This window comes from Lepeophtheirus salmonis, chromosome 11 (assembly GCF_016086655.4).
Source record: "Lepeophtheirus salmonis chromosome 11, UVic_Lsal_1.4, whole genome shotgun sequence".
Taxonomy (NCBI): Eukaryota; Metazoa; Arthropoda; class Copepoda; order Siphonostomatoida; family Caligidae; genus Lepeophtheirus; species Lepeophtheirus salmonis.
Window position 1 is genome coordinate 14,574,628 of NC_052141.2, and position 72,089 is coordinate 14,646,716.

The window sequence follows — 72,089 nt, forward strand, 5'->3', positions numbered from 1 at the left end:
TTTCTTCGTCTTAAAATCCATGATTTAATAACACTATTGGTCACTCTAATGACCAACTACTAATTGGGACTTTCATTTCATTTTGATCTATTCAAGTTACATGGTTATTATGTATTTATGAGTAGTATATTAACTCATAGCGTCATAGCGTTTGGACTTTATATTGTACTACAGAATTAATATATTTGAGTAATTTTTATTAAAAAGTCAAAAAAATAGACCATTAATAAATCGATCATCCTTGGAATATTCAATAATTTCATTATCCTGATTCCAACTCGGGGTTTCAATTGTTCTTAAGCTTAACATATTCATATTAAACATAAATAATTAAGGCTTTATTTACAAAAGAGTACTTGGTCCTCAAATGTCTAGTTTAGCTACAAAAATTGAGGTTATATCATTTTTATTATAATATAAAACATCAGTGTTTTGCTATTTATATTGGAATTAATATAAAATCCCCTTTTTAAATAAAGTAAATATAATTGTGTCGGAACATTAAAAGCTCCTGCACTAAACCTCGATAAATGTATGCTTTAAAAAAATATATAATAAATCAAATCTGGAATGAAACATTTTTTGTTGTTGTTGTTGGCTGACTTATTTATACAAGTCCTCCATCAGCTTCACTCCGAATATATGGATATTGTCTCTTTGCTATCAATACTATTCTATTTATTTAATATGAATGTTATTTAGTTTTGGATCCACTTAAAAAAATTAAGAAGACTGTAGTCCTCTCTGTGCGGAACAAATAAAATTTGCCTTATCGGGCTTTTATAGTTACAAATAACAGATGAAATGACGTAATTACTAATTAAGTCGTTTCAGTTGTTGAGGACGTCGTTACTTTTGATGTATCAGGCAACTTTTCTTCCGAAAAGAAACGGGGGAAAAGGTCTGAAATAAGTGAGTCATCCCTACTGTTTTGATCTCTTTAGTACTAATAGACTATCATTGTCATATTTTTTTAGAATGAATTGCATATATTCATAATATTAAAATCCTACATATACACCGAGAACCTACCACGTAAGATTTTACCCCATAAGGGATAGACGGTTTGAAACCCTGAATTTATTTATGTCACTTAGAACATTATTTTTTTCCATATACTTTGTCGGATAAAAAAATGTAAATTTTAAAGATTTTTGGGGTACTTTCTGAGGAATATGACCTCAAGTTTCTGACCAATTCTCATTTTTAGGGTTCTGTGATCGTTCATCGTTCTGTTCACAAGCCTGAACAAATGTATTTTGTTGAAATCTTTCATTAAAGTTTTTTAAGCATCAAAAAATAGTTATCGTAACAATTTCATTGGTCTTATAGTATTTTTCTAAAATCATTTTTTTTTAATAACAAACAACTATTTTTATATAAAACAAAAAATAAAGGGGCATGCTGATGTGTATCATTGCACACTTTTTTTACAAGGAGATTATAAGGTTTCGAAAAGAAAAAAGAAGAAGAGAAAAAAACAAAAAAAACAGCAACAAAGGATTACTGACCACATTATAAAAGATGGGCAAACAACAATTCAACTTGAATATTTTTTTCCTTCTCTAAACCTTATGATCTCCTTTTAAAAAAAGTGTGCAAAGATATCTAAGTACATGCAGCAAGAGGAATTCTTTATTTTTTCTTTTATATGAAGCTGAAGAACTCAGAATTCAATCGGTCCTTAAGACTCTTGAATGGTAAAAAAGATCGGACTAATCAAAAAATGTATGATTAGGAGATCCATCCTATGACCAACACTTATACCATATAATTATCCTGCTAAGAACTCTTCCTCCTTAATCTTGACTTCTTCTGTATTCACATGAATCAAACCATAGCTTTTGCACTCAAATGTCTCAAAGAAAAAGATGTCTCTGGAGTCAAGATCATCATTGCTAAGGAGTGCTCTGATCCAGTACATGGAGAGATCCCTCTCTGTTTTCTGAAAAGGAATGTAAGCCATGGAACTTATGTTGAGAGTGGATGTTTAAACAGTGACTCCATTCATAGAGGATTTTGCTATTTCCACTATTTAAGTAAGAAATTGAAAATTGAATTCATTCTACTAAAATATTATTTTTACTACTTAGATCGACAATCAATAAATTTGAGAGAATGTTTACCCTTGGTACAAGAGGATCAGGAAATCTGTATATGCAACAAGGATTTATGTAACGCTCGTGAAGAATGGGTAAGTAGGGATTGGTCCTCAATTTCTTTATTAGAGTACTCTTAACATACAAATTCTTTTTGTTCTTGTTTTCAATTTTAGGGATATGAGGGATTTTTAAATGGGACGAAAACATTTTCTAAGGCTTCCAAACTTCATCCCATGTCCTCATTCCGTACCTTTTTGCTGACCTCATTTTTTCTTCTTTACAATCCATAATACCTTATTATTGTTTTATCTTTAGAGTGTTTATCTTTTTGCCATTTTAAAAATGAGGAAATGGAATGTTAAATTGTAAAAATTGATGTTATAATTTTGACCATAATAAATAGAGATCCAATACTCATAAATCAATCCAATATCTTCTACTTTTTGTGTTTGTTTTAAAGAATTATTTTAGGGCATGGAGTATACTGATTCTAGGGGGTAAGACTCGGATTTTGAGACAAATAAAGATCCTATATTTTCTCTTCACCTGTTTTTGTTAGTTGACTCTTGTTTCCTGCAGAAGAAAGATGATTAAACTCGTTTTGAGATAAACAATTTTGGAGAAGGGATCGAAACCAGACCTTTGCGTACCACATCTTCATAACAATGATCTATTTAGCCAAAAGAAACATAACCACCGTATATCGATCCCTTTTTTATGATTGTATAATCCTACCTGTACACTCATTCCAACAATTATGATGGATAAAATCATTTCAAAATCAAATGATAATTAATATCATATAACATTAAGACTTATTATTAGGTAACAAATAATTAAGCTTGAATAAGGACCATAATTATTACTTAATAAATAATTCAATGATGCATTGAATTAACTTCTATTCGAGTTCATCGATGTCCAAGAAGAAAAACGCGAGTACGAATTTGCACAGTACGACTTCCGTGCAAAGTATTCCTGAAATTAATTATACTGTAATGATCATGGTAGATATAAGAAAAAGTCGTAATGCCATACTGTTATGTATTTCATATTTTCTTGTATGTATTATAAGTACTGTATTTTACGTAGTATAAATAGTCATGTATTTTGTAAATAAATTAGAGGTGGTTTTTGTATTAATAAATAATACAGATGTTCTTGTAAAAGTGTTTTACTCCTCCACGAATTCCTTCATCTCATCTCTCCTGGATTAATTGGTTTAAACAATTGGAACCTCGTCACTTTCGTCAAGTCGCAACATTGGCGACGAGGATGGGATCAGGATCACGTGACCTCCTTGCTGTGGGATTGTCGGCGAAGCTAGCCCTGTTGGAGTTGGGTAGCCCTTTTTCGTCGATGGGGCGAACACTCGTTCGTCTGCGGAAGGCGGAGCAATATGGACTGTGCCTCAGTTTGGGCCTCGTGGAGGAAGGAAGAGAACCTTGGTCACTTTCAAGAAGTGAAGTGTGTGTCCGGGTCAGGGACCACATAATTAAAAGTGGATTTAGTCCTACGCAATTTTGGTTCTCTGTTGTTCCTACTCTCCCGTTCACATCATTGGTTAATGAATGTGCAACGGTCTCTCCTATGGATCATCCCGAGTTGGATGAGGGTACATCGAGCAAGATGTCTCCCAGGGACGAGCAGGGTGCTCGGGTCCTTAAAACCTCGATAAGAGTGAACGGAATGTCTCCCAGGGACGAGCAGGTGCTCGGGTCCTTAAAACCTCTATGAGGAGTATTGTCCTCTTTTCTCCTGTGCGCGTGCTGAGAGCACGGCACGAGATAAAATTTTTATGTGCAAGAACAAACGGTTTGTCCGCGCCTGGACATGGATGGAGCGGATGTATAGGCTGCTGTTCATGGAGCAGAACCTCTGTAAGCACCGTCATGGATTTGGTGCTTGGGGGTGATGTTATGTATTTCATATTTCCTTTCATGTTTTTACCTTCTTGTATTTTCTTGTATGTATTATAAGTACTGTATTTTACGTAGTATAAATAGTCATGTATTTTGTAAATAAATTAGAGTATGGTTTTGTATCATAAAGAATACATATGATCTTATAAACAGTGTAGTCTTATTCCTCCACGCCCTTTCTTCTTCTCATTTGTCTCTCAGTCATCCTGGATCTCTCCTACTATAAATAAGTTTGTGTCTCTCCCTCGTCAAGACACAACACATACCTATTTAAATATGATATCCTCCGGCCTCCTCTCTCAGTCAACGGATGGACTCTGAGAGAACTCACCCCCTTCCCTCCTCCATAAGAGCCAAATTCACAACTTATTCCACACAATAAGACCTTCCATTTACTTTTGTGACACTTCAAAGTGCTAATTAACCGCTTAACCCGGAAAAGTTGAGATCCCTTTCGTCCGTCAATGTATTCTTCGCTTTACTTCGCGTCTTCCCCTTCCTCAGCCAATTATATTCTTCCTTTCACTTCGCGTCCCTACGCTTGAAGTACCAAATGCATTTCCTTATTATTGAAAGGTTGCGAGCGTTGAATTTCAACCATCCTCTTACTCTGTCTCCAATTTGGGGATAGAAGGAGAAAGTATGACGAGTGAGCCAACGTATACAGTATACCCTTAAAGTGTATACTTTCTTCTGCATTTCCGTTCCTCCAGCCCTCTTTTATTCGGCAGACTCGTTGCTCTTCTAGTTATTTAATTAGCTGAAAGACATATTTCACGTCAGGGCTTGAATAGATCATGTAACCTCCTGAAAGTACGTGTTGTTTCTTTGGTTACATTCATTTTCAATACATAGGGGTGAGTTGTAGAAAATACGGTCATCAATTATTTATAATTACTAATCAATAATCAGAATTGAACTCTCAGACACGGGTAATAATGAACTTTTATTAAATTGGGTCTCCCCTTGCGATTATTTTATAGCAACATAAATGAAATTTTGGAGAAAAATTTAATAATTTGATTGTAATAGGGAATATTTCAAGATGTTATGTGAAGAAATTTTTGAAGTAACTTAATATTTGGTTAAGTTATTTAATGAAATAATTTATAATATTAATATTGGTTAAAAAACACAAGAGATAAAGTTGGAAGGACCTAGAACAATACTAGAATTTGAAGGGGAAATATTTAAACTTCACTAAACTAAGACCACTGCAAGTACTACTAACGATTTTTTTTATTCATTCATGTAGAAATGTGTATAACAGGGAAGAACAGAGAAAAGAAGAATTCTTTTTTTTCCAAGTTATTAATGTAGACAATCACGCTGGAAAGAGAAAGAAAGGTTTTTTACCTGGATTTTTGTAACACCTATAAAATTTTTGGTTTTCAAGTTATTTGTAATTGTTAAAAACTTTAGAACAAGGCACAATTTTTCCTTTTTTTTTGCAGATATACAAATTATTAGTCATTATCCGGAGGAACCCGGATTTCAACCCAAATGGTCACCATTTTTTGACCTTCAAAAGAAAAAAAATGAGCAAAATCGCAAAATTTTGCAAACTTTATTTTATGCATAAATTGAGATTTTTTTTTTCTAAATTGAGATTTTTTTCCAATTGATTACAATGAAGTTAGATTTATTTCGTTTTTCCCGTCCCTTTTTTTAAAACGGGTTTCTCCAGACCTTGTCATAAGGTTTCTAAAAAAAAAACCAAATCAAGTCCGCTTGATACAACTTTTTATGGTCTACAATTTTTTATTTTATGGGCTATGTATGTACATCTGCTAGTTTTGTCGTCTATCGATGCTCAACATTGGATTCTGTTTTCCATCAGACTAACAGATTTTACATTTATTATATATAAACCATCATATTTATACTTATTTAATTAATGAGTTGCTATTTAACTGATACTACAAGTATCATATCTGGTCCCTTATTCATAAAAAACATCCTCAGAAAGTTTGTAAACATAATACTACTTGATTGATTCTAAGCGAATTGTATTAACATATTAAAAAAATATTTAGGATTAAGTAATTTATTTTAGATATAAATTAAAGTAGTTGAATTATTAAAAAAAATGAATAGCACGTAGTTCCTGTAAAATACACGCTCATTTTTAGCGTTCCAATCATGTTATAAAAGATGTCCTTGTTTTGTAAATATGTTTCGGACAATGTAAAAAATCGGCCATTTTGAAAAATGCCATGGCAATCTTCAAGATGATCAATAGAGTGGGCAATGTGCAAATTGCCCGGAAAATCTTTAAAATTTGAAATGATTGGTAATTTTACGTCCATTCACATTGTCACGTAAAATAATTGGAGACAATTTGAATATTAAACAATTCATTGCAAGTAATTTGATCATTAAGGATTTGATTTAGATTTCTTTATATTTGATCTAACATTGAAATATATTTGTAATTAATAGTTTTGTTTGATGTAGCCATTTTCATGAAATGTAACTAAATATGTTCTGCGTCCCATTAAAATATTTTATGCAGCACATAATATTAAAAGATTGGACATCCCTGATCTAGTGAATTTTGATTGAAATTTATATTGTATTCAGACAATCAAACTATTGTATTATAAGAAATCGTTCCGGGCGACTCCATTTTATTTTGTAACATATACCTCGGCCAAAAGGTTTTGCAGGTGGACAGATGGCCCCTAAGGGGAATTAGAACCTATCACCGCCACTATCATGATTATCAAGGACCCCTTCTAATATTATATAATACAATCCACCCACGTCAAAATAACTACAGGTTCAAGAAGTGGATTATCTAAAGAGTGTGATATAATCATGGAGTAGCATCAATTAGAGATGTGTGGAAATATAGACACGGATAGGCTTGGAGTGGAGGGCATAGAGGAAACACCGGTTGATGACAAGAAATGGTTTTTCTGTCAATAATCTACATATATTCTGAGAACAAAATTGTTCCATCTGTGGCCTTAAATGCCACGCATCAGAACTTTCCAGCGTTGCTAGGGGGGAAAATGAAGATGATTGGACATATCTAAAGTGCTCACAGTGACAATATGCACAGAATCGCCGAGAGTAACAGAGAAGAGTTACTAATAAGAAAGAAGAACAAGCAACCAGGATAATACAACTCTCCTCACGGCAGTTTAAGAAGACCTGGGTAGACCGTGTGTTAAAGTCCTAGTTCTAAGTATCGACCGTGAAAAAAGAAATCCCTACTACGTCTTGACTGTTGTGATCCATATAGCAGAGAACGGATATTATAGATGAGTGACAAAAAGAAAAGTATAAAAAAGGTCAATGAGGTTTGAGCCTTACAAAGAGTCATTCCTCAGTGTTGATGAAGTTCCCAGGGGGAGAGATATGTTACACTGCGACTGACTGCACCAATTCTGTCATATTGAAATGGACCTGGAAATGGACCAAGCTCTAAGTTTGTGTAATTGCATAAACTCAAAACAGATAAGTTTATCTGTAAAAAAAAGGTACACCTTTGTCAAATGCAAAACTAGTTTATTGTTTAAGTATTTAGGTAAATAATTAGGGATTATTAGGTATGTTAAATAAGAAGGTTTTTTGAATTATTTCAAGACAAAGAACATGCAACTAGTACACGACATATATATATATACATTGAGAATAATTTATGGCACTTTTATTTAACAAAAGTAATAAAATATGAAATAACAGCCCCTGTTATTTCATATTTTATAACTTTTCCCCAGGATTCTTTATATATTTTAATTTTAAAAATGAAGAACTGTTCACCGAAAAAAAAATGAATTTTTCGTTTTAAAAATTCATAGCTATTCACAAACAATTAAATTTTCTGGAAAGAAAATTCAAAAAACCAGAATTGTTCACAAAAAATGGCTAAATTAAATTTATATTATAATTTTTTTTTCGAAAATAATGTCAATTATTAAATTTTTTGGAGAAAAATTTCAAAAATCCATAGCTATTGACAGACAAAGAAATTATTTGAATAAAAAAATTATAAATGGAAAATTAATTTCAAATATTAATTTTTTGGAAAAAGAAATTCGAAAATCGACAGCTGTGCACAAAAAAGGAAATTTTTTGGAAAAATTTCTAAAATTAAATTTTGAAATATAATTTTTTTTCTTAATTTTAATGAAATGTAAATTATGAAATTTTTTTGTAAGATTTTTTTAAAATTTGGGAGGCTACTTCTCTTCCATCCCTCTTTCTCTGGAGGCCCCTGTTTATTTATCAAAAAGAATAGACTATGAAATAGCCATGATGTATATATCGTGAGAGAAAGACGTCTGAGACAGCTCACTGCAAAATCCACAGTGTATTTTTGTATTAGCAAAGTAACGCCACATTGTACATAGATAATATTCTTTATCGTTTTCTTAGAATAATTCTTGAGTATCGATTAAATATCTATTTGTTTATTCTCTCTTCTTTTATTTTTGATTGGATCCATAAATTTAGAAGTAAAGGAGGTCCTCAAAATACAATATACTATATTAATGAGAGGAATTTAATGATTCATCTAAGTACATTAGAGATAGGGGCGTATGCAGGGTGTGGACTAGTGGTGAGGTTTTTAATTTAATACTAATTTCTTTCTTCATTCGGGCAAAGTAATCAATATAGGAAAAATTCAAAAAAATTTCCCATAAATTAAATTTTCTTTGAATGGCTATGGATTTTTGAAATTTTTCACCAAAAAATTTAAACTTTGACATTTAATTTTTGACTAATTTTTTAATAAATTGAAATTTCTGTGATAAGCTATATATTTTTGATTTTTTTCTTTCAAAATATTCAATATTTGAAATATTATTTTTGAATATTTTTATAAAAAATTTAATTTTCTCTGAATAAATATGAATTTTTTTGTCCAAAAAATGTAATTTTCTGTGAATAAATATGAATTTTTTGTCCAAAAAATGTAATTTTCTACTAATAGCAATAGATTTTTAAAACTTTTTTCAAAATATTGAATATTTCATTTTTGAATTTTTTGTTTTCAATAAATGTAAAGCCAAAAAAAAGAAAGAATATATATATAATCCTGCGGACGCCCCTGTGTGAGAATTTAATATCTTACCTGATCCTATTGAAAGTGAAGCTGGAATGTACATGTGAGTCGTATCTACTGTCACACCATAATAAATGGAATAAAATACTAATGCAATAAAAACTCCATTAGTATAATGCAATTCCCGATGTATCCATTGATTTCCCTTCCAAATAGCCATAGTCTTTAGTAATGTGGAGATTATAAGTCCCAAAACTGATGATATTATACATAAAATCATAGACAAGAGAGGAAAAAATAAGGTATATGAAATTATAACTCCAATATAAAAGGATACGTGAAGAATTAAGTCGATTCCAGTCCATATTTTGTATATTAGAGGGTAATTCATTTATATGCCTTGATTTCAAAAACTATCTACCACTATCTGCAATCAACTAAAGTAACACTTACGTATTACCTAAAAATCAAAATAGAAGAGATGACCTATTCAGTCAAATGGGATTTCCCATACATTTTTCATCATTCCTTAATAAATAACCTGTACTTATGATGAGGCCCTTTATTCTTTACTATTCAATTACTCATATTGCATAACCAAAAGAAGGGATCTGTGAAAAGAAACACTAAAGTATAGCGATTAAATAAGCAAAATCGGTAGATGGTGTGCTCTTGCTTTTTTTTTTTTGTTGTTTTGTTCATATCACACGGAGTTACCTGGCTAAAACAAAACTACCCTATTGTCAGTTGTCGATTCTCTTATTTCACTTGATACGTCATGCGCCATGACGTATCGAGCAGATGTAAGAAGAGGCGCGAAGCTTCCTGATAAATCATCAAACTCAGGACGGCGTTAAAACCAAAATCACGTCTATATTATTTTATTCTTTGAATTTTCCTTTTTTGAATATCCTGCCAAAGAGGTGAATTATGAACTATCAATTTATGATTTAGTAATTGTTATTATAATAAGATATAATGGCCAATTATTGGCAGAGGTGGTAACTCGGACTCCAGAATTGCGACTCAATTTGGACTTGAGTCCATATTTTGAAGACGATCACACAATCAAAGACTCGAAACTTGAATTGGACCCCATAGCTAAGTCTTGCAACTCCAGTCTTATTGGGGACTCAGGGCAAACTTTAACACTTTGGGCCCTATTTTATAGTAATGCACTTGAAATGAGGTTGAATGACATTTGATAGGTATGTTACAAAGTCTGAAAAAAGTCAAAATATGAATTTGAAAATGGGCTCTTAGATTGTGTATGGAGTGTTTTCTTCCCATAAATACCTCAATTATATAAATCCATTGACTATTCACGGAGAAATTCGGAGATTCGTGGTTGAAGAATAAATCCGTATTATCTTTGAATTGCATGTACTACGAACTGGTTTATTAAGACAAAAATATTAAAATATGACACACTGAGTTTGATTATTATCATCGCACTCAAATTATGTCTCTCTTTATTTAAGACTGTCGTAGTTTCAATCACGGAATCTAGACTTTCCTAGATGTCAATTGTGCGACGTTGAGTGCCCGAAAAATAATGAGGATAACACAAATATATACTCATAATTTATAACGGTCTACAAACTTCTTCATCTCATGAAAACTGGTTCCGTCCATTAATTTATATATTCTTTTGATTAATGAATAGAAAAATGTTCCAGCTTCCTTTTGTTTAATTTTTTTTCTCTATTCATTATAGGGCTCATGTTTAGCCCAAAAAGTTGAAGACAATTTGAAGATGAAAAAAAAGTCCTTTTATTTATTAACGACTATGAACTTCTTAATCTCTTAAAAACTGATTCTGTCTATCAATTTTATGTTTTTTTTCCTAACGAACCGAAAAATGAAGCCAATTTGGAGGTCATTTTAATTTATTAAACTAATCTGTATATTGCAACTTTTTCTTGAAATTTACAATAACAATATAGTTTAAACCCTCTAGAACACAATGAAGGTAAATTTTTGTAATGTCTTTAAGAAAAAGAGATCAAATTTAAGATTTAAAAAATATATATATTTAGGGTATTTAATACGTCAGAAAACCTCATATCGATCAGCTGTTCGAGCAACTGAATACGTGGGGGAGAAAAAAGATAACGACACTCCCTCTTTTTTTAACATATCTATATGTAAGAACTCGATGAAAATATTCAAGGACGTGGACTTGCAGTATAAGGACTTTTTTCCTTCTCTGATTATTGCTGTGTCGTAAGCTGCAGGAGTGGAACAGACACTCCGAAATATTTGGAGGCTATGGATCAAAGATATCCGTAGAAAAAATAATATACCTACTAGAATTAAAGTATGGGCTCATTACATTTTTGAATAAGAACTTTCAAGACGACCTATCGGAAAACAAATCCTGACGTTCTGCATGTCACATTTTGATGGCCATGGATATCAAATTGAAGGAAGCTAAAAAAAGATATTGCTCCATCAATTTTGTACCCAAAGCCACACTCATTAATCTTGTGAAAGATCAAATACGAGCTGGACATCTTCTGAAACAAAACTCAGTATATAATTTGAATAATTAAATGAACAAATAGATGGGTTTCAATACTCCCATCAACTCAACAACTTGTCAGATATCCCATTAAAGTTGTTTTTAGAGAAAGAGCTTCCTTTTGTCCTTATTAAAATCATAAGCAGCTTCCATTGTGGAAGTTTGTGTATATTGTGATGTAAAATGGAGTTAAGGATTTATTTAAAAAGTAGAAAGACTATAATGTGGAAGGAAAAGAGATAATTACTATTATTGATAAATTAATTTCTTTTAATGGCTCGTATACCAATAAGTTAAAATTTGCATATTTTGCTCTCATCTCCATCAATACGGATAGAAGAAGACTAATATATACAATGGAACTTGTTTTTAAATGCTATGTGGGTAGTAAAATCATATGATGATTTTTAAATTGATTGAATTAATACCTTAGAAAACGTTTAATTTCAAAACTAAAAGCTATGATTTCTCTTTTAATGTGCAAGAAAATAGGAAACGCAATTGCACATAATAATACCCCCCATACCCCCCCTCAACAGTTTGCATCACATATAGTCAGAAGAATAATGGAATAACTTCCCTTACAAATAAAATAAGTGGACCCCTATTTAGAATGTACTTGGATCAAAGTATGATTATCGTCTAATGCACCTATTCAAATCAAATCATTTATTTACAACAAAAACAGGTGAACTTAGTTATTATCAATACATAACTCCATATCAATAATCAATATATATACGTATACACATTGAAATTAAATAATATTGACGGGATTTTTACAAATTCATTCATATTTTCACTGGGAAGCTTCTAAATATGTATATAAATTAAGAAAATTTAATTCATTAAAATTGGTTGTTTCAATCATCGTTTTCTTCTACTTTTTGCTTCCCTTTTCTGGCAGCTATACCCCCCAATTAATTAATGAAATAATGATACCTACTTTATTTTCACAAGCAGTCCTAAATGCGGTTGGCACTCATATGGGGGTTTTGACCTCGACCATTTTTCTCTACTTCAACTCTATTTGGATTACGTACTGAAGTGATTGTAATGGATATTAAGAGAAGTAAGAGTAGAGTGATTCAATCCAGGTTGATATTGTATCTCTCTCTGAGTTTGCCTCTTTCTTCATTGAATTGATAGAATATTTTCTTCTAAAATACATTCGGCATCAAGTGTTATAGTCACACTTTCTACGGTGTAATTTCCATACAGATATTTGGAGTGATGAGTTTTTTTCTACAAATTTTTGTTCTGTGACATTATCCCACTAGTTGAAAATGTACGTTTATAAACAAATTTCAATTTTATTGAAAGTAAACCTGAAATCTGATTAATCAAATTCCCAAGTTTTAAGAATAGTTTATAATTTAATTGTCCTATAACAAAACTCATTCATAAAAAATTAAATTGAGTAACAAGAATTAGAAAAAAAAATTGCAGTTAGAGGATCCTAGTTCTTAATTTCCAACACTAATTCAAATTGGTTTTCCTAAAAATTAACAACTCAAAGTAATAAAACAAATGACAATATAAATTCATAGTAGAACTCACCATCTTTGTCAAAATATCTCGGAATATTATCGAAGCTATTAGAAGTTTAACGACCTATTACCCATCCTCTGGCACTTAAATTTAAATAACTTGGACGTTTGACCCTATAAAATCCCTTTTGAAAATATCATTGAGTTTTTCCATGTTGAATAATAACTATTATGAATAATAAATCGACCGTTGATCAACCAATTATTTTATTGATCTATCAAACATAAGCATAAGATTAAATAAGAAATTCAAATTTATCTCACTGCACTATATAGTAAAAATTAAAAGTGGAGACCCTTTTTATCTCATCGTGTATAAGGTAAAACTATTATTTTCATTCCTAAAATATAAAAAGGATGAAATTAGAATCCTAATAATACATTAATGAAACTGCTTAGCAACGGATTAATCTTTTATTCAAATTAGATCTGTAATCAATAAAAATTAGATCATTGCATTAATTATATGTTAGTATAAAAAATCCTTATTATTGAGGTTCAGGTTATAGAAAAATTACATTAAATAGGGAGAGTAAAAAGACTCGGAGGATCCCATTGGAAAAGGGGAGTCAAAATGAGTACGAGACAATTCCTTCATACTATGGGCATCGATGAAAATCATAAAGCTCTTGGAAAAGTCTCCTCTGGAATGAGAACACCAGGAAATGAGAACACCATCATCCTCATATCGGCCTGATGGATTAGGAACAAACATACTTCTAAAGGGTCTCCAAAACTCATTCTCCCCTCTCCACATAAGAGTTTGCCCATTCTCAACATCAAATTTAATGATTGAATTTCCACTGTTACCATAGGTGTATTGATATTTTTTGCAGTTGTAATTGGGGTTGATGCAGGGATACATCAGTTCGGACTCACGGAACAGATACTGAGGACGAAGAATAATTCTGTTACATCCATGACTCAGCATGGAGGAATCTCTGTAGGAGGAGGAAGAATAGGTCAATTCCATTCCCCTGGAGTAGGCGTTCAGAGGGAGGCGGAATCTCATGATTTTGGAAGAGGAGTATTTCTCTCGGAAGAATTGAGAGGAAGACGATCTCATGGATGAAAAGAAATCAGAGTCTTCAAAGCCCATGACATCAATAACAACGTGGTTTTCATACTCGTAGCAGTTGACAAAGTTGTAGAAGAAGTAAGGTTTATCCGTCACGTAGCTCACTTCCATGCGTCTACCCGTTCTTTTGTTCATGATGTAGAAGTAATTGCTTTCTCCTCGCATGTACTCCATACCATAATCGCCTGAAAATCTTTGGCTGTTACCAAAGTGTCTCACATCAAATCCACATGGCTGTTCACAAAAGACCAAATAGTTGTCTGTCATTCCATAGGCGTGGAAGAGTCCAATGTGGTTCGGGAATCGAGATGGAACGCTTCCAATGACTTGATAGTTGTTCATTTCAAAGGAGTCTTGATATTTTACGAAATGATAATTGTTTCCATTAGAAAAGGAAGCACCCATATTAAAATAGTCTCCATTGAGGTCTCTCAAGGGGAATCCCGTTTGGATTCGGATGAATTGTGACATGTCTCTGTTGTTGGAGGATGGGCTCCGGTTACCAAAGCGATAGAAAGGGAAATATCCATGACCTTGTTGATCATCGAATCTTTCGTGTCTAACGATTGAAGAGTTGGATTCTGTGTTTTTTTCATGGTAACTGTAGTTTTGACTTCCTTGATTTGTATTTGTTTCTCTCTCAGGTCTCATGAAACGAGCCATGAAATCTCCTTGATCATCCATTCTCATCATGGATTGAGTTCCGAAAGGTTTCATATCATAAGTTGAGGAACTTCTTCCAGACATAATGTTTATGAACCATTCAGGGAGACTTTGACCTCTGAAAGAGCCTTTCATTTCCATAAACTTGTCACTCATTTCTCTATTCATATTGAAGCTTTCGTTTTGTTTTGTTGCTCTTTTTGAGATGAACTGATGATAATTCATGGAGTACAACTCCTTTTTATACTATGGTCTTGATCACACTTCATTTAATTAGTATGGTCGAATTCTCGTACAAAGGGCTTTTAAGGTGCTTCCTTATTTTTTTATCCAATGTTATCTTTCAAATTGATTTTTCTTGTGTGAAAATAACAAACATATCTACAACATATGTAATAATTCCCATTTATCGAAATTCAATTCTTTATTCCGAGTTGCAGTTTGTTATTTTTTAGCAACACCTACTCAAAATGTATTAAAAAATTTTCATTCTTGAGGCTGAATGCATGTAAATTGATACAAGAATTAGGGAAAGGAAAAAATAAATTGATTACGTTGGGGTGGTAAAAAGCACTTTAGTTCTTCGTTTGCTCACTAATAAAAACAAACTTCAATAATTCTAACCTACCAGGTTTCGTATTTAGTTCAACTCTTAACCTATACTGAAAATTCACAATAATTGTATTTATATAACAAACCAATATTAAAAAAACATAAACAGTGTTACATATACATACACACTACGATAATGATTGTTTCTTTATACATGTGAAATCACATGGAAATGAGTAACTATTATTTGGAGTTAAATAATGTTGGTAGCATTTTAGAAATACAGAAAAAAAACTTCCCCACTCTCTTGATGTAAAGGTTTATAATAGTTTGGGAAAAGGTAATTTCGTATTTCCACTTTATTTCAATGCCTTTTAAGAAGTGTTACAATCATCCGATTTAAGCCAAGTATGCCCTGTTCTGTTTTATAGCTTGTTGCCAACAAGGATCTAATTTCTTTACGTCTTTTTCATAAAAGCTCTTGTCGTTTTTTGCAAAAAATCCGGACTTTCGGAGTTTTTCTCTGGGTCGTCAGGTTTGATAACTATTTGAGATTATGGTAATTTATGACTATTATCGTTCAGAGACATTTTTCACCATTCAGACAATCACAAAAATGAAGTACAATCAATAAAAATAATGTAAAGAGGTCTTTTATAATTATAAAGTGGTTTTATCGATTCTGTATCCTCTTCTGAACTCGACATATTTATATTTTTAGGCAGACAAATTATGAAAAACAACACTCTTCCTGAGACCATTACAACTTATTCATCATTCATAGTGATAGAGCATATTATAGAAAAATATTTAATCTTTTATTTTTTTTAAATAAGGAAGGACTTTAGTTTGATTTGGTTCTTTTTGAGTGATACCATTTTTTAGGGGGGTGAACAAGCAAATATGCAACATTATTTTATATAGTTTACGATTTAAATATCCTCATAATGATGCCATACCCGGTAATAAACATGTGCATTACATAATACTTCGCTTCGCAGAAATTTAAATAAAAAAACATCAATTACTAATTAGGTATATTTTGAATATTAAAATTCTTTATTCATCATGAATGGATCTGTTCATTGTTTCTATCCTGGAATCCCTTTCCGAATGAAGGAATCCACTTTACTCTCTTATGAAGCCTTATAGTTTTTCTTGAATAATTGTGCTAAAAAGGACAAAGTCATCACATGGATGAAATCCAACGATGGGGGCAACTGGTTCAACTTCCAGCAGGACTCAACCCTCGCTCGCAAAGCCAAGAAGATCCTTGATTTGCTCAAGGAGGTAAACATCCACTTCTGGTGCTTAACTCTAACTCTCCCAATTTGAAACCATGGACTACTTCTTTTTGGGATGTCAGAGTCTGCTCGAGGCACCAATACAGTTTGGCTGGCCTCAAAAAATCGATTGTGAAGTACTGGGCAAAGGTAAGTCCTGCACACGTAGTCTCGGCCTGCTCCTCCATCCGGATACGTCTCCACATGGCATTCCATTGGCTTTGATAATATTGTGCTGCATGATATTTTGTTAAGACTTTTAGAGCATTGATTCCCCTTTTGTTTCAACACATGATTCCGTACTGTCCTCTGTTTTTGCAATTGGTACAAGGACTACCATTTGCATAACAATCTTTCTTTTCATGCCGTGTCTTTGAGCCACAGTAGCCGCATCGTTGAAGGAAAAAGCAATACCGTTAGGCATGTTCAGACCATTTGTCGGCTTTACTGGCCTTATAGCTGGAGGTTCTCGAAGCATTGATAAACCATTGTTCAATTTTTACCCAAATTTAATACACTTTGCCACATCTTAGGGATTGGTATTAATTTGTTTAGCGTTGGATTTCTCTCGAAAAATAGTTTTAAGAATTCTTCTTAGAGTTTGGGATCCCGAATACCGCGAATAAGTTTCAAAAACATTATTAAGTTTAATTATTTTTTTCTAAATCGCATTCACAAGCTTTTGACTTATTTCTTATCTACCACTTTTCGACCAATTCGTATGGGGTTCTTGGTGGCATTTTTGGAAAGGGTATTTTCTAAGAAAGACAGGATTCTGCTCAACGAAAATAAATAACATCTCCAATGATGTAGGTTTTTATGGATTTTATCATGGCTGTCTAGCGCTGAAGTGCATCCTTTCTCGATACTGTTATCTAATAGCCGTCTAGATACAAGTGGACCACCGTTATGAAGAAATCTTTGATTGTGGCTGTAGTAGGTTAGGTGACCATAGATTGGTTTCCTCGAGTGTGAATGATCTTTGTAATATAGACTGGGGTGTTCAGGTATCATCCATTTTAGAATTCTTGTTTTTGAGTCTGTTTGTCAATAGGTTGTATTCCGATAAATACTTTATTAGACTTTGCTAAGGCATTGTATGCGAAATTAAGCGTTTTATTAACCAGATCTTACATTTTTTCACTTGCTGTTGTAGTGATGTCAACTCAGTATTATCTATGGTTGTGACCTGACGAAGTTGAAGAGGTACCAATTATTAATTAAATGGAGGGATTCATGACGAACGGGAGAATTGAGGAGAAGGAAAGGCGTGGAGGAATAAGACAGGCTTGTTTATAGTATCATCTATATTCTTATCAATACAAAAACCTACTCTGTTATATACATAGAACACATAACAATTTATACGTATAACGAAGTAAAAACCGTACTTTGCAAATATACATATAAACATACAAGGAAATACAAAAAATAAGAGAAGCAAAGGGAAGGTAACGCGAATACGTTACATCTATGATGCTAAAAATGATCGTTTGCCATAGATTTTCAACTCTTGGAAACTAATTTTCTGAATCTCACCTTAACTTTTTTTAAACAGACTATCAGTTCTGAGTCGATAAAATCACTTAAAAATGAATTAATTTTACTTTTTTTTAATTTAATTAATTTTAACGTATTAAAGTGTTTGTAATGAATATGGTTTTTTGAATATAAAATCGAGAGTGGATCAGCATCTTCTCCTTCTCAGAATCTTGTCGATTGCACCGGGATGTAGTTCGATTAGGTTCGTAGAAGTACTTTATTTTAGGTATATATATATTTATAAGAATGATATTTATTTAAAATACAAATTATGACTGACCTTTTAATACATAAAAAATCGAATTAAAACGGAAGAATTAGTCATTTAGTATTCCCTAAACCTTCCATGTTTAATCAAACACAAAAAGGAAACTTTGTCTATTATCAAGAACCAAAACTCAGAATCCGACCAGACCTGACTTTTTTGACTTTTGCAACCTACATAAAGTTTGATCAACCAGAGCCCAGTGGTTCGAGAATAAATACCTAAACGCAATGAAATTTTTATTGGTTTCAATTAAAAACTATGTAGTTATTTGAATCAAACATTAAAGTTTGCATTTTCAAGTTCGATTCATTTTGCTATCTGCTAAACAATTAATATCTTTGAAAAGGATCTATAATTATTATTTTTTAATTATAAAAGGTTGGGTTGCTATTTTAATGATTTTTTCCCGATTGAGGGATTATTTTAATACAGTACATATTTGCAACCCACAGACAAAATGCTTAATTAAGAGTAGAGTGATTAAATCCAGGTTGATATTGTATCTCTCTCTGAGTTTGCCTCTTTCTTCATTGAACTGATGGATTTTTCTCTTCTAAAATACATTCGGCATCAATTGTTATAGTCACACTTTCTATGGTGTAATTTCCATACAGATATTTGGAGTGATGAGTTTTTTTCTACAAATTTTTGTTCTGTGACATTATCCCACTAGTTGAAAATGTACGTTTATAAACAAATTTCAGTTTTTTTGAAAGTAAACCTGAAATCTGATTACTCAAATTCCCAAGTTTTAAGAATAGTTAATAATTTAATTGTCCTATAAAAAAACTCATTCATAAAATATAATTGAGTAACAACAATTTAAAAAAAAAATGGAGTTAGAATATCGTAGTTCTTAATTTCCAACACTAATTCAAATTGGTTTTCCTAAAAATTAACAACTCAAAGTAATAAAACAAATGACAATATAAATTCATAGTAGAACTCACCATCTTTGTCAAAATATCTCGGAATATTATCGAAGCTATTAGAAGTTTAACGACCTATTACCCATCCTCTGGCACTTAAATTTAAATAACTTGGACGTTTGACCCTATAAAATCCCTTTTGAAAATATCATTGAGTTTTTCCATGTTGAATAATAAGTCATATGAATAATAAATCGACCGTTGGTTAACCAACTTATTTTATTGATCTATCAAACATAAGCATAAGAAACTCAAATTTATCTCACTGCACTATATAGTAAAAATTAAAAGTGGAGACCCTTTTTATCTCATCGTGTATAAGGTCATTCCTAAAATATAAAAAGGATGAAATTAGAATCCTAATAATACATTAATGAAACTGCTTAGCAACGGATTAATCTTTTATTCAAATTATATCTGTAATCAATAAAAATTAGATCATTGCATTAATTATATGTTAGTATAAAAATCCTTATTATTGAGGTTCAGGTTATAGAAAAATTACATTAAATAGGGAGAGTAAAAAGACTCGGAGGATCCCATTGGAAAAGGGGAGTCAAAATGAGTACGAGACAATTCCTTCATACTATGGGCATCGATGAAAATCATAAAGCTCTTGGAAAAGTCTCCTCTGGAATGAGAACACCAGGAAATGAGAACACCATCATCCTCATATCGGCCTGATGGATTAGGAACAAACATACTTCTAAAGGGTCTCCAAAACTCATTCTCCCCTCTCCACATAAGAGTTTGCCCATTCTCAACATCAAATTTAATGATTGAATTTCCACTGTTACCATAGGTGTATTGATATTTTTTGCAGTTGTAATTGGGGTTGATGCAGGGATACATCAGTTCGGACTCACGGAACAGATACTGAGGACGAAGAATAATTCTGTTACATCCATGACTCAGCATGGAGGAATCTCTGTAGGAGGAGGAAGAATAGGTCAATTCCATTCCCCTGGAGTAGGCGTTCAGAGGGAGGCGGAATCTCATGATTTTGGAAGAGGAGTATTTCTCTCGGAAGAATTGAGAGGAAGACGATCTCATGGATGAAAAGAAATCAGAGTCTTCAAAGCCCATGACATCAATAACAACGTGGTTTTCATACTCGTAGCAGTTGACAAAGTTGTAGAAGAAGTAAGGTTTATCCGTCACGTAGCTCACTTCCATGCGTCTACCCGTTCTTTTGTTCATGATGTAGAAGTAATTGCTTTCTCCTCGCATGTACTCCATACCATAATCGCCTGAAAATCTTTGGCTGTTACCAAAGTGTCTCACATCAAATCCACATGGCTGTTCACAAAAGACCAAATAATTGTCTGTCATTCCATAGGCGTGGAAGAGTCCAATGTGGTTCGGGAATCGAGATGGAACGCTTCCAATGACTTGATAGTTGTTCATTTCAAAGGAGTCTTGATATTTTACGAAATGATAATTGTTTCCATTAGAAAAGGAAGCACCCATATTAAAATAGTCTCCATTGAGGTCTCTCAAGGGGAATCCCGTTTGGATTCGGATGAATTGTGACATGTCTCTGTTGTTGGAGGATGGGCTCCGGTTACCAAAGCGATAGAAAGGGAAATATCCATGACCTTGTTGATCATCGAATCTTTCGTGTCTAACGATTGAAGAGTTGGATTCTGTGTTTTTTCATGGTAACTGTAGTTTTGACTTCCTTGATTTGTATTTGTTTCTCTCTCAGGTCTCATGAAACGAGCCATGAAATCTCCTTGATCATCCATTCTCATCATGGATTGAGTTCCGAAAGGTCTCATATCATATGTTGAGGAACTTCTTCCAGACATAATGTTTATGAACCATTCAGGGAGACTTTGACCTCTGAAAGAGCCTTTCATTTCCATAAACTTGTCACTCATTTCTCTATTCATATTGAAGCTTTCGTTTTGTTTTGTTGCTCTTTTGAGATGAACTGATGATAATTCATGGAGTACAACTCCTTTTTATACTATGGTCTTGATCACACTTCATTTAATTAGTATGGTCGAATTCTCTTTTAAGGCTTTTGCTTCCTTATTTTTTTATCCAATGTTATTTTTCAAATTGATTTTTCTTGTGTGAAAATAACAAACATATCTACAACATATGTAATAATTCCCATTTATTGAAATTCAATTCTTTATTCCGAGTTGCAGTTTGTTATTTTTGAGCAACACCTACTCAAAATGTATTAAAAAATTTTCATTCTTGAGGCTGAATGCATCTAAATTGATACAAGAATTAGGGAAAGGAAAAAATAAATTGATTACGTTGGGGTGGTAATAAGCACTTTAGTTCTTCGTTTGCTCACTTATAAAAACAAACTTCAATAATTCTAACCTACCAGGTTTCGTATTTAGTTCAACTCTTAACCTATACTGAAAATTCACAATAATTGTATTTATATAACAAACCAATATTAAAAAAACATAAACAGTGTTACATATACATACACACTACGATAATGATTTTTCTTTATATATGTGAAATCACATGGAAATGAGTAACTATTATTTGGAGTTAAATAATGTTGGTAGCATTTTAGAAATACAGAAAAAAAACTTCCCCACTCTCTTGATGTAAAGGTTTATAATAGTTTGGGAAAAGGTAATTTCGTATTTCCACTTTATTTCAATGCCTTTTAAGAAGTGTTACAATCATCCGATTTAAGCCAAGTATGCCTTGTTCTGTTTTATAGCTTGTTGCCAACAAGGATCTAAATTTTTACGTCTTTTTCATAAAAGCTCTTGTCGTTTTTGCAAAAAATCCGAACTTTCGGAGTTTTTCTCTGGGTCGTCAGGTTTGATAACTATTTGAGATTATGGTAATTTATGACTATTATCGTTCAGAGACATTTTTCACCATTCAGACAATCACAAAAATGAAGTACAATCAATAAAAATAATGTAAAGAGGTCTTTTATAATTATAAAGTGGTTTTCTCGATTCTGTATCCTCTTCTGAACTCGACATATTTATATTTTTAGGCAGACAAATTAAGAAAAACAACACTCTTCCTGAGACCATTACAACTTATTCATCATTCATAGTGATAGAACATATTATAGAAAAATATTCAATCTTTTATTTTTTTTAAATAAGGAAGGACTTTAGTTTGATTTGGTTCTTTTGAGTGATACCATTTTTAGGGGGTGAACAAGCAAATATGCAACATTATTTTATATAGTTTACGATTTAAATATCCTCATAATGATGCCATACCCGGTAATAAACATGTGCATTACATAATACTGCGCTTCGCAGAAATTTAAATAAAAAAAAATATCAATTACTAATTAGGTATATTTTGAATATTAAAATTCTTTATTCATCATGAATGGATCTGTTCATTGTTTCTATCCTGGAATCCCCTTTCCGAATGAAGGAATCCACTTTACTCTCTTATGAAGCCTTATAGTTTTTTTGAATAATTGTGCTAAAGGACAAAGTCATCACATGGATGAAATCCAACGATGGGGGCAACTGGTTCAACTTCCAGCAGGACTCAACCCTCGCTCGCAAAGCCAAAACGACCCTTGACTTGCTCAAGGAGGTAAACATCCACTTCTGGTGCTTAACTCTAACTCTCCCAATTTGAAACCATGGACTACTTCTTTTGGGATGTCAGAGTCTGCTCGAGGCACCAATACAGTTTGGCTGACCTCAAAAAATCGATTGTGAAGTACTGGGTAAAGGTAAGTCCTGCACACGTAGTCTCGGCCTGCTCCTCCATCCGGATACGTCTCCACATGGCATTCCATTGGCTTTGATAATATTGTGCTGCATGATATTTTGTTAAGACTTTTAGAGCATTGATTCCCCTTTTGTTTCAACACATGATTCCGTACTGTCCTCTGTTTTTGCAATTGGTACAAGGACTACCATTTGCATAACAATCTTTCTTTTCATGCCGTGTCTTTGAGCCACAGTAGCCGCATCGTTGAAGGAAAAAGCAATACCATTAGGCATGTTCAGACCATTTGTCAGCTTTACTGGCCTTATAGCTGGAGGTTCTCGAAGCATTGATAAAACCATTGTTCAATTTTTACCCAAATTTAATACACTTTGCCACATCTTAGGGATTGGTATTAATTTGTTTAGCGTTGGATTTCTCTCGAAAAATAGTTTTAAGAATTCTTCTTAGAGTTTGGGATCGCGAATACCACGAATAAGTTTCAAAAACATTATTAAGTTTAATTATTTTTTTCTAAATCGGATTCACAAGCTTTTGACTTATTTCTTATCTACCACTTTTCGACCAATTCGTATGGGGTTCTTGGTGGCATTTTTGGAAAGGGTATTTTCTAAGAAAGACAGGATTCTGCTCAACGAAAATAAATAACATCTCCAATGATGTAGGTTTTTATGGATTTTATCATGGCTGTCTAGCGCTGAAGTGCATCCTTTCTCGATACTGTTATCTAATAGCCGTCTAGATACAAGTGGACCACCGTTATGAAGAAATCTTTGATTGTGGCTGTAGTAGGTTATGTGACCATAGATTGGTTTCCTCGAGTGTGAATGATCTTTGTAATATAGACTGGGGTGTTCAGGTATCATCCATTTTAGAATTCTTGTTTTTGAGTCTGTTTGTCAATAGGTTGTATTCCGATAAATACTTTATTAGACTTTGCTAAGGCATTGTATGCGAAATTAAGCGTTTTATTAACCAGATCTTACATTTTTTCACTTGCTGTTGTAGTGATGTCAACTAAGTAATATCTATGGTTGTGTCCTGACGAAGTTGAAGAGGTACCAATTATTAATTAAATGGAGGGATTCATGACGAACGGGAGAATTGAGGAGAAGGAAAGGCGTGGAGGAATAAGACAGGCTTGTTTATAGTATCATCTATATTCTTATCAATACAAAAACCTACTCTGTTATATACATAGAACACATAACAATTTATACGTATAACGAAGTAAAAACCGTACTTTGCAAATATACATATAAACATACAAGGAAATACAAAAAATAAGAGAAGCAAAGGGAAGGTAACGCGAATACGTTACATCTATGATGCTAAAAATGATCGTTTGCCATAGATTTTCAACTCTTGGAAACTAATTTTCTGAATCTCACCTTAACTTTTTTTAAACAGACTATCAGTTCTGAGTCGATAAAATCACTTAAAAATGAATTAATTTTACTTTTTTTTAATTTAATTAATTTTAACGTATTAAAGTGTTTGTAATGAATATGGTTTTTTGAATATAAAATCGAGTGGATCGGCCCCTTCTCCTTCTCAGAATCTTATCGATTGCACCGGGATGTAGTTCGATTAGGTTCGTAGAAGTACTTTATTTTAGGTATATATATATTTATAAGAATGAGATTTATTTAAAATACAAATTATGACTGACCTTTTTAATACAAAAAAAATCGAATTAAAACGGAAGAATTAGTCATTTAGTATTCCCTAAACCTTCCATGTCTAATCAAACACAAAAAAGGAAACTTTGTCTATAAGCAAGAACCAAAACTCAGAATCCGACCAGACCTGACTTTTTGACTTTTGCAACCTACATAAAGTTTGATCAACCAGAGCCCAGTGGTTCGAGAATAAATACCTAAACGCAATGAAATTTTTATTGGTTTCAATTAAAAACTATGTAGTTATTTGAATCAAACATTAAAGTTTGCATTTTCAAGTTCGATTCATTTTGCTATCTGCTAAACAATTAATATCTTTGAAAAGGATCTATAATTATTATTTTTTAATTATAAAAGGTTGGGTTGCTATTTTAATGATTTTTTTCCCGATTGAGGGATTATTTTAATACAGTACATATTTGCAACCCACGGACAAAATGTTTAATTAAGAGTAGAGTGATTAAATCCAGGTTGATATTGTATCTCTCTGAGTTTGCCTCTTTCTTCATTGAACTGATGGATTATTCTCTTCTAAAATACATTCGGCATCAATTGTTATAGTCACACTTTCTACGGTGTAATTTCCATACAGATATTTGGAGTGATGAGTTTTTTCTACAAATTTTTGTTCTGTGACATTATCCCACTAGTTGAAAATGTACGTTTATAAACAAATTTCAATTTTTTTGAAAGTAAACCTGAAATCTGATTAATCAAATTCCCAAGTTTTAAGAATAGTTTATAATTTAATTGTCGTATAACAAAACTCATTCATAAAATATAATTGAGTAACAAGAATTTAAAAAAAATGGAGTTAGAAGATCCTAGTTCTTAATTTCCAACACTAAATTCAAATTGGTTTTCCTAAAAATTAACAACTCAAAGTAATAAAACAAATGACAATATAAATTCATAGTAGAACTCACCATCTTTGTCAAAATATCTCGGAATATTATCGAAGCTATTAGAAGTTTAACGACCTATTACCCATCCTCTGGCACTTAAATTTAAATAACTTGGACGTTTGACCCTATAAAATCCCTTTTGAAAATATCATTGAGTTTTTCCATGTTGAATAATAAGTCATATGAATAATAAATCGACCGTTGGTTAACCAATTATTTTATTGATCTATCAAACATAAGCATAAGAACCTCAAATTTATCTCACTGCACTATATAGTAAAAATTAAAAGTGGAGACCCTTTTTATCTCATCGTGTATAAGGTCATTCCTAAAATATAAAAAGGATGAAATTAGAATCCTAATAATACATTTATGAAACTGCTTAATCTTTTATTCAAATTAGATCTGTAATCAATAAAAATTAGATCATTGCATTAATTATATGTTAGTATAAAAAATCCTTATTATTGAGGTTCAGGTTATAGAAAAATTACATTAAATAGGGAGAGTAAAAAGACTCGGAGGATCCCATTGGAAAAGGGAGTCAAAATGAGTACGAGACAATTCCTTCATACTATGGGCATCGATGAAAATCATAAAGCTCTTGGAAAAGTCTCCTCTGGAATGAGAACACCAGGAAATGAGAACACCATCATCCTCATATCGGCCTGATGGATTAGGAACAAACATACTTCTAAAGGGTCTCCAAAACTCATTCTCCCTCTCCACATAAGAGTTTGCCCATTCTCAACATCAAATTTAATGATTGAATTTCCACTGTTACCATAGGTGTATTGATATTTTTTGCAGTTGTAATTGGGGTTGATGCAGGGATACATCAGTTCGGACTCACGGAACAGATACTGAGGACGAAGAATAATTCTGTTACATCCATGACTCAGCATGGAGGAATCTCTGTAGGAGGAGGAAGAATAGGTCAATTCCATTCCCCTGGAGTAGGCGTTCAGAGGGAGGCGGAATCTCATGATTTTGGAAGAGGAGTATTTCTCTCGGAAGAATTGAGAGGAAGACGATCTCATGGATGAAAAGAAATCAGAGTCTTCAAAGCCCATGACATCAATAACAACGTGGTTTTCATACTCGTAGCAGTTGACAAAGTTGTAGAAGAAGTAAGGTTTATCCGTCACGTAGCTCACTTCCATGCGTCTACCCGTTCTTTTGTTCATGATGTAGAAGTAATTGCTTTCTCCTCGCATGTACTCCATACCATAATCGCCTGAAAATCTTTGGCTGTTACCAAAGTGTCTCACATCAAATCCACATGGCTGTTCACAAAAGACCAAATAGTTGTCTGTCATTCCATAGGCGTGGAAGAGTCCAATGTGGTTCGGGAATCGAGATGGAACGCTTCCAATGACTTGATAGTTGTTCATTTCAAAGGAGTCTTGATATTTTACGAAATGATAATTGTTTCCATTAGAAAAGGAAGCACCCATATTAAAATAGTCTCCATTGAGGTCTCTCAAGGGGAATCCCGTTTGGATTCGGATGAATTGTGACATGTCTCTGTTGTTGGAGGATGGGCTCCGGTTACCAAAGCGATAGAAAGGAAATATCCATGACCTTGTTGATCATCGAATCTTTGGTGTCTAACGATTGAAGAGTTGGATTCTGTGTTTCTTTCATGGTAACTGTAGTTTTGACTTCCTTGATTTGTATTTGTTTCTCTCTCAGGTCTCATGAAACGAGCCATGAAATCTCCTTGATCATCCATTCTCATCATGGATTGAGTTCCGAAAGGTCTCATATCATATGTTGAGGAACTTCTTCCAGACATAATGTTTATGAACCATTCAGGGAGACTTTGACCTCTGAAAGAGCCTTTCATTTCCATAAACTTGTCACTCATTTCTCTATTCATATTGAAGCTTTCGTTTTGTTTTGTTGCTCTTTTTGAGATGAACTGATGATAATTCATGGAGTACAACTCCTTTTTATACTATAGAATTGATCACACTTCATTTAATTACTATGGTCGAATTCTTTTAAGGTGCTTCCTTATTTTTTTATCCAATGTTATCTTTCAAATTGATTTTTCTTGTGTGTAAATAACAAACATATCTACAACATATGTAATAATTCCCATTTATCGAAATTCAATTCTTTATTCCGAGTTGCAGTTTGTTATTTTTGAGCAACACCTACTCAAAACTAATTAAAAAAATGTCATTCTTGAGGCTGAATGCATGTAAATTGATACAAGAATTAGGGAAAGGAAAAAATAAATTGATTACGTTGGGGTGGTAATAAGCACTTTAGTTCTTCGTTTGCTCACTAATAAAAACAAACTTCAATAATTCTAACCTACCAGGTTTCGTATTTAGTTCAACTCTAAACCTATACTGAAAATTCACAATAATTGTATTTATATAACAAACCAATATTAAAAAAACATAAACAGTGTTACATATACATACACACTACGATAATGATTGTTTCTTTATATATGTGAAATCACTTGGAAATGAGTAACTATTATATGGAGTTAAATAATGTTGGTTGCATTTTAGAAATACAGAAAAAAACATCCCCACTCTCTTGATGTAAAGGTTTATAATAGTTTGGGAAAAGGTAAGTTCGTATTTCCACTTTATTTCAATGCCTTTTAAGAAGTGTTACAATCATCCAATTTAAGCCAAGTATGCCCTGTTCTGTTTTATAGCTTGTTGCCAACAAGGATCTAAATTTTTACGTCTTTTCATAAAAGCTCTTGTCGTTTTTGCAAAAAATCCGAACTTTCGGAGTTTTTCTCTGGGTCGTCAGGTTTGATAACTATTTGAGATTATGGTAATTTATGACTATTATCGTTCAGAGACATTTTCACCATTCAGACAATCACAAAAATGAAGTACAATCAATAAAAATAATGTAAAGAGGTCTTTTATAATTATAAAGTGGTTTTATCGATTCTGTATCATCTTCTGAACTCGACATATTTATATTTTTAGGCAGACAAATTAAGAAAAACAACACTCTTCCCGAGACCATTACAACTTATTCATCATTCATAGTGATAGAACATATTATAGAAAAATATTCAATCTTTTATTTTTTTTAAATAAGGAAGGACTTTAGTTTGATTTGGTTCTTTTTGAGTGATACCATTTTTTAGGGGGGTGAACAAGCAAATATGCAACATTATTTTATATAGTTTACGATTTAAATATCCTCATAATGATGCCATACCCGGTAATAAACATGTGCATTACATAATACTTCGCTTCGCAGAAATTTAAATAAAAAAAAACATCAATTACTAATTAGGTATATTTTGAATATTAAAATTCTTTATTCATCATGAATGGATCTGTTCATTGTTTCTATCCTGGAATCCCCTTTCCGAATGAAGGAATCCACTTTACTCTCTTATGAAGCCTTATAGTTTTTTTGAATAATTGTGCTAAAGGACAAAGTCATCACATGGATGAAATCCAACGATGGGGGCAACTGGTTCAACTTCCAGCAGGACTCAACCCTCGCTCGCAAAGCCAAGAAGATCCTTGATTTGCTCAAGGAGGTAAACATCCACTTCTGGTGCTTAAGTCTAACTCTCCCAATTTGAAACCATGGACTACTTCTTTTTTGGGATATCAGAGTCTGCTCGAGGCACCAATACAGATTGGCCGGCCTCAAAAAATCGATTGTGAAGTACTGGGCAAAGGTAAGTCCTGCACACGTAGTCTCGGCCTGCTCCTCCATCCGGATACGTCTCCACATGGCATTCCATTGGCTTTGATAATATTGTGCTGCATGATATTTTGTTAAGACTTTTAGAGCATTGATTCCCCTTTTGTTTCAACACATGATTCCGTACTGTCCTCTGTTTTTGCAATTGGTACAAGGACTACCATTTGCATAACAATCTTTCTTTTCATGCCGTGTCTTTGAGCCACAGTAGCCGCATCGTTGAAGGAAAAAGCAATACCGTTAGGCATGTTCAGACCATTTGTCGGCTTTACTGGCCTTATAGCTGGAGGTTCTCGAAGCATTGATAGAACCATTGTTCAATTTTTACCCAAATTTAATACACTTTGCCACATCTTAGGGATTGGTATTAATTTGTTTAGCGTTGGATTTCTCTCGAAAAATAGTTTTAAGAATTCTTCTTAGAGTTTGGGATCCCGAATACCGCGAATAAGTTTCAAAAACATTATTAAGTCTTAAGAATTATTTTTTTCTAAATCGCATTCACAAGCTTTTGACTTATTTCTTATCTACCACTTTTCGACCAATTCGTATGGGGTTCTTGGTGGCATTTTTGGAAAGGGTATTTTCTAAGAAAGACAGGATTCTGCTCAACGAAAATAAATAACATCTCCAATGATGTAGGTTTTTATGGATTTTATCATGGCTGTCTAGCGCTGAAGTGCATCCTTTCTCGATACTGTTATCTAATAGCCGTCTAGATACAAGTGGACCACCGTTATGAAGAAATCTTTGATTGTGGCTGTAGTAGGTTAGGTGACCATAGATTGGTTTCCTCGAGTGTGAATGATCTTTGTAATATAGACTGGGGTGTTCAGGTATCATCCATTTTAGAATTCTTGTTTTTGAGTCTGTTTGTCAATAGGTTGTATTCCGATAAATACTTTATTAGACTTTGCTAAGGCATTGTATGCGAAATTAAGCGTTTTATTAACCAGATCTTACATTTTTTCACTTGCTGTTGTAGTGATGTCAACTAAGTAATATCTATTGTTGCGTCCTGACGAAGTTGACGAGGTACCAATTATTAATTAAATGGAGGGATTCATGACGAACGGGAGAATTGAGGAGAAGGAAAGGCGTGGAGGAATAAGACAGGCTTGTTTATAGTATCATCTATATTCTTATCAATACAAAAACCTACTCTGTTATATACATAGAACACATAACAATTTATACGTATAACGAAGTAAAAACCGTACTTTGCAAATATACATATAAACATACAAGGAAATACAAAAAATAAGAGAAGCAAAGGGAAGGAAACGCGAATACGTTACATCTATGATGCTAAAAATGATCGTTTGCCATAGATTTTCAACTCTTGGAAACTAATTTTCTGAATCTCACCTTAACTTTTTTTAAACAGACTATCAGTTCTGAGTCGATAAAATCACTTAAAAATGAATTAATTTTACTTTTTTTTAATTTAATTAATTTTAACGTATTAAAGTGTTTGTAATGAATATGGTTTTTTGAATATAAAATCGAGAGTGGATCAGCATCTTCTCCTTCTCAGAATCTTGTCGATTGCACCGGGATGTAGTTCGATTAGGTTCGTAGAAGTACTTTATTTTAGGTATATATATATTTATAAGAATGATATTTATTTAAAATACAAATTATGACTGACCTTTTAATACAAAAAAATCGAATTAAAACGGAAGAATTAGTCATTTAGTATTCCCTAAACCTTCCATGTTTAATCAAACACAAAAAGGAAACTTTGTCTATAAGCAAGAACCAAAACTCAGAATCCGACCAGACCTGACTTTTTTGACTTTTGCAACCTACATAAAGTTTGATCAACCAGAGCCCAGTGGTTCGAGAATAAATACCTAAACGCAATGAAATTTTTATTGGTTTCAATTAAAAACTATGTAGTTATTTGAATCAAACATTAAAGTTTGCATTTTCAAGTTCGATTCATTTTGCTATCTGCTAAACAATTAACATCTTTGAAAAGGATCTATAATTATTATTTTTTAATTATAAAAGGTTGGGTTGCTATTTTAATGATTTTTTTCCCGATTGAGGGATTATTTTAATACAGTACATATTTGCAACCCACGGACAAAATGCTTAATTAAGAGTAGAGTGATTAAATCCAGGTTGATATTGTATCTCTCTGAGTTTGCCTCTTTCTTCAGTGAACTGATGGATTATTCTCTTCTAAAATACATTCGGCATCAAGTGTTATAGTCACACTTTCTACGGTGTAATTTCCATACAGATATTTGGAGTGATGAGTTTTTTTCTACAAATTTTTGTTCTGTGACATTATCCCACTAGTTGAAAATGTACGTTTATAAACAAATTTCAATTTTATTGAAAGTAAACCTGAAATCTGATTAATCAAATTCCCAAGTTTTAAGAATAGTTTATAATTTAATTGTCCTATAACAAAACTCATTCATAAAATATAATTGAGTAACAAGAATTTAAAAAAAAATGGAGTTAGAAGATCCTAGTTCTTAATTTCCAACACTAATTCAAATTGGTTTTCCTAAAAATTAACAACTCAAAGTAATAAAACAAATGACAATATAAATTCATAGTAGAACTCACCATCTTTGTCAAAATATCTCGGAATATTATCGAAGCTATTAGAAGTTTAACGACCTATTACCCATCCTCTGGCACTTAAATTTAAATAACTTGGACGTTTGACCCTATAAAATCCCTTTTGAAAATATCATTGAGTTTTTCCATGTTGAATAATAAGTCATATGAATAATAAATCGACCGTTGGTTAACCAATTATTTTATTGATCTATCAAACATAATCATAAGAACCTCAAATTTATCTCACTGCACTATATAGTAAAAATTAAAAGTGGAGACCCTTTTTATCTCATCGTGTATAAGGTCATTCCTAAAATATAAAAAGGATGAAATTAGAATCCTAATAATACATTAATGAAACTGCTTAGCAACGGATTAATCTTTTATTCAAATTATATCTGTAATCAATAAAAATTAGATCATTGCATTAATTATATGTTAGTATAAAAATCCTTATTATTGAGGTTCAGGTTATAGAAAAATTACATTAAATAGGGAGAGTAAAAAGACTCGGAGGATCCCATTGGAAAAGGGGAGTCAAAATGAGTACGAGACAATTCCTTCATACTATGGGCATCGATGAAAATCATAAAGCTCTTGGAAAAGTCTCCTCTGGAATGAGAACACCAGGAAATGAGAACACCATCATCCTCATATCGACCTGATGGATTAGGAACAAACATACTTCTAAAGGGTCTCCAAAACTCATTCTCCCCTCTCCACATAAGAGTTTGCCCATTCTCAACATCAAATTTAATGATTGAATTTCCACTGTTACCATAGGTGTATTGATATTTTTTGCAGTTGTAATTGGGGTTGATGCAGGGATACATCAGTTCGGACTCACGGAACAGATACTGAGGACGAAGAATAATTCTGTTACATCCATGACTCAGCATGGAGGAATCTCTGTAGGAGGAGGAAGAATATGTCAATTCCATTCCCCTGGAGTAGGTGTTCAGAGGGAGGCGGAATCTCATGATTTTGGAAGAGGAGTATTTCTCTCGGAAGAATTGAGAGGAAGACGATCTCATGGATGAAAAGAAATCAGAGTCTTCAAAGCCCATGACATCAATAACAACGTGGTTTTCATACTCGTAGCAGTTGACAAAGTTGTAGAAGAAGTAAGGTTTATCCGTCACGTAGCTCACTTCCATGCGTCTACCCGTTCTTTTGTTCATGATGTAGAAGTAATTGCTTTCTCCTCGCATGTACTCCATACCATAATCGCCTGAAAATCTTTGGCTGTTACCAAAGTGTCTCACATCAAATCCACATGGCTGTTCACAAAAGACCAAATAGTTGTCTGTCATTCCATAGGCGTGGAAGAGTCCAATGTGGTTCGGGAATCGAGATGGAACGCTTCCAATGACTTGATAGTTGTTCATTTCAAAGGAGTCTTGATATTTTACGAAATGATAATTGTTTCCATTAGAAAAGGAAGCACCCATATTAAAATAGTCTCCATTGAGGTCTCTCAAGGGGAATCCCGTTTGGATTCGGATGAATTGTGACATGTCTCTGTTGTTGGAGGATGGGCTCCGGTTACCAAAGCGATAGAAAGGGAAATATCCATGACCTTGTTGATCATCGAATCTTTCGTGTCTAACGATTGAAGAGTTGGATTCTGTGTTTCTTTCATGGTAACTGTAGTTTTGACTTCCTTGATTTGTATTTGTTTCTCTCTCAGGTCTCATGAAACGAGCCATGAAATTTCCTTGATCATCCATTCTCATCATGGATTGAGTTCGAAAGGTTTCATATCATAAGTTGAGGAACTTCTTCCAGACATAATGTTTATGAACTATTCAGGGAGACTTTGACCTCTGAAAGAGCCTTTCATTTCCATAAACTTGTCACTCATTTCTCTATTCATATTGAAGCTTTCGTTTTGTTTTGTTGCTCTTTTTGAGATGAACTGATGATAATTCATGGAGTACAACTCCTTTTTATACTATAGAATTGATCACACTTCATTTAATTACTATGGTCGAATTCTTTTAAGGTGCTTCCTTATTTTTTATCCAATGTTATTTTTCAAATTGATTTTTCTTGTGTGTAAATAACAAACATATCTACAACATATGTAATAATTCCCATTTATTGAAATTCAATTCTTAATTCCGAGTTGCAGTTTGTTATTTTTTAGCAACACCTACTCAAAACTAATTAAAAAAATGTCATTCTTGAGGCTGAATGCATGTAAATTGATACAAGAATTAGGGAAAGGAAAAAAATAAATTGATTACGTTGGGGTGGTAAAAAGCACTTTAGTTCTTCGTTTGCTCACTAATAAAAACAAACTTCAATAATTCTAACCTACCAGGTTTCGTATTTAGTTCAACTCTAAACCTATACTGAAAATTCACAATAATTGTATTTATATAACAAACCAATATTAAAAAAAACATAAACAGTGTTACATATACATACACACTACGATAATGATTGTTTCTTTATATATGTGAAATCACTTGGAAATGAGTAACTATTATATGGAGTTAAATAATGTTGGTTGCATTTTAGAAATACAGAAAAAAACATCCCCACTCTCTTGATGTAAAGGTTTATAATAGTTTGGGAAAAGGTAAGTTCGTATTTCCACTTTATTTCAATGCCTTTTAAGAAGTGTTACAATCATCCGATTTAAGCCAAGTATGCCCTGTTCTGTTTTATAGCTTGTTGCCAACAAGGATCTAAATTTTTTACGTCTTTTCATAAAAGCTCTTGTCGTTTTTTGCAAAAAATCCGGATTTTCGGAGTTTTTCTCTGGGTCGTCAGGTTTCATAACTATTTGAGATTATGGTAATTTATGACTATTATCGTTCAGAGACATTTTTCACCATTCAGACAATCACAAAAATGAAGTACAATCAATAAAAATAATGTAAAGAGGTCTTTTATAATTATAAAGTGGTTTTATCGATTATGTATCCTCTTTTGAACTCGACATATTTATATTTTTAGGCAGACAAATTATGAAAAACAACACTCTTCCGGAGACCATTACAACTTATTCATCATTCATAGTGATAGAGCATATTATAGAAAAATATTTAATCTTTTATTTTTTAAATAAGGAAGGACTTTAGTTTGATTTGGTTCTTTTTGAGTGATACCATTTTTAGGGGGTGAACAAGCAAATATGCAACATTATTTTATATAGTTTACGATTTAAATATCCTCATAATGATGCCATACCCGGTAATAAACATGTGCATTACATAATACTGCGCTTCGCAGAAATTTAAATAAAAAAAAATATCAATTACTAATTAGGTATATTTTGAATATTAAAATTCTTTATTCATCATGAATGGATTTGTTGATTGTTTCTATCCTGGAATCCCCTTTCCGAATGAAGGAATCCACTTTACTCTCTTATGAAGCCTTATAGTTTTTCTTGAATAATTGTGCTAAAAAGGACAAAGTCATCACATGGATGAAATCCAACGATGGGGGCAACTGGTTCAACTTCCAGCAGGACTCAACCCTCGCTCGCAAAGCCAAGAAGATCCTTGATTTGCTCAAGGAGGTAAACATCCACTTCTGGTGCTTAACTCTAACTCTCCCAATTTGAAACCATGGACTACTTCTTTTTTGGGATATCAGAGTCTGCTCGAGGCACCAATACAGATTGGCCGGCCTCAAAAAATCGATTGTGAAGTACTGGGCAAAGGTAAGTCCTGCACACGTAGTCTCGGCCTGCTCCTCCATCCGGATACGTCTCCACATGGCATTCCATTGGCTTTGATAATATTGTGCTGCATGATATTTTGTTAAGACTTTTAGAGCATTGATTCCGCTTTTGTTTCAACACATGATTCCATACTGTCCTCTCTTTTTGCAATTGGTACAAGGACTACCATTTGCATAACAATCTTTCTTTTCATGCCGTGTCTTTGAGCCACAGTAGCCGCATCGTTGAAGGAAAAAGCAATACCGTTAGGCATGTTCAGACCATTTGTCGGCTTTACTGGCCTTATAGCTGGAGGTTCTCGAAGCATTGATAAAACCATTGTTCAATTTTTACCCAAATTTAATACACTTTGCCACATCTTAGGGATTGGTATTAATTTGTTTAGCGTTGGATTTCTCTCGAAAAATAGTTTTAAGAATTCTTCTTAGAGTTTGGGATCGCGAATACCACGAATAAGTTTCAAAAACATTATTAAGTTTAATTATTTTTTTCTAAATCGGATTCACAAGCTTTTGACTTATTTCTTATCTACCACTTTTCGACCAATTCGTATGGGGTTCTTGGTGGCATTTTTGGAAAGGGTATTTTCTAAGAAAGACAGGATTCTGCTCAACGAAAATAAATAACATCTCCAATGATGTAGGTTTTTATGGATTTTATCATGGCTGTCTAGCGCTGAAGTGCATCCTTTCTCGATACTGTTATCTAATAGCCGTCTAGATACAAGTGGACCACCGTTATGAAGAAATCTTTGATTGTGGATGTAGTAGGTTATGTGACCATAGATTGGTTTCCTCGAGTGTGAATGATCTTTGTAATATAGACTGGGGTGTTCAGGTATCATCCATTTTTAGAATTCTTGTTTTTGAGTCTGTTTGTAAATAGGTTGTATTCCGATAAATACTTTATTAGACTTTGCTAAGGCATTGTATGCGAAATTAAGCGTTTTATTAACCAGATAATCCATTTTTTCACTTGCTGTTGTAGTGATGTCAACTCAGTGTTATCTATTGTTGCGTCCTGACGAAGGTGACGAGGTACCAATTATTAATTAAATGGAGGGATCCATGACGAACGGGAGAATTAAGGAGAAGGAAAGGCGTGGAGGAATAAGACAGGCTTGTTTATAGTATCATCTATATTCTTATCAATACAAAAACCTACTCTGCAAATTATATACATAGAACAAAAAATAACAATTTATACGTATAACGATGATTTTAGTTTGATTAGGTTCGTAAAAATGAATTAATTTTACTTTATTCTAAAGGTATATATGGTTTTTTGAATATTTATAAGAATGATATTTATTTAAAATACAAATTATGAATGATTTATTTAAAAATTTTAATACAAAAAAATCGAATTAAAACGGAAGAATTAGTCATTTAGTATTCCCTAAACCTTCCATGTTTAATCAAACACAAAAAGGAAACTTTGTCTATAAGCAAGAACCAAAAGTCAGAATCCGACCAGACCTGACTTTTTGACTTTTGCAACCTACATAAAGTTTGATCAACCAGAGCCCAGTGGTTCGAGAATAAATACCTAAACGCAATGAAATTTTTATTGGGTTCAATTAAAAACTACGTAGTTATTTGAATCAAACATTAAAGTTTGCATTTTCAAGTTCGATTCATTTTGCTATCTGCTAAACAATTAACATCTTTGAAAAGGATCTATAATTATTATTTTTTAATTATAAAAGGTTGGGTTGCTATTTTAATGATTTTTCCCGATTGAGGGATTATTTTAATACAGTACATATTTGCAACCCACGGACAAAATGCTTAATTAAGAGTAGAGTAATTAAATCCAGGTTGATATTGTATCTCTCTCTGAGTTTGCCTCTTTCTTCATTGAACTGATGGATTATTCTCTTCTAAAATACATTCGGCATCAAGTCACACTTTCTATGGTGTAATTTCCATACAGATATTTGGAGTGATGAGTTTTTTTCTACAAATTTTTGTTCTGTGACATTATCCCACTAGTTGAAAATGTACGTTTATAAACAAATTTCAATTTTATTGAAAGTAAACCTGAAATCTGATTAATCAAATTCCCAAGTTTTAAGAATAGTTTATAATTTAATTGTCGTATAACAAAACTCATTCATAAAATATAATTGAGTAACAAGAATTTAAAAAAAAATGGAGTTAGAAGATCCTAGTTCTTAATTTCCAACACTAATTTAAATTCAAATTGGTTTTCCTAAAAATTAACAACTCAAAGTAATAAAACAAATGACAATATAAATTCATAGTAGAACTCACCATCTTTGTCAAAATATCTCGGAATATTATCGAAGCTATTAGAAGTTTAACGACCTATTACCCATCCTCTGGCACTTAAATTTAAATAACTTGGACGTTTGACCCTATAAAATCCCTTTTGAAAATATCATTGAGTTTTTCCATGTTGAATAATAAGTCATATGAATAATAAATCGACCGTTGGTTAACCAATTATTTTATTGATCTATCAAACATAAGCATAAGATTAAATAAGAAACTCAAATTTATCTCACTGCACTATATAGTAAAAATTAAAAGTGGAGACCCTTTTTATCTCATCGTGTATAAGGTAAAACGATTATTTTCATTCCTAAAAGATAAAAAGGATGAAATTAGAATCCTAATAATACATTAATGAAACTGCTTAATCTTTTATTCAAATTAGATCTGTAATCAATAAAAATTAGATCATTGCATTAATTATATGTTAGTATAAAAAATCCTTATTATTGAGGTTCAGGTTATAGAAAAATTACATTAAATAGGGAGAGTAAAAAGACTCGGAGGATCCCATTGGAAAAGGGGAGTCAAAATGAGTACGAGACAATTCCTTCATACTATGGGCATCGATGAAAATCATAAAGCTCTTGGAAAAGTCTCCTCTGGAATGAGAACACCAGGAAATGAGAACACCATCATCCTCATATCGGCCTGATGGATTAGGAACAAACATACTTCTAAAGGGTCTCCAAAACTCATTCTCCCCTCTCCACATAAGAGTTTGCCCATTCTCAACATCAAATTTAATGATTGAATTTCCACTGTTACCATAGGTGTATTGATATTTTTTGCAGTTGTAATTGGGGTTGATGCAGGGATACATCAGTTCGGACTCACGGAACAGATACTGAGGACGAAGAATAATTCTGTTACATCCATGACTCAGCATGGAGGAATCTCTGTAGGAGGAGGAAGAATATGTCAATTCCATTCCCCTGGAGTAGGTGTTCAGAGGGAGGCGGAATCTCATGATTTTGGAAGAGGAGTATTTCTCTCGGAAGAATTGAGAGGAAGACGATCTCATGGATGAAAAGAAATCAGAGTCTTCAAAGCCCATGACATCAATAACAACGTGGTTTTCATACTCGTAGCAGTTGACAAAGTTGTAGAAGAAGTAAGGTTTATCCGTCACGTAGCTCACTTCCATGCGTCTACCCGTTCTTTTGTTCATGATGTAGAAGTAATTGCTTTCTCCTCGCATGTACTCCATACCATAATCGCCTGAAAATCTTTGGCTGTTACCAAAGTGTCTCACATCAAATCCACATGGCTGTTCACAAAAGACCAAATAATTGTCTGTCATTCCATAGGCGTGGAAGAGTCCAATGTGGTTCGGGAATCGAGATGGAACGCTTCCAATGACTTGATAGTTGTTCATTTCAAAGGAGTCTTGATATTTTACGAAATGATAATTGTTTCCATTAGAAAAGGAAGCACCCATATTAAAATAGTCTCCATTGAGGTCTCTCAAGGGGAATCCCGTTTGGATTCGGATGAATTGTGACATGTCTCTGTTGTTGGAGGATGGGCTCCGGTTACCAAAGCGATAGAAAGGGAAATATCCATGACCTTGTTGATCATCGAATCTTTCGTGTCTAACGATTGAAGAGTTGGATTCTGTGTTTTTTTCATGGTAACTGTAGTTTTGACTTCCTTGATTTGTATTTGTTTCTCTCTCAGGTCTCATGAAACGAGCCATGAAATCTCCTTGATCATCCATTCTCATCATGGATTGAGTTCCGAAAGGTCTCATATCATATGTTGAGGAACTTCTTCCAGACATAATGTTTATGAACCATTCAGGGAGACTTTGACCTCTGAAAGACCCTTTCATTTCCATAAACTTGTCACTCATTTCTCTATTCATATTGAATCTTTCGTTTTGTTTTGTTGCTCTTTTGAGATGAACTGATGATAATTCATGGATTAATGATTAATGTATTTTTTTGAGCTCTGCAAACACAAGAATGATCAAAATTTGCTTAATTTTACACAAAAATAGTAAAATAAAATAAAATTGTGCATCATTTGGAGGGCTCTACCGCTCTTTAAAGTTTTGTAAAAATTTACGTCTTCACATATTTAAACTATCTTATAATAATACAAAAATGACTTTCGTAGGTTATTTTATCATTAAAACAGGAATTTGCAGTCAGTAGAGCGCAAAATCTCCACTTATGGTCTTTTTTTGGTGGGACTTGAACTTCGACGTTGACCTTGCCCTCTCAAAATGTAATGAACTCTTACTGTGCCCATATATACATAGTCTTAGTACCAAGTTGAATCAAAATCGATCCGTAACTTTGATTATTATATTTAATTTAATTATTAAAATCAATTATTCTAAAAATGTTACATGAAGAATAATGAAGAGCATGCACAGTGAACAACAAGCTTTTTTCCTCTTTCTAACTTCCAAACTGTTTTGTTTTATTACACAGAACGTCATTAGCAGATTTTTTCCTTGTGTGACGCAATACTAGGAATACAGACTCATAGGAAAAATTACCGTATAAGTGGGGCCTTAGATTCAAAGTTGATTGAATGCTACAGCTGTGTTGCGAAATTAAAACGTAGTATTATTTTGGCATATATTTCTCTACATTTGTAAGGAGTATATAGTTTTCTTTGATGGCTTTTATGTTTGAAACAGCATCCTTGAAGATCCTTATTCTTAAAAATAAAAGATTGAATATTTTTCTATAATATGCTCTATCACTATGAATGATGAATAAGTTGTAATGGTCTCAGGAAGAGTGTTGTTTTTCATAATTTGTCTGCCTAAAAATAAAAATATGTCGAGTTCAGAAGAGGATACAGAATCGAGAAAACCACTTTATAATTATAAAAGACCTCTTTACATTATTTTTATTGATTGTACTTCATTTTTGTGATTGTCTGAATGGTGAAAAATGTCTCTGAACGATAATAGTCATAAATTACCATAATCTCAAATAGTTATGAAACCTGACGACCCAGAGAAAAACTCCGAAAGTCCGGATTTTTTGCAAAAAACGACAAGAGCTTTTATGAAAAAGACGTAAAAAATTTAGATCCTTGTTGGCAACAAGCTATAAAACAGAACAGGGCATACTTGGCTTAAATTGGATGATTGTAACACTTCTTAAAAGGCATTGAAATAAAGTGGAAATACGAAATTACCTTTTCCCAAACTATTATAAACCTTTACATCAAGAGAGTGGGGATGTTTTTTTTCTGTATTTCTAAAATGCAACCAACATTATTTAACTCCATATAATAGTTACTCATTTCCATGTGATTTCACATGTATAAAGAAACAATCATTATCGTAGTGTGTATGTATATGTAACACTGTTTATGTTTTTTTTTAATATTGGTTTGTTATATAAATACAATTATTGTGAATTTTCAGTATAGGTTTAGAGTTGAACTAAATACGAAACCTGGTAGGTTAGAATTATTGAAGTTTGTTTTTATTAGTGAGCAAACGAAGAACTAAAGTGCTTTTTACCACCCCAACGTAATCAATTTATTTTTTCCTTTCCCTAATTCTTGTATCAATTTAGATGCATTCAGCCTCAAGAATGAAAATTTTTTAATACATTTTGAGTAGGTGTTGCTAAAAAATAACAAACTGCAACTCGGAATTAAGAATTGAATTTCAATAAATGGGAATTATTACATATGTTGTAGATATGTTTGTTATTTACACACAAGAAAAATCAATTTGAAAAATAACATTGGATAAAAAAATAAGGAAGCACCTTAAAAAAGAATTCGACCATAGTAATTAAATGAAGTGTGATCAATTCTATAGTATAAAAAGGAGTTGTACTCCATGAATTATCATCAGTTCATCTCAAAAAGAGCAACAAAACAAAACGAAAGCTTCAATATGAATAGAGAAATGAGTGACAAGTTTATGGAAATGAAAGGCTCTTTCAGAGGTCAAAGTCTCCCTGAATGGTTCATAAACATTATGTCTGGAAGAAGTTCCTCAACATATGATATGAGACCTTTCGGAACTCAATCCATGATGAGAATGGATGATCAAGGAAATTTCATGGCTCGTTTCATGAGACCTGAGAGAGAAACAAATACAAATCAAGGAAGTCAAAACTACAGTTACCATGAAAGAAACACAGAATCCAACTCTTCAATCGTTAGACACGAAAGATTCGATGATCAACAAGGTCATGGATATTTCCCTTTCTATCGCTTTGGTAACCGGAGCCCATCCTCCAACAACAGAGACATGTCACAATTCATCCGAATCCAAACGGGATTCCCCTTGAGAGACCTCAATGGAGACTATTTTAATATGGGTGCTTCCTTTTCTAATGGAAACAATTATCATTTCGTAAAATATCAAGACTCCTTTGAAATGAACAACTATCAAGTCATTGGAAGCGTTCCATCTCGATTCCCGAACCACATTGGACTCTTCCACGCCTATGGAATGACAGACAATTATTTGGTCTTCTGTGAACAGCCATGTGGATTTGATGTGAGACACTTTGGTAACAGCCAAAGATTTTCAGGCGATTATGGTATGGAGTACATGCGAGGAGAAAGCAATTACTTCTACATCATGAACAAAAGAACGGGTAGACGCATGGAAGTGAGCTACGTGACGGATAAACCTTACTTCTTCTACAACTTTGTCAACTGCTACGAGTATGAAAACCACGTTGTTATTGATGTCATGGGCTTTGAAGACTCTGATTTCTTTTCATCCATGAGATCGTCTTCCTCTCAATTCTTCCGAGAGAAATACTCCTCTTCCAAAATCATGAGATTCCGCCTCCCTCTGAACGCCTACTCCAGGGGAATGGAATTGACATATTCTTCCTCCTCCTACAGAGATTCCTCCATGCTGAGTCATGGATGTAACAGAATTATTCTTCGTCCTCAGTATCTGTTCCGTGAGTCCGAACTGATGTATCCCTGCATCAACCCCAATTACAACTGCAAAAAAATATCAATACACCTATGGTAACAGTGGAAATTCAATCATTAAATTTGATGTTGAGAATGGGCAAACTCTTATGTGGAGAGGGGAGAATGAGTTTTGGAGACCCTTTAGAAGTATGTTTGTTCCTAATCCATCAGGTCGATATGAGGATGATGGTGTTCTCATTTCCTGGTGTTCTCATTCCAGAGGAGACTTTTCCAAGAGCTTTATGATTTTCATCGATGCCCATAGTATGAAGGAATTGTCTCGTACTCATTTTGACTCCCCTTTTCCAATGGGATCCTCCGAGTCTTTTTACTCTCCCTATTTAATGTAATTTTTCTATAACCTGAACCTCAATAATAAGGATTTTTATACTAACATATAATTAATGCAATGATCTAATTTTTATTGATTACAGATCTAATTTGAATAAAAGATTAATCCGTTGCTAAGCAGTTTCATTAATGTATTATTAGGATTCTAATTTCATCCTTTTTATATTTTAGGAATGAAAATAATAGTTTTACCTTATACACGATGAGATAAAAAGGGTCTCCACTTTTAATTTTTACTATATAGTGCAGTGAGATAAATTTGAGTTTCTTATGCTTATGTTTGATAGATCAATAAAATAATTGGTTAATCAACGGTCGATTTATTATTCATATGACTTATTATTCAACATGGAAAAACTCAATGATATTTTCAAAAGGGATTTTATAGGGTCAAACGTCCAAGTTATTTAAATTTAAGTGCCAGAGGATGGGTAATAGGTCGTTAAACTTCTAATAGCTTCGATAATATTCCGAGATATTTTGACAAAGATGGTGAGTTCTACTATGAATTTATATTGTCATTTGTTTTATTACTTTGAGTTGTTAATTTTTAGGAAAACCAATTTGAATTAGTGTTGGAAATTAAGAACTAGGATCTTCTAACTCCATTTTTTTAAATTCTTGTTACTCAATTATATTTTATGAATGAGTTTTGTTATAGGACAATTAAATTATAAACTATTCTTAAAACTTGGGAATTTGATTAATCAGATTTCAGGTTTACTTTCAAAAAAATTGAAATTTGTTTATAAACGTACATTTTCAACTAGTGGGATAATGTCACAGAACAAAAATTTGTAGAAAAAAACTCATCACTCCAAATATCTGTATGGAAATTACACCATAGAAAGTGTGACTATAACAATTGATGCCGAATGTATTTTAGAAGAGAAAAATCCATCAGTTCAATGAAGAAAGAGGCAAACTCAGAGAGAGATACAATATCAACCTGGATTTAATCACTCTACTCTTAATTAAGCATTTTGTCTGTGGGTTGCAAATATGTACTGTATTAAAATAATCCCTCAATCGGGAAAAAATCATTAAAATAGCAACCCAACCTTTTATAATTAAAAAATAATAATTATAGATCCTTTTCAAAGATGTTAATTGTTTAGCAGATAGCAAAATGAATCGAACTTGAAAATGCAAACTTTAATGTTTGATTCAAATAACTACATAGTTTTTAATTGAAACCAATAAAAATTTCATTGCGTTTAGGTATTTATTCTCGAACCACTGGGCTCTGGTTGATCAAACTTTATGTAGGTTGCAAAAGTCAAAAAAGTCAGGTCTGGTCGGATTCTGAGTTTTGGTTCTTGATAATAGACAAAGTTTCCTTTTTGTGTTTGATTAAACATGGAAGGTTTAGGGAATACTAAATGACTAATTCTTCCGTTTTAATTCGATTTTTTTTGTATTAAAAAGGTCAGTCATAATTTGTATTTTAAATAAATCTCATTCTTATAAATATATATATACCTAAAATAAAGTACTTCTACGAACCTAATCGAACTACATCCCGGTGCAATCGACAAGATTCTGAGAAGGAGAAGATGCTGATCCACTCTCGATTTTATATTCAAAAAACCATATTCATTACAAACACTTTAATACGTTAAAATTAATTAAATTAAAAAAAAGTAAAATTAATTCATTTTTAAGTGATTTTATCGACTCAGAACTGATAGTCTGTTTAAAAAAAGTTAAGGTGAGATTCAGAAAATTAGTTTCCAAGAGTTGAAAATCTATGGCAAACGATCATTTTTAGCATCATAGATGTAACGTATTCGCGTTTCCTTCCCTTTGCTTCTCTTATTTTTTGTATTTCCTTGTATGTTTATATGTATATTTGCAAAGTACGGTTTTTACTTCGTTATACGTATAAATTGTTATGTGTTCTATGTATATAACAGAGTAGGTTTTTGTATTGATAAGAATATAGATGATACTATAAACAAGCCTGTCTTATTCCTCCACGCCTTTCCTTCTCCTCAATTCTCCCGTTCGTCATGAATCCCTCCATTTAATTAATAATTGGTACCTCGTCACCTTCGTCAGGACGCAACCATAGATATTACTTAGTTGACATCACTACAACAGCAAGTGAAAAAATGTAAGATCTGGTTAATAAAACGCTTAATTTCGCATACAATGCCTTAGCAAAGTCTAATAAAGTATTTATCGGAATACAACCTATTGACAAACAGACTCAAAAACAAGAATTCTAAAATGGATGATACCTGAACACCCCAGTCTATATTACAAAGATCATTCACACTCGAGGAAACCAATCTATGGTCACATAACCTACTACAGCCACAATCAAAGATTTCTTCATAACGGTGGTCCACTTGTATCTAGACGGCTATTAGATAACAGTATCGAGAAAGGATGCACTTCAGCGCTAGACAGCCATGATAAAATCCATAAAAAACCTACATCATTGGAGATGTTATTTATTTTCGTTGAGCAGAATCCTGTCTTTCTTAGAAAATACCCTTTCCAAAAATGCCACCAAGAACCCCATACGAATTGGTCGAAAAGTGGTAGATAAGAAATAAGTCAAAAGCTTGTGAATCCGATTTAGAAAAAATAATTAAACTTAATAATGTTTTTGAAACTTATTCGCGGTATTCGGGATCCCAAACTCTAAGAAGAATTCTTAAAACTATTTTTCGAGAGAAATCCAACGCTAAACAAATTAATACCAATCCCTAAGATGTGGCAAAGTGTATTAAATTTGGGTAAAAATTGAACAATGGTTCTATCAATGCTTCGAGAACCTCCAGCTATAAGGCCAGTAAAGCCGACAAATGGTCTGAACATGCCTAACGGTATTGCTTTTTCCTTCAACGATGCGGCTACTGTGGCTCAAAGACACGGCATGAAAAGAAAGATTGTTATGCAAATGGTAGTCCTTGTACCAATTGCAAAAACAGAGGACAGTACGGAATCATGTGTTGAAACAAAAGGGGAATCAATGCTCTAAAAGTCTTAACAAAATATCATGCAGCACAATATTATCAAAGTCAATGGAATGCCATGTGGAGACGTATCCGGATGGAGGAGCAGGCCGAGACTACGTGTGCAGGACTTACCTTTGCCCAGTACTTCACAATCGATTTTTTGAGGCCGGCCAATCTGTATTGGTGCCTCGAGCAGACTCTGACATCCCAAAAAGAAGTAGTCCATGGTTTCAAATTGGGAGAGTTAGAGTTAAGCACCAGAAGTGGATGTTTACCTCCTTGAGCAAATCAAGGATCTTCTTGGCTTTGCGAGCGAGGGTTGAGTCCTGCTGGAAGTTGAACCAGTTGCCCCCATCGTTGGATTTCATCCATGTGATGACTTTGTCCTTTAGCACAATTATTCAAAAAAACTATAAGGCTTCATAAGAGAGTAAAGTGGATTCCTTCATTCGGAAAGGGGATTCCAGGATAGAAACAATGAACAGATCCATTCATGATGAATAAAGAATTTTAATATTCAAAATATACCTAATTAGTAATTGATGTTTTTTTTTTTATTTAAATTTCTGCGAAGCGCAGTATTATGTAATGCACATGTTTATTACCGGGTATGGCATCATTATGAGGATATTTAAATCGTAAACTATATAAAATAATGTTGCATATTTGCTTGTTCACCCCCCTAAAAAATGGTATCACTCAAAAAGAACCAAATCAAACTAAAGTCCTTCCTTATTTAAAAAAAATAAAAGATTGAATATTTTTCTATAATATGTTCTATCACTATGAATGATGAATAAGTTGTAATGGTCTCAGGAAGAGTGTTGTTTTTCATAATTTGTCTGCCTAAAAATATAAATATGTCGAGTTCAAAAGAGGATACATAATCGATAAAACCACTTTATAATTATAAAAGACCTCTTTACATTATTTTTATTGATTGTACTTCATTTTTGTGATTGTCTGAATGGTGAAAATGTCTCTGAACGATAATAGTCATAAATTACCATAATCTCAAATAGTTATCAAACCTGACGACCCAGAGAAAAACTCCGAAAGTCCGGATTTTTTGCAAAAAACGACAAGAGCTTTTATGAAAAAGACGTAAAAAATTTAGATCCTTGTTGGCAACAAGCTATAAAACAGAACAGGGCATACTTGGCTTAAATTGGATGATTGTAACACTTCTTAAAAGGCATTGAAATAAAGTGGAAATACGAAATTACCTTTTCCCAAACTATTATAAACCTTTACATCAAGAGAGTGGGGAAGTTTTTTTTCTGTATTTCTAAAATGCTACCAACATTATTTAACTCCAAATAATAGTTACTCATTTCCAAGTGATTTCACATATATAAAGAAACAATCATTATCGTAGTGTGTATGTATATGTAACACTGTTTATGTTTTTTTTAATATTGGTTTGTTATATAAATACAATTATTGTGAATTTTCAGTATAGGTTAAGAGTTGAACTAAATACGAAACCTGGTAGGTTAGAATTATTGAAGTTTGTTTTTATTAGTGAGCAAACGAAGAACTAAAGTGCTTTTTACCACCCCAACGTAATCAATTTATTTTTTCCTTTCCCTAATTCTTGTATCAATTTACATGCATTCAGCCTCAAGAATGACATTTTTTTAATAAGTTTTGAGTAGGTGTTGCTCAAAAATAACAAACTGCAACTCGGAATAAAGAATTGAATTTCGATAAATGGGAATTATTACATATGTTGTAGATATGTTTGTTATTTTCACACAAGAAAAATCAATTTGAAAAATAACATTGGATAAAAAAATAAGGAAGCACCTTAAAAGCCCTTTGTACGAGAATTCGACCATACTAATTAAATGAAGTGTGATCAATTCTATAGTATAAAAAGGAGTTGTACTCCATGAATTATCATCAGTTCATCTCAAAAAGAGCAACAAAACAAAACGAAAGCTTCAATATGAATAGAGAAATGAGTGACAAGTTTATGGAAATGAAAGGCTCTTTCAGAGGTCAAAGTCTCCCTGAATGGTTCATAAACATTATGTCTGGAAGAAGTTCCTCAACATATGATATGAGACCTTTCGGAACTCAATCCATGATGAGAATGGATGATCAAGGAAATTTCATGGCTCGTTTCATGAGACCTGAGAGAGAAACAAATACAAATCAAGGAAGTCAAAACTACAGTTACCATGAAAAAAACACAGAATCCAACTCTTCAATCGTTAGACACGAAAGATTCGATGATCAACAAGGTCATGGATATTTCCCTTTCTATCGCTTTGGTAACCGGAGCCCATCCTCCAACAACAGAGACATGTCACAATTCATCCGAATCCAAACGGGATTCCCTTGAGAGACCTCAATGGAGACTATTTTAATATGGGTGCTTCCTTTTCTAATGGAAACAATTATCATTTCGTAAAATATCAAGACTCCTTTGAAATGAACAACTATCAAGTCATTGGAAGCGTTCCATCTCGATTCCCGAACCACATTGGACTCTTCCACGCCTATGGAATGACAGACAACTATTTGGTCTTTTGTGAACAGCCATGTGGATTTGATGTGAGACACTTTGGTAACAGCCAAAGATTTTCAGGCGATTATGGTATGGAGTACATGCGAGGAGAAAGCAATTACTTCTACATCATGAACAAAAGAACGGGTAGACGCATGGAAGTGAGCTACGTGACGGATAAACCTTACTTCTTCTACAACTTTGTCAACTGCTACGAGTATGAAAACCACGTTGTTATTGATGTCATGGGCTTTGAAGACTCTGATTTCTTTTCATCCATGAGATCGTCTTCCTCTCAATTCTTCCGAGAGAAATACTCCTCTTCCAAAATCATGAGATTCCGCCTCCCTCTGAACGCCTACTCCAGGGGAATGGAATTGACATATTCTTCCTCCTCCTACAGAGATTCCTCCATGCTGAGTCATGGATGTAACAGAATTATTCTTCGTCCTCAGTATCTGTTCCGTGAGTCCGAACTGATGTATCCCTGCATCAACCCCAATTACAACTGCAAAAAATATCAATACACCTATGGTAACAGTGGAAATTCAATCATTAAATTTGATGTTGAGAATGGGCAAACTCTTATGTGGAGAGGGAGAATGAGTTTTGGAGACCCTTTAGAAGTATGTTTGTTCCTAATCCATCAGGCCGATATGAGGATGATGGTGTTCTCATTTCCTGGTGTTCTCATTCCAGAGGAGACTTTTCCAAGAGCTTTATGATTTTCATCGATGCCCATAGTATGAAGGAATTGTCTCGTACTCATTTTGACTCCCCTTTTCCAATGGGATCCTCCGAGTCTTTTTACTCTCCCTATTTAATGTAATTTTTCTATAACCTGAACCTCAATAATAAGGATTTTTTATACTAACATATAATTAATGCAATGATCTAATTTTTATTGATTACAGATCTAATTTGAATAAAAGATTAAGCAGTTTCATTAATGTATTATTAGGATTCTAATTTCATCCTTTTTATATTTTAGGAATGACCTTATACACGATGAGATAAAAAGGGTCTCCACTTTTAATTTTTACTATATAGTGCAGTGAGATAAATTTGAATTTCTTATTCAATCTTATGATTATGTTTGATAGATCAATAAAATAAGTTGGTTAACCAACGGTCGATTTATTATTCATATGACTTATTATTCAACATGGAAAAACTCAATGATATTTTCAAAAGGGATTTTATAGGGTCAAACGTCCAAGTTATTTAAATTTAAGTGCCAGAGGATGGGTAATAGGTCGTTAAACTTCTAAGAGCTTCGATAATATTCCGAGATATTTTGACAAAGATGGTGAGTTCTACTATGAATTTATATCGTCATTTGTTTTATTACTTTGAGTTGTTAATTTTTAGTAAGACCAATTTGAATTTGAATTATTAAAGTGTCCCCTCAGCCCCCTCCCCTGTGTCACTACCACAAAGTAGAGCTCCAAAGCACTTGCATTAGTTTTATCAGCCCTTTAAATCAAATTAAAAAAAATATATATAAAATTTGATTTCTTGAATCATTTGTAAGTACTATAGCAATGGAACGCTCAAATTTTACTTTTTGGGTTCTAACAGAGAAAACATGTCCTGCAACAAAGCACACATTATTGAAAGTCGTAGATCTGTCAGAATACCTCCTTGAAACGGGGGAATTAGAAAGTGTTCTACAATCAATGTTTCAATTCACTACAAAAAAAAAAAAAAAAAAAAAGAAAGATCCGACTGGTACAGGCAATTAAGTGCTGGTAATTCTTTCATAAGTGTGCGGCAAATTATTGTTCGGGGGGATAAAATACAGGTCTTATAACTTGTGAAATTTTTAAAACTGGATTTGACTCAAATTAAGAAACTCCTTTGAGAAGACAAATTGGAACCTTTTCAAATTGGATACAATTACATCTATTGGAAAGAGAAGTGCTATATGCTTTCTTACTGAATATATTGTATTTTTTCTCTAGAAAAAGGGAAGTGTACATCTTGCAAAAGATGTATAGCCTTAAGAGATACTCCTCCAGATAGCATAATCAGAGTTGAGGTGCCTTATCAGACCAAGAGAAAATTGAACTGGGAAGATCTATCAAAATCATGAATAGGGCTGGTTTAACAACGGCATAAGAAATCCCTTTCACACATCTGTGTAAACCTCCTCGTTATTTAATTTCATACTGGATTGTAAGGAAGAAAAAACCCATCTAATGAACTTTCCTAATCCAAGAGAATCATTTTTTGCAAATTTTATTGAAAGATTGCAATAAAAAACAGTAAAGTTTAGATCCTTCTATTTGTATATCCCATTTTGACATCCAATACTTTACTATTTTCTGTAATATTAATGGAAAAAGGGGCTTTATTTTTATAAAACTCGGTTGTCTAGAACCTCAAAATGGACGGTATCAAAATTAGGATGTCACGTAAAACACTCCATACATAAAAATAAGGATTGAAGAATAAATATGTACATTCTTCAATCCTAGTTAGAATTGAAGAAAAGATAACTAGGACTGAAAGACCAACTAATCGATCCTTAGGACTGTTGAATGGTTAAAAAAGATCGGACCGATAAAAAAGTACTGAAGGACGGGGGGGGAGACTGATTAGGAAATCCGTCCTAGGACCCCTGTCAGCAAGTCATATTTTATTCAGCTTTAAATTCTATACCATTGTAGATAGAAATAAAAAGTTAGACCATCATGTAATGGAGCATGCTAGAACTTTCAATTTGATGTATCGTACTAACTACTAAACAAGACAGACAAATTTGTACACAAAACACAACAAATCATGTTCTATGACGTCACTATTAAAAAGTGTTGTTGAAGTCAAACATCAGTTGCACAGGAGCTATGGTATAACCTTGTATTTCTGTTAACCTTGAAGTATACATACAATATCCAATAAAATAATATTCCGAATTCATGAAAGGTGAAAGTCATCATTATTAATGTAAATCGTGTGTATTTTTAGCTGGTCTGTTGTTGTTGGAATTGGTAATCTGAATATCTTACACTTTTGTCTTTATTATTTAACTCCTGAGTAGTGAACTTCCTTTTCAATTATATTCAAAACTTGATTCTACATTTGTGTTTGCTTATAAAAGACAGAGGATTTGTTGCGGAATTACATATAATTGTAACTCCTTGTTGAACTACGAGTATAATTGAGGATCAACATCGGAGTAATCCATCTCCTCCCTCTCCAGAGGTAGCTGATCTAATGAAACGTCATGATAACTAAGCTGATCTCCCCCAAATATTATTCAACTTGTCAGGATTAGTATGTTGATTTTCGGTTTCTTTTTACGACTTACCCAAAAAACCCACGATTCTCATCAACAGTCATCATGCATTAGAAAGTTTATTTTCGACTTCAAAGGGCCATATAACAAATCCTATTTCAATAGAGGTTAAAGGTTGAACAATCTCTTGAGTATTCTAAGATAAACAAACTATAAAATGAAAAAAATATGGTGTCGACAACCTTTTTTATGTATTTATATGATATACGTAATAATTATTTGACACAATTCTTACTTGTAATTTGATATTATTTACAGAGGGATACAGCACCTCTAATTACGTATAATTATTGTAATTCTCTGCACTCTCAAAGCAGTATTTCCTAACCGCTTTCTCTGTCCGTATGTTGTTTGTATTCTATGAGTTATGACATTAAGACAGACAGTAAACAGAAGGTTAAACAATTTGTGATCAACCCTTCCTATTTGTACTTTTTTCTTTTAAGGAAAAAAAAAATAATAAATGGTTCCCGTTGCTTTCATAGGGAGAGAATAAAAAAAATGATATTAGAGTAGATACTTGAAAAAGTACTTTTGATATTAAATGATTGTTTATAGTCAAAAGTCATTTATATAAAATAAGTAGATATGTGGCTTGTCAACAATAAAGCAAGCTAAAATGATTTTTATCAAAATTGAATGCGGATTACAAGTGCATTATTCCACGAATTATCATCACTTTCGATCAACAAATTATGTTTATTCTCAAATTGCAATCGTTACAATAAGATAATTATAATTTTGGTGACAATATAAGTTGCCTTAAATCTAATAAAGATTTTAAAATACAGCAAAAAGTCTAGCTATCCACCCCAGTAATTTGAGTACAAAGGCTATAATTGACTATAAATATGTCGATGAAATATTTGATGCATGAATGAATTAAAAAAAATAATTGGGATTTTCTAATTATCTTAATTTTTGTTAAAAATTGTTTTTAAGTTGATGCATAACATATATGTTCAAAATTACTTTTTTTTTGAACAAATCGATGTGTATATTCTAGAAGGATAAATACCTGGACTGTCAACACAATATCAAACTGGAATTATTTTTCTCCAAATTGATTGTAGATTACATTTGTATTCCTTTTCGAAAAGTTTTTACCAACAAATCATTCTTATTAATCCTTTGGCTGCATTCAAATTTAACCTCTAGCTTACGTAGAAATCGAGAAAATGACAATTGAACTTGAGTAACGAATTTCCATTCGCACACTCCAAGCAGTTGGCCGTCTCCAGGACCACCACCTACGTCGTCTCTAGACCCATCGGCTACGCTTTCAGCAGGTCCAAAACGCTGGAAAGGAATAAGGTCTCTGACAAAAAGGCCAAACTGGATACGGAGAATTAAAAAAAAAAAAAAAAAATAGCTGAGGTCAATCACCTCAAGTCCATGAGGTCCCATGTATGAGATTTCGGAGTTTCACTCCTAACAGTTCAGATACCTATCAAAAAAGAGGCTTGTACGAGTGGAGAGCTCACTTTTGATACCAGCTATAAAATAAATCCATCTCCTTCGTAGCAAGACTCTTTTGAGTCTTTTAAGCTCTTTTTTGACACTTTTGGCTCCCTACCGTTCCGATACCAACCCAATTGACTATACCCTTAGGGTGCATGTCAAGGGGAACGCCCGCAGTGTTCTTAATCAAAACACCAAGGTCCTCAAAGCCAGCACGGGGACGCCATGCCAGATGACTACATCTGGTGCTAGGTCTTCCCCTGGCTGGAAGGCATCAAGGACGGCTACATTAATGATTCAGAGAGCTCAACACACATCTATTTATAGTAGTAATTTTGTTGAAATTCTATTGTTAATCAATAAATTTTATCATGTTGAAGTCTTCAGATTTCAATGTACCACTCGGTTTTTATGAAGTAAGAGAACAAATTTGGATTTTTTCCTCTTCTTGATTTATATTCAACATTTTTTTATATTAAGGCACTACATTTAACAAAAAATAATGGCTTATTGTTAGAGGATGAACCTTTATTAAGACAGTTTATTCCTACTTATCTCTATCAATTTGTGCTCAACTTTTTTATGAATACTTAAATATTATACATATACCCAACAAACTAATGTTTATTACAACACAGCTATGAATAGTGGAAACCATCTTTTGAGATAACGCGTACATTAAACCTCTACCTGAGGCAGAAGGATCATCCCATATTATGCTTAAATATAATAACCAAATCATCATCATCTTGTCTTTTAATATACACATAGAGTATAGTATGTAGTGTTGGGTTTCGGTCTGGAAATCCTAGACCGGTTTGAGATCTTTATATTTTTTTGTTGGGTCGAACTAATTGAGTCCAACAAATAGTTTGGTCTGAACCGGTCTCATATAAAAATTTGGTCTATGTTGGTCCAAAGGAAAAGTTCGGTCTAGATCAGTAGAAAGGAAAAAATTGGTCTAGACCGATTTTATAGATAAATTGTTTATAACATGAATTCATATATATTTTCAAGTACAATGACGTCATACAAAGTTTAAACATAAATAGTTCTGATTAATTTTGATCCCTTCGTCTCTTAAATGCCTACAGTATTTTTTCTAGAACATATCCTCTACTTTTGAGATTTTTTAGAAAAAATCAATAACGGTTGACTAAAACCGAGACCGAAAAAAAATCGATCCACAATGTAAGACCGAAAAAAATCGTTGCACGGTATGAAACTGCGGGCTGGACCAAAAATTTGACACTAATCAGTCTAGAAAAAATCACTTAAGACCGAAGCAAAAGAAAACCACGGTGCTGGACCGAGGCTTAACACTAATAGTTAGTGTATAACAACGTTGCCTCCAGAGATTATATTTTTGGATATTATCTAAGGATGTTCTTAAAAACACATAACATTCTCTTAATGGATTAAAAACTATCCGAAAGATTCCCTGCACTTTTGAAAGATTATCCGTGTCTTATGAGGGGGATTAGAGGGGGAAAAGGGATCCTCCGTGGGCGAGGTTGATTCGAGTGGATATGATTGTGTAGGATATATGATGAAAATCGTTTGTATTTTGGCATGTTATTGAAAGAAAATGAAAATCGACAGTGTAACTCTGTCAATTTGAATAATTTTTTGAGAGGAGAGACGCCTTGCTGTCAAAACAATCAGCTGTGAAGAGGAAGGAGAGGGGGTGGGATAAATGAACTAAAACAGAGGCAAGTGTTACTCTGATGTCCATCCTTAATTTTACTCCGCGTACAACAAGGATTTAATAAATATTCATTGTTAATCTTCGTTTTTCACGAACAAGCAATTAGTTTATACATATCTGTGTTTTTTTTCAAGAATAAAACTGTAATTATAAGCGCTATGGTAGATTAAAAACCAGCTTGAGACTCCAACTATGGAAAGTGGTCATATTTTTGAACATATAATGATGCAACTCTTTTGTCAACCCAAATTCAAGTCCACAGAGGACGTTCTCCATATCAATCAGAGCCTACCAAATTAATAAAAATAGAATAGATGAAGTATGTATATGTTACCAGGGCTTTGAATATAATTGAACCTTGTTAGAAAAAAAGTTCGCTGCTCAAGTGTTAAATAATAAATAAAATATTCATTATTCAGATTACCAATTCTAAAAAAACAAAAAAAGGCGAACTACAGAACAAACTGTATTTTCATCATTAATAATATGTCATATTAGAATTAAAGCAAGATAGAGTGGACCAAAGCCATAGGAAGGGACATCAGCTTCACTTTTGACGAATTTGTAAGGTTTTAGCTTTATAATTTTGTAAAATTTATCAAAAATCAAATAAAAACGCAGACCTTTTTTTAAAATCCAGGGAACTCTTCTCTACATTCAAGTACATTCCTGTGACGCTGATAACCTATAATTATTTTTGACAAAGTTGTGTCAGTATTGCATTTGTATTTCTTCTTTTGTTATTCTCAAATTATATTCGACCCACGAATTCCTCTTAAAATGGCAAAAATTAAACGTCACAATTAAAATATTAGAAATTGATATATTAAACCGAATAGCGTGGAACTGGAGAAAAAGTGTTTTTGCAGATGAAAGGGAGTTTTTTTATACATTTCATATTTGGCATGCTTATAAATTTTTTCAAATATATACTTTCAAATAGTTCCATTTCCAAAACCAATGTTTTAGAACTACGTCAAATAAACCACTCTTTCATATATTCAAACAAATAATTAGAAAATGTCACTTATAGCCATTTTGTTCCGTGTCCACGATATATTATAAGCCATAATAGGGGGGTTAAATTAAGTATAATTACAAATGAAATAAAGGTTTTGAACTATAGAAACCATTCTTGGGTATTTCAACTTATTCTAAAAGTTTGAATACAATGCCTGTTATAATTGACCAAACTTATTCTATGGAATATTAGGCTTTATGTAAAGAACAGTGGTCCTGGAGCTATAACCCCCACACTTCTTTAGGCTAAGTACAATATTTATATAATAAAATGTTAAGGTTGTTTGTCACCATTATGTAATTTGCCAACGTCAACGTCCCTGGTATAGAATGATCCAGAATTTGAGTCCAATTAACATTAATGTAATTAAATTTAGAGTATTGTGTGTAGAGATTTCGTTTTCTCAGAAAACAATATTACGACAGCCAAAAATATGATGGTTATCTTAAAATTGAATGTTCTAGCAAAATAAACAATTTATCTAAATAACATTATTTCTATACTAACACAATGCCTATTTAGCGTCAAGTATTTTAAATTTATTTCATACATGTTTCCTGCATCATCTTTACTATAAACCATAAAGGAATGAGTGTGCTTAATTTATAATATGACTTTATAAAAAATAATTACATGTAAATAATTTTTTTCAGTGAATTTTATTAGAGACACAGGTTCCATGGTGTAATGGTTAGCACTCAGGACTTTGAATCCTGCGATCCGAGTTCAAATCTCGGTGGAACCTCAATTTTTTAGTTAAAGGGCTTTCAAATATATCACATTTTAATCGTTTTAAGAAAAGTCAATAGTTTGTTTTTTAACTTAATCCATTAGTCATAATGGAAAAAGATTAGTAGGATGAATTTTTGAAAATGATTTTTTTGCATAATATTATTTCATATACCAAATATAAAAAATACAATCAAACTTTTAATCGAATTTGTAATTTTTTATTTTTTTTTTAGTTAGGAACAGCAACTCTTTCTTCTTTTCTATCATATGTAGAAAAAGTTGATATTTTCATTGTATAACACAACCTTTCCTTCAAGAAGAAACATAAAATAGGCCCAAATCAGTTGGTAGGATGGAATCATTGGCCAATAACTATCCGGAATATTTCTCTGCTTAACAAGAGGCAATTCACCCAATAAATGATTAAGAAAACTAGTTTGGACAAAAGAAACAAAATCATCAATAGCTGACAACAAAAAAACACTCTGTAAATTTATGTACAACTAACGCTGTAAAAAGTTGTGTCAGGAAACCTTTTGCTTAATGGGGTCATCATTAATCTATCTCGATCATCTAGGATCCAATATTTATATTTAAAAAAAAAAAAGAAGTCCTTTTGTTAGGCTTAAATTAAGAATAATGTCAAACTATATTTAAAGTTTCACTAAAATATTTTGATTTGATAAAATTATCTAATTTACTATAATAAAAGTCAAAGTAATGTATTGTAGCAATACTTTTCAAATTTGTTACGTTTTTATAGGATCCATAACAAGAACGGGATGTGATTGGAGCAAATGAAACGTGGAGGAACATTTTAAGTTCTATATCAAGCACCCGTACATCCTTAGTTAACCTCATAAATTTTTGAATCATTTAAACGATTATTTGACATAATATTTTTTCATTTTTTTAAGTCTTGTCCCTTGGAAATTATTCATGTATCACTTAATATGTTTTGTTATCTCCCCTCCAAAGTTTGCATTTTGTACACAATTCTATAGCCCCTTCTCCGTATAAAGCAAGGACATTATCAGTGATGGTAATCGTAAGCATTTTTTAGCCAGCCGATTTTTGGAGTTGGTTATCTGAACATTGTTATTTTTTTTGCTTTTCCTAAACTATTATTTAATTCCTTTTCTGTTACATACATGATTGGGCAGAAAAAGTGGACTGTTAATTAATGTTAATTTTTTCATTTATATAGGAAGCTTAGTGATTTTTTTTAATATGCTGGCTCAGTCATCCTTTGTGCATAACAAGCTAAAATAAACAATACGCCCTCTCACCATCATGAGTGAACACAAAACTAAAGAGCAGTGCATCTCATATCTCCTAAATATAGAGGATGGGATGGCGAGTATTATGGACATTGTGAAGTGCTCCAGGATCCTGGTCTCAAGATAGCCGAGATGAAGAATGATCAAAAAGACATTTCCAGGAAATCAGTATGTAGAGGGCCAAATCTAATGAGAGATCCGGATTTTATGTCGAGATTGGCGAAGAATATAATAGAGGACCACATCAAATCGACTTCCTAATAACTTCTGGGTGGTTCCCAGGACCATCAGGAAGGTGACGAGAGTCTTGAGCTTATCATCATACACGAGAACCCCATTCCCCCTTCTGACAGAAGACATGAAAGGCAGGAGGCTCGAGAAGTAAACATGCAAAGAGATGTTGGCCCCTACCTCGCCAGATTTGAACCCTCTGGAATTTGCTGTGTGGAGCATTTTGGAGAGGGAAACCAACAAAGTTACCTACCCAAATGTGGATTGACTGAAGTGACTGCGTGGGACAACTTATGAGAGGAGTTTGACAGCAACTCCTGTATCGCCTTTCATCGGCGTGTACAGGCTGTGATTGATGGTGAAGGTGCGTCAACTAACATACCAGCTTTGCTTTAATAATAGAGAAGATAACTCCCTAGGAATTTCTCAGTGTTACTCTCCGTTTTTCATGAGGACAGTCACACGTAGTTACTCAATACAAAATTGTTCTCTCCTCAAGAATGAAATAGTAATAAAAACAGCTTCAGAAAAAAAGTACTTTATGTAGTCTCGGAAGAAATGTGAATATCAAAGGTTTATTATAGAAAAATATAAAATGTATAATTAAAAAAATCAATTCAAAAAATCTGCAACGATTTTTGTTTCATTTTGTAATGATCTCATTTTTTATGGGGGTCTACTAGGAAACAGTCAACATTATCATCATATTTTTCTAATTTCAATGTAATTGCATGATGCCATGCCTTGTAAAAGGAAGATCGAGGCAATCAATGGAAGATACTTTTAACATCCATCTCAAAAGATGATTGAATTCGGAATCCTAATTCCACGATGGACAACAGGATGATACTTTATCAGAGAAAAACTACCAAACATCATATGGGAGTAGAATGGACTCCTTCCTAGGGAATGAGATACCAAGATGGAAACAATAAAGTGATCAATTCACAATGAGTAGATAATTTCAATATTTCAAAATGGAGCCACTTAAAAAATAGAAAATCCCAGGAGATACATATTTTTTTAAATAAATCTTTTTTAAATTATAGATTGAATAATTTCCCTTAGTATAAGCTATGATATTCCTCATCACTATGTATTATGAGTAAGTTATAAGGGTAAAAAAAAACAGGATTGTCGTTTTTCATCATCTTTTCGGCTAAAAATGGAAATATATCGAGTTTAGAATCAATCAAAACACTTTTATTTAAGCTTTATTAATCCTACTTTTAACTAAGGGATTGTTTGAAGGGGGAAATAATGAGTCTGAATGTTAATTGTCCCGATTTATCATCCCAGATATTTCAGAATTCAGATGACTGATATAAAAACTGAGATCCGTTTTGCATTTTGCACTCAAAGATAAATTCATTTCTACAAAATGAGTGTTCCTCTTTGTAATCTAAACCAATGGTTCTCAAGCTATGTCCCCAGCTTTTCAATTACACTCCGTAGTATTCCTCAAATATATAATAGTCTTTCTCGGTAGATTCCTTTCGATCCTTGACTTCAGTTCGGATTTTGAGTTGTGGGAATTTCTTTTGGTGAGTCGCTCAACTGGGCGCAACACAGAAAAATCCATCGTGAAGAGCTACAGTGAGCTTGGAGGCCAAACACAAGGGCTTGTTTTCTTCAAATTGCTCACTTCAAATATGTCGAGTGCTCCTACAAAAACTCGTGCCATAGAGTTGACTCTCTCCAGCTGTAGAAGTAGGATAGCAGAGAAGCTGACAAAAGGCGTCCCTATCCAAAATAAAGAATTTAGAGCTATTTTTATTTCGACTGCTGCAAGATACTCTGTCTTTGCCATTAAAATTCCGGATTCTTCTAATCTAACGTAGAAGTATACAGAGGATTTGATACACTACTGCCCATATGGTTCGAAAGACAATATGACGTTTCTTCGCCGTCGAGTACACATCCACAGACGGTTTAAAAAGGATAGTGTATCATCCATTGCTTAATTGTTGTCTTTTTGTCTCCATCCTACGTTTTGTTTAGTTATATGAGTTTGAGAATTTTTATTCATTTGTTTTCTACCTGATCATTTTACTAACTTTATTGAAGATTTTTATGAAATGTGATAAACTACTATAGAGTATTTTAATTATCGTTTGACTCACCGTGCTAATTAACCGTTGTAATGACTTTGCAGGATGTCCACGATAAATTGGAACTACTTTAAACTTCATCCAGATCCATAATGAGGATATTCGGGGTTAAATCGTAATAATATAAAAGGTTGCGTGAACAATACACTATAACTTCCACCACAATTGTTTTGACAACAAACAATAGTCATCATGGAACAAGCAAGGAGAGACGCCATCCTCGAATTGGCTCGCGCGGGACACAATCCCTTTGCTATCTACAGGCTTTTAACTACCCCAAGACACGGCGTACAGGGTCGTCAATGCCTGGGAGGTTGAGGGGAAGGTCTGCCGTAAGGACCACAACATGAGAAGTGACCAAATCCACACTCCCGCTTCCTTGAAGGCCTCCAGAAGTCCATCAAGGCTTCGCTGGGAACTTCCTTGTCCAGGTTGCCCAAGAACCGTGGAGTGAGCAAGCAGCTGGTCTCCAAGGCTGTGAATGAGGACCTTGGGTACAAATCATACCGAATGGCCAAACAACACATCCTCACGGCATCCATGAAGGCCACCAGGCTCACCAACGGTAAGTGTCTCCTCAATGACCTGAAGAGCAATGGAGGAAGAATCATGTTCTTCTCCGACGAGAAGAACTGGACTGTCGACAGAAGCTATAACGTCCAGAATGACAGGTGGCTTGCCAAGAGAAGGAAGAGGTCCCTGCATCTTCACCACAAAGTTCCCGGCCTCCGTGATGACCCTGGGTGTCATCTGCAGCACTGGTGAGGTGATGCCTCCTTTCTTCTTCAATCCCAACGAAAAGGTTAATGCAATAAGGTACTGCGAAGTCATGGAGGAGTTCGTCATCCCCTGGATGAAGGATACGGCCGCTGGGAGGGAGTTCATATTCCAACAAGACTCAGCGCCTGCACACATCGCCATGAGGACCACTAACCTCTTCAATTCCCACAACATCACTTTCTGGGATCGCAACACCTGACCCTTCAACTCAACCGACCTCAATCCGTGTGATTACTACTGGTAGGGAAGTTGGAGAGGGAGGTGTGCAAGGTCAGCCACAAGAGCATTGCGGCCCTGAAGGGCTCCATTACGAGGGAGTGGAATGCTGTCGATTCCCCGGAAGTCATCAGGGCATGCAAATCCTTTAGGGGCGGGATGGAGAAGATGGTGGCTGCTGAGGGAGGACATGTTGAATAAATTTATTGTTTGATATCATGTCCAACTTTTTCATATTAAGAAATACACTCCAAATTTCATTTTTATCAAGCAGGTTGAATAGTTGAGATAGTTCCAATTTATCGTGAACACCCTGTAGTTTAAGGTTAAAACTAAAATGTTTATTTTTATATGTAACTTCTCTAAACGAATAAAATAGTTGCCATGTAAGGGCTTGTTTTGTTCAAATTTGAAACGTCTAGGTCATTACAACTCGGAGTATTTGAGCCAAAAACAAAAAGTGTTTCGTGAGCTATTATTTTTGAGAGAAAAATGCTGATTAATATTTTGATAGGTCAAAGAGATGGGAGTAAGGCGATTATATTTGATAATTTTTTTATTATTCAGCTTTCATTTGTCATAGGTTTATATTAAAGTCGGATAATTCGTTTGGGAAATATTTCATTTAAAAAAGAAACGTGTGGTCTGTTAAATAGTAGGTAAATCCTTTACATAAGTAAACTTTAACTCTGATGTACTCGAATATTCCTTTGCCACATTTTGTCCTCGAAAACGGAGATCTTTCCTTATATGTATATTGTAAATTCTTACATACTATATATAGTCTATAATACATATATATATTTACATCTCCTAACATATGTACATATAAGTATAGAGAATATATAAAACATTTATATAATCAATCTTAGTTTGTAGCAATGAATCTTGTCCCTTCCCATTCAGTCAGTTGATCTCTTTTAGCTTTGCTTTATACCATTTGTAAATATATATATTTCTTTTTCATAGTACACGCAGATAATAGGCCACATTGTATTTCTTCGTACAATGTGCAAAAACCAAGGACATGTCAGATAAATTTCTATTATTCTCAATTTTTTTTTGCAAATATATTTATCATTAATACTGGCTTATTTATGAGGCTGCTTCTCTCCTTGGATAGATTGATGATGCTTTTGGCAGGTTCATACAATAATTAATATATATTATGTTAATACTATAAATAATGAATAAATATAATGGTTGAAACAAAACAAATCACAATTAATGACACTCTCTATGGAGGGAATAACATCCCAGGGATTTACGAGTGCGACACAATTTAAAAAAAATAGATTTCATTCTACACTAATGCTCTGGTTTTAATAAAACCAATGGCAAATTAAAGTTGAATAAGAAATAATGATTATTATTTACTAAAATCTGTTTTAATGTTCATTACCGCCTCTACTCGACCTCAGGAACGGGAACAGATCTTGATGACAGTCTCTTTTGTTGGATTCCATAATTCTTCCCGAATTATGGATATCAGCTCGGATTTTATGTTGCAGAAACATCTGCTGGTATATCGCTCAACTGCCCCTACACCAAGAAGTTCATGGGGCTCAGGTCTTGTGAATTTGGAGGGCAAACACTGGGTCCTTCAAAGTCAAAACAAAAAAAACAACAACTTTAGATGAGGTTTATGTAAGCAATGAGATCGTGTATCTAAATTAAACGCGAGAGTGCTTTAGTCTAGAGACTAAATTGCTCCTTGGCTCATCATGTCATATTAATTTGTGTCCTCAAGATGTTCTTATTCCTCTTTTACTCTTGGTGTATTGAGTAAAAATGGGCTTTAAAATTCTGGGCTTCACACATCCATCATTTTTAGTTAGCACACACCTTCAAAGGACAACTGTCAAAATTTCGTAACAATCTGTTCATGGTTTCATGAACAGATTGTGCTAAGCGTGATGCTACTTTTGATATTTCCAAACGATGGATCAAAAACAATTTTGTGCTTTAATTTTATACTTCTTCTTTATGGGGAAAAAATAGCGCTCCAGCTAAGCAATGCCTTGAAAAGGACTCCTCTCCATAAAGTGAATATGAATACGTGTTTTCTTTGTTAAGCCTGGGAATTTTCATCTCATATAAATAAATTTCCCAACAACTGTTGACCCGAACTTATGCAATAACAAACTTCTTAAGAACAACTTCAAAAATTTATAGAATAATAATTCCATAATTGACTAATTACTTTTTTTTTACCAATCTGGGAAAATAAATTGTTAGGTACAATACAGGCAAATTTACTCAGTTTATAAGAAACAAATTACCTCATCTTTTATTTAAGCTGTTCTTTCTATACCGGTAATAATGATTATAAATATTGGCAGAATCCTAATTTAATAAAAATATAAATATTAAACCTTGTGGCTCATTTGAGAACATAAAAGGCCCCAAATTCAAATATTGATAGAAACAATAGTTGCTAGAAATCTTCTCTTTTTTTCATATAAAATTAATGACTTAATTTTGTCCTCTAACAACCTCTGTGAGGTTATTTGGATCTACAAAGAGGGGTAGATGAATTTAAGTTTTAATAATTCACCCCTTCATTCTTAATTTTGTAGAAAATTTTGTAAAAAACAGGCCAAAAAATAATATATTTTATTATTTTAAGGGGTTAATTGTCAAATAAAATTTGTGAACTTTATTTGACAATTTTATCAAGGGTGCAAATAAGTAGTCACATGCCAAATATCTTGACAAATCGCTTAACCTGTTTGCTAGTTAACCCTGATGAACAAAAATGTGATTAATATTAATGTATCTACAGAAGAAATGGTCCTAAAAATATACTCAAAGAAAAAAAAATGTTTTTTAACACAAAAGAAAACACAATTAACGAATTTCAGGTCGAGGATTCCCTTCCTTGATCTCTTCAAATAATAATGATGCTAGTTTACTCATTCCATATGATTAGGAAACAGGTGGCCCGTCTTTTATTTAAGCCGCTTATTCTACAGCGGTAATCTATGTAAATATCGGCGGAATCCTAATTATATCCAGAAGCAATGAAATGGATTAACATATTATCATGGATTGTTTTCATGTAGTTATCTCTTCCTAAGCTTTCCCCATGTTAAATCTATCTGACATGCCTTTAATCTCTCACTCTTTTTTTGAATATCATCTATTTATAATCCATGGTGTGAAAAAATATATAAAAGAATGGCTGCGTCAGTAATCTTCTATCATTTCTAGGATGACAATTTATTTAGTAGCTATCTCCTTTACATCTCTCAATCTATCGGGAAAACGAGAATGAAAATGGTCGTAATTGTATTATAGTGACTTTAGTTAAGATTAGTCAAAAAAACTCTTTGGAAGCATCTATATTTTGAATAATCCTAAATATATATATTTTATTGACAAAATAAAGATAAAAAATGTTCAGAACGTTTAACTTCGCCTATTATTCCCTATCATAATTATCCTTTTAAATCCTATTAATTTTTGCTGCAATACGAGCTACAAGCTCGACTGCAGGCAAGTCGAGCCGGACGTTAAAAGTTCCCATACAAAAATATAACTTTAATTTTTATTCGTCAAATTACACACGTCTAAATATTATATAATGAAATGATGGTTCATTTCTTTTTCTTATGTGTCAGTCAATATACGTATATAAATTATTTCTCTCGCTTTAAGGACAGCTTTTTTATGACTCAAAGTTCAAATGACTCTCATCACATGGGGATATCATTAGATTACATTATATTTCTCTTGCTTTAGGACAGTCTTCATATATAGGATCATTATAATTTATGATTACTTCTTTTTATAGAGTTGCAATAAAAAAGTATTTATATATTTTTATTCTGATTGTATATAAATGATGATGTATGTGTAGAAAGAGAGAGAGGGAGAGAAGAAGGAAAAAAGAGGGAAAAAGATGGATAGAGAGGAAGACACATAAATCTGCATGAATATTGTAGTAAACCCTAGAAATAATTATAAACAAATCCACATACACTAAACATAATCATATAAAGAAAACGATGCTTTTAATCGTTTTATGCTCTCCTTTACTTTTTAAATATTCGATTCTGCAATTGTATTTAAAGAAGGATGGTTGATCAAGGAATATATAAAGTCACGCAACCTCTTATACATACATTTCTCTATTTAAAATAAGAATACTTTAATTTGAAAAACTTATTAATGAATAAATAGACCTTATGAAATACAGAAAGTTAGAAATAATTATTTACAAAAAATGTGATTTGATACAATCAAGAAAGGATAGCTCAAATCAAGTTTGGAATGTTGTTCAATACAACATTTAGCTATATTTTTTATTCTACATGTCTTTCACGGCGATACCTCTCCTTACACAAAAATACCTTATGTATTTTGTTGTCAGCGATCGATTCCCTCGTAATAATATACACGTCATGTCTATTTCATTCGTCTTTTTGATAAATAATCGAAGAAATAAGGTGCGATGGTTTTTTTGTAAGAGTGCGAGGAGAAGGCAGGAGCGAGACATATGGTAGACCTTTATTTAGGTCTTGGTTAACATTGACTGCTTTTTAAATGATTTTGGAGGGAGAAAATAAATTACTGCTATAAAAATGAAAAACTTTTACATTTAGTAAAGGAAAAAATTGTAATTATATTTCAATTGATATATATTAATTTTATTATGATTTTTTAAATCAATTTACACCAAATATAGGCGAGAATTCTTCTTTCATAGGGTGATGAAAACACACAAAATGTATTAAGTAATAACGAAAAATCATAGGGATCAACTGTTCTCCTTTTTTAATTGCTAATCTTAGTTTTTTCATTAGACAAATCCCCTCTTTATTTATGATGAGAGATGGGATTTGTGTTAGAGTGTGAGGAAAAAGACATGGTATCAGCTGCCTATTTTATCATTTTTGAGGGAGAAAATGAATTACTGGTATACGGAGATATAAAAAAATATATATCAGTAATGAAAGAATTTTTTACAAAGATAACCTTTCCTAGAAGATTTCATCCTGTCGTGGTATAATAATGAATGGGTTGATAATTTGTGGTTTATTGAGTAAAAGGCAAAAATCTTGATGGTATTTCCCTTTTAAAAATCGAGAACTGGCTGTAGACAGTCCTGGCGGAGATGCCAATGGTCTTAACAGTGTTCTCGGCACTGTGTGGAGTAGCTTTGTCTCTTTTGTTTTTCCTCCGACATTTTTACAGTTAGAGACGTAAGATTAAAACCAAATTTGTTTGTATTTGTTGGAGATATTGATTAGTTACATTATGAAACTAATTATGTAATTAAAAATAACTAGTATAAATGCGTAATTTAATGTTACTGTAAGTTTTGGGTATCCACTCTTTATATGATCACAAGTTTTTCATACTAAAACTAAAATTATTGTGTGTATATTTATGTTCCAATTAACGTTTGTTTCTAGCAGGTAAAAAAGGCCCAAATCAGTATGTATATAGCCAATTCTTCCCGACTATGGAAGAATCATTGTTCTATCACTGGTTGGAAATATTCACATGCATAAAAGAGTTAATTTTAATTCAACCAATCTACACCTAGAACACTAATTAGTAAAAAAAGAAGCGCGAACCTCTACAACCGACATTTAAATATACTGTATATGTTTGTGTTAGTGAGGTAACACTTTGATATAATCACAAAACCTATCATTTAAACTTGATACAAATTGACCAAATCTATTTGAATTTTCCCATTCAATATTAAATTTTGACAAATATATTAAGGGTATTAATAAATAAAGTCAAAATAGAGTGTGTAAGGCTTTAATTAGGATCTAGAACCGCAATTAAATAATGTTAATATCACGACGATTTATTTAACACATGGGCTGAAAAAGTCCCAGGCTTAACATTAAAAAAAAAAAGACTTATTTTTAAATTGTTCAATGGTGACAGTTAACGTTGAATCTCTTCTATTGTCCAATAATGCTTTAATAGCAATAACGTAATCATCAGCAGTTTTGTCTCTTCTTTCCTTAATGGGTAGAGTCACTTGTATTCTGAAGAGGGGGTCAGTTTTGGGTAGGCATTTCCAAGATTCTCTTGGAAATGAAAATTCCATTTTTAATCGCTTTTGCTTCTTTCTTGAATCGTTTTTACTAATTTGCATAAAAACATCTATTTCACCAACATTTATGAAAGAACTGCTTCTTCTTTCAACTTTTCTCAAAGCATTAGTCTTTTTTGACTCTTTTTCAATTACTAAGACTTCTTTTTCAGTTGCACCGTTTCTGAACCTATCTATCATTTTTTCACTAAAGGTAATTCTTAGCTCTGGTATCTTTGTTGTCTCCAAGTTGTTTAAGCTTGTGAAGTCGATAATCCACTTGTCCACACATTCTTTCCATAGAAATATAGATGACAGGAGTATCATCTATATTTTTCAAAGCTGCAATCGAAGAACTAGTTTTAGGTGTTACAAAGAGGTACAGAGCCTTTGGGATTAGCTTTGAGGGATCTCAGCATATTATATGCAGATGATGTAACTTTAACCGTAGAGGCGAATTCTGAGTCTCAGATATTTGCACGAATAAAAGTCTTTCTTAATTATTTTCGGAAGTTTCATGAAAAAACAGGATTGGCTGTGAATAAAAATAAGGCCTCTATTTTACCTTCGGGATCCTGGAAGCCTGGAAAGGATCTTAAAGTCGGAAGTTGTAAAGTTAGAAGAATGGTGGAAATTTTGCGTATCAAATGGAATAACAGTGTTATTCATGAAGATAACTGGAACGAAATTCGGACCTCGGCCCACAAAAGAATTTCTTTTTGGAAAAGATTCAACCTTCAAAAAGAATTGACTTTTATAACAATTTGGCAATAGATTTAATTTTATATAAGGCTACATCAAGTCCGTTACTGGCTGAAAAATCTATTTTAGAAGAAGAAAAATGGCTTAATTGTTTGTTTTATAAGAATTATATAGAAGCCATGATAAGACCAAAATCCTATATAGGTGGTGGAGCAGCCCAACTATCTCGTATTGTCCCGAAATTTTACAGCAAAATTTTTATGGATATTTCAAGAAATCCAGCGGTAGAATGGAGAAGAAACATAACGAACCGAGAACTGTACTTATGATGGGGACTAATCTGACCAACAAAATTACATCTTTGATCTCTCCATTTTGGGGCTCAGCTCAGAGTATAATTTGAATGCTCACCCTGCATTTAGAAATGACTCAACCATTGATATAATTTGGCAAAATATAGATAAAAAGTTCTTTTTAGAAATTTAACGGACCCCTCAATTTTGGAAGAACGCACAATTACACGAGATATGTTAACTGTTCATAATTTAAATTCAGAAGACTTGTTCAACGATGGTAGAATAAGATTTCCACTTCTTAATTCTTCGAAATTTCATTCAATGTCATGCCTGTGGCACGTTAAGATGGCCCCTAAATTTTGATGCAGCTGTGAATGGACTCTGGGAGCTGCATAGTAAGCGTTTGGGCTTCCCTATGGGTTGGAAAGAAAAAGTAGTGTCTTCTCTGAGGGAAATAAATGATGATAAAAAGTTTACTTTGCAGTTACAAATTTCCACAGATTGTATCAAATATACTAGGCCCTGCAAGGACTGTGGAAAAATATATAAACACACCCTTCATGCGTTTGTGGACTCTCCTGTCGTCTATATCCTAAAATATTTTGTATCTTTAAATCTAAAAGGGCTGATGTATGGGGAAGACAAATATGTTAAAGGTTTTGTTCTTTTGGAATTTCAAAGGAGAAGGGTGGAACTACTGAGGTAACAAGGGCTCTGGACTTTGCAACTCTCAATTTTAAATCCCTCATCGCCAGCCGACTAATTAGCTATCAGCCTATTCGGGAGGATGAGTTGAGAAGTATTATATTCGCAGCTTCAGCCCGCTATGTTTCTTTTATAATGAAAATTCCTAAATCAGTTTGTGAGTCATGGAAATTTGCAGGGGAAGAAATCCGTTACCTTCCATCTACTTCACGGAATCATCGAAGTATTTCGAAAAGGGTTTTAAGAAATTTTAACAAATATTTATCATAATTGTTAATTTGCATGTTGACTGTTTTTATTTATTTAAAGATTGATATTTAGAATATTAATTGAAATTCTACACCGGAGCATTAAGTATAAGCTATAATGTTTATTTACGTTCTATATAATATATAAAACAAATAAAGAATGGTGAAAAAAAATAAAAAAATGTCCTCTTCCTGAACAGTGTACTGAGCAGGGAACTCATCAGAAAGGATGTAGTCTCTTTTCGTCTTCCCAGAACAAATATCATCTCTGGCATAAGGAAGTTGCATAGAGAATGACTTTTGCTCATATATTGTGAGAACATGTTAGCTAAGGCTTGGATCACTTGATTTGAATAATCTTTCTATACTTCTGAGAAAAGATTATTGCGTATGCAATCAAACCAGGGCTCCTAGAAGTTGAAGAAACCAGCAGTGATAGGTTTTGGCATTTGATGATGCATGTTTTTATTAAAACATTTTTGTCTTGAGTGTGCGGCTTCTTTGGATATTGTTAACCCATAAAATGATTCAACCAGGTGAACCCCAAAGGCTCCAAACACAACAAAGACTGGGTTCAAGTATTCTACATCCTAAAATCTTCGTACAATGCAAGCCAACCTATTTGTAATATTTGAATTGACGTTTAAAAAATCTTCTAGCCAAGGAAAAGGATAAATTATCACTCCAGCCGCTCTCGACAAACAACCAAAGCGTTGGTCTTTATATGAAAAAAACACTAGTTGAACACCATTATTTTTCAGATACAGAAGGATGATAGTTCCAAGGCTTGTGATTATATTCTGGAGCACTAAACGAAGTTTACAGTCCAATGCTTGTCCAGCAACTTATCCATGCCTGGGTTCAAAATCTAGATCTAGCATAAAGTTTTTGAAGATTGATTCTAAAGTACTGTCTCTCTCAATCATGGAGAGTCTTTTATTCATGGCTGAACTGAATCCAAGTGTGGTGTGAGTAACGCAGAATAATTGACCTGCTTGAGTTTCAATATCAAACATGTCTGACAATATAGCGCCAAAATCTTTATTATTATGTGTCGAATCGGTCATGTGGGCATATGCCATTTAATATAGTTCCTTTGCATCTTTGCCTGTAACATCGCCTACAATTTGAAACATCATCTTGAAGGGGTCAGCTATTTTCGTTCTAAAAAGTGACAAAATTCCTAAATAAAACTTCCTCAATGAATAAATATTTTAAATAATATTATGATATAGTGAGTTGTATTATTTTGTTGTAAAACGGCGCCACTCCCGATTGTTTTGTATTCAACCTAAAAAAAGTAAACAAGACTAATTACTATTGCATTTCTTATATTCTGATGCACGTACGTACAATGTACACATGCTATATGTATCATTTAAAATATCCTTTGAATTCGAGGGATGTCTCTACTTTTTGTCATTATTATTATTCAATGTTTACTAAAGGTTCATTTACTGTAATAAACCATTCCAACCTCGTTCATTGATGTATAGAGATATATAAATTATAATCACGTAAATGACACATAGTCACACCCTTCTGGCAAATGCAGAAATGAATGTTAAAAAAACATTAAAAAATAAACGATAACCAATCCATGACGAAAATGATGAGAGTCCGGAATACTTTTAAACATTTATTACCTTTAACTGGATTTAAGTGACAATGAATAACAAAATTTAAGTTAATATTAAATTTTGCTATTCCTGTCATGTCTATAAGTATATAAAAAAAAGTATACTCTGAAATGTATAAAATCACACAATCTCTTGTGTTGTATAGAAAATTATATAATCATATTTAGTGCTGTATCAGTCCTTATTCAGAACTAAAGACCGTAGTCCTCTCCAGTTTAGTCCTAAAATCGATAGAATATGTTACTTGATGACGTCAATGAACTTTATTTCAATTATAATTTATAATGGGTGCAAGAATTTTAAGTTTTTATAAGAAAATTAGAGGTAGTACATGTATGGTAAGATTCCAAGGGCGTATCGCTCTTAGTTGTCCCCAGCTTAGTTCCACCAAGAGTGATACGTCCTTGGAATCTTACCAGATAGATTCAACATAATATTTTTCAAAACCTGGAGCCCCATGCAAGTTGTAAATGCATGAATAACTGTGTTGTACATTTTGTATACAAAATCAACAATCTGAACTGCGTTCAAATTTATTGTCAATAATGCATTTTTAAATTTTTGTGTGATCTAGAGTTCTCAAAAGTTAATGGCTTCGTACTGTTAAAATATACAATCTCCCTACAATGTATTGTAAGTACAAATCTGTAACATTTTTCATAATCCTGTTTCCCTGCAAAAAAAGGAAAAACGAATACTTTGTTGGGGGAGGTAAAAATTTCTGTTTCACGTCCTATTTTTTTCGACTCTGATCCTCTCCATGGGGGGTCATGCCCCCTCCGTCGCAATTGTCCAGTTAATAATACATATGCATGATCTACTACGATTACTTTACGA

The 72,089-nt window shown here is 33.0% G+C and overlaps 9 protein-coding genes and 1 non-coding gene across 11 annotated transcripts in view; 4 read left to right on the forward strand and 6 right to left on the reverse strand.

Moving 5' to 3' along the window:
* The window catches only part of LOC121125978 (uncharacterized), a 10,034-nt gene extending 7,502 nt beyond the window's left edge, over positions 1-2,532 (forward strand). The window contains exons 1-3 of the mRNA XM_040721251.2: positions 1-2,039; positions 2,094-2,194; positions 2,276-2,532. The exon at positions 1-2,039 is cut by the window's left edge and continues 7,502 nt beyond it. Coding sequence (XP_040577185.1) covers positions 1,826-2,039; positions 2,094-2,194; positions 2,276-2,392 — 432 coding nt within the window. The 5' untranslated portion in view covers positions 1-1,825 and the 3' untranslated portion in view covers positions 2,393-2,532. The remainder of the gene's footprint in view (positions 2,040-2,093; positions 2,195-2,275) is intronic.
* Positions 1-10,436, reverse strand: part of LOC121125977 (uncharacterized) — a 24,482-nt gene extending 14,046 nt beyond the window's left edge. Inside the window, exons 1-3 of one of the 2 annotated variants that reach the window (XR_011782164.1) lie at positions 10,338-10,436; positions 9,111-10,263; positions 7,583-8,518 (exon numbers count right to left, since the gene is read on the reverse strand). The gene's annotated coding sequence lies outside the window, so the exon portion shown is untranslated. Of the gene's footprint in view, positions 1-7,582; positions 8,519-9,110; positions 10,264-10,337 lie in introns of those variants that run through there. The other variant, XM_040721250.2, reaches the window with a different exon arrangement.
* Positions 10,437-13,493: 3,057 nt separating this feature from the next.
* On the reverse strand, positions 13,494-15,047 carry LOC121126382 (beta,beta-carotene 15,15'-dioxygenase-like). Its single transcript, XM_040721706.2, has one exon. It carries the CDS (start codon positions 15,022-15,024, stop codon positions 13,630-13,632), a length of 1,395 nt encoding a protein of 464 aa, XP_040577640.1. The 5' UTR covers positions 15,025-15,047; the 3' UTR covers positions 13,494-13,629.
* Positions 15,048-19,931: 4,884 nt separating this feature from the next.
* Positions 19,932-20,900, reverse strand: LOC121126381 (beta,beta-carotene 15,15'-dioxygenase-like). Its single transcript, XM_040721705.1, has one exon. The coding sequence runs from the start codon at positions 20,898-20,900 to the stop codon at positions 19,932-19,934; it is 969 nt and encodes a 322-aa protein (XP_040577639.1).
* A 5,406-nt stretch (positions 20,901-26,306) lies between these two features.
* LOC121126380 (beta,beta-carotene 15,15'-dioxygenase-like) lies at positions 26,307-27,170 on the reverse strand. Its single transcript, XM_040721704.1, has one exon. It carries the CDS (start codon positions 27,168-27,170, stop codon positions 26,307-26,309), a length of 864 nt encoding a protein of 287 aa, XP_040577638.1.
* A 5,316-nt stretch (positions 27,171-32,486) lies between these two features.
* Positions 32,487-33,734, reverse strand: LOC121126379 (beta,beta-carotene 15,15'-dioxygenase-like). Its single transcript, XM_040721703.1, has one exon. The coding sequence runs from the start codon at positions 33,732-33,734 to the stop codon at positions 32,487-32,489; it is 1,248 nt and encodes a 415-aa protein (XP_040577637.1).
* Positions 33,735-38,473: 4,739 nt separating this feature from the next.
* Positions 38,474-39,868, reverse strand: LOC121126378 (beta,beta-carotene 15,15'-dioxygenase-like). Its single transcript, XM_040721702.2, has one exon. It carries the CDS (start codon positions 39,866-39,868, stop codon positions 38,474-38,476), a length of 1,395 nt encoding a protein of 464 aa, XP_040577636.1.
* A 2,010-nt stretch (positions 39,869-41,878) lies between these two features.
* Positions 41,879-43,274, forward strand: LOC121126376 (beta,beta-carotene 15,15'-dioxygenase-like). Its single transcript, XM_040721701.1, has 2 exons — positions 41,879-42,924; positions 42,986-43,274. The coding sequence occupies exons 1-2, from the start codon at positions 41,879-41,881 to the stop codon at positions 43,272-43,274; spliced, it is 1,335 nt and encodes a 444-aa protein (XP_040577635.1).
* A 5,346-nt stretch (positions 43,275-48,620) lies between these two features.
* LOC121126375 (beta,beta-carotene 15,15'-dioxygenase-like) lies at positions 48,621-49,484 on the forward strand. Its single transcript, XM_040721700.1, has one exon. It carries the CDS (start codon positions 48,621-48,623, stop codon positions 49,482-49,484), a length of 864 nt encoding a protein of 287 aa, XP_040577634.1.
* Positions 49,485-56,923: 7,439 nt separating this feature from the next.
* Positions 56,924-56,995, forward strand: TRNAQ-UUG (transfer RNA glutamine (anticodon UUG)). Its single transcript has one exon. It is a non-coding gene; the product is annotated as a tRNA-Gln (tRNA).
* The last annotated feature ends 15,094 nt before the right edge of the window (positions 56,996-72,089 follow it).

Excerpts from the sequence above, each read along its gene's own strand:
- LOC121126382 (XM_040721706.2), bottom strand. The coding sequence starts at position 15,024 with ATGAATAGAGAAATGAGTGACAAGTTTATGGAAATGAAAGGCTCTTTC.
- LOC121126381 (XM_040721705.1), bottom strand. The coding sequence starts at position 20,900 with ATGGGTGCTTCCTTTTCTAATGGAAACAATTATCATTTCGTAAAATAT.
- LOC121126380 (XM_040721704.1), bottom strand. The coding sequence starts at position 27,170 with ATGGGTGCTTCCTTTTCTAATGGAAACAATTATCATTTCGTAAAATAT.
- LOC121126379 (XM_040721703.1), bottom strand. The coding sequence starts at position 33,734 with ATGGATGATCAAGGAAATTTCATGGCTCGTTTCATGAGACCTGAGAGA.
- LOC121126378 (XM_040721702.2), bottom strand. The coding sequence starts at position 39,868 with ATGAATAGAGAAATGAGTGACAAGTTTATGGAAATGAAAGGGTCTTTC.
- LOC121126376 (XM_040721701.1), top strand. The coding sequence starts at position 41,879 with ATGAATAGAGAAATGAGTGACAAGTTTATGGAAATGAAAGGCTCTTTC. Across the intron at positions 42,925-42,985 it reads TTCCGTGAGTCCGAACTGAT|TGGAAATTCAATCATTAAAT; the intron begins GTATCCCTGCAT and ends CTATGGTAACAG.
- LOC121126375 (XM_040721700.1), top strand. The coding sequence starts at position 48,621 with ATGGGTGCTTCCTTTTCTAATGGAAACAATTATCATTTCGTAAAATAT.